The sequence below is a fragment of the Notamacropus eugenii genome, chromosome 4, assembly GCF_028372415.1.
Source record: "Notamacropus eugenii isolate mMacEug1 chromosome 4, mMacEug1.pri_v2, whole genome shotgun sequence".
Taxonomy (NCBI): domain Eukaryota; kingdom Metazoa; phylum Chordata; class Mammalia; order Diprotodontia; family Macropodidae; genus Notamacropus; species Notamacropus eugenii.
Window position 1 is genome coordinate 298,776,158 of NC_092875.1, and position 72,089 is coordinate 298,848,246.

Here is a 72,089-nt window from a genome sequence, read left to right on the forward strand (position 1 = left end):
CAGATTGATTTAGAAAATCACAAGTTATCATTATCTATGTTACATAGTATTTTTATTTCTTTTGATAAACATTTCCCAATTTTTATCTGATCCTGGTCATACTCAGGAGTTTTGCAGTAGCTTGAAGTCCCAAGGCAATGAATTTAACACCTCTATTCTAGATCAGAGTTTGAAATATAGGAATAATTAAAACTTTTCAGGGATGGGGATCATCTAATGAGGGAAAGTAAAAAATATATTTGCTTGATATCTTGAAAATCTAATCAAAAGTCTTTTAAACTGTAACTCTGATGGATGGTGGTGTTGATTGGCAGATATTAGTTCCTTTCTGTTTGGTCTTCTCAGTTGGATAGGACTGGAATGAATCCTTCCCAGCTTTTTCTTATCTTCTCCGTTAGGGGTTGATTTAGGGTGTGACCTTTTCCATTATCCTAAACCCCATGCTCCCTACCTCTGGAGATTTAATCAACCATTCCTCTTTAGAAAAATTAGCTTGATATTTAGCCTAAGTCTCTCTGGTCCATATGGTACCTTTATATATTTTATAGGGTTTATATCTGATGAGAAGTTATTAATAAAATCATAAAAGTTGGAAGCCTTCATTTAGGAAAAGTCTTAACATTCAGACATAAATTTGGTTCTGCCTGATTTAAATATTTTTGGGAAAAATAACTTTATTAGTCTACCAAGCCAGATTCTATAGAACATAGCTATAACATGAAAAAAAAAGAATAACAGAGATTCTCAGTAATTCACAGGAAACAAAAATCAAAGAAAGGAGAAAATGATAAAACCCATAGTCACAATGCTAATAAGTGAGATAAAATAGAGATCCTATTCTGTTATCAAATTGGACTACACAGATGTCACTAAGATTTGATACAATGAACCCAGACTGGAACATAGCTTTTAAATATCAGGATACCTTATTGAAAAGGAGGCCATTTGGGTGAAGGTTAATGGAGGAAAAGATTCTGTCATGGAATTGTAGAATACCTAGAAAAAGAAAATAGTTTGGTATACAGATAAAAAGCTTGGAACAAGGCTGATATTGTAATGATATATGGGAGGGTGGATGGAAATTATACAGGCATCTGCCGTAGATATTTTTCTGCAAAAAGGGCAGTTAATAAATTATCCACTTGACTACATGATAATTTCATTGATCAAAAGGAAGAAAAAGCAACAAGGGGAACTTTATTCTAGATCTAATTTTCACCTAAAAGGAGGGATTTGTTGCTCAGTCAAAAATAATTGAAACCTAGGGGAGAAGTGATCACCTCACCTTAGAATATGTGATAGAGAAAAGGAAAATCAATTATCTTCATTCTAGATTTTGGAAGACTAGGTTTTATGGAGTTCAAAGAAAGGATCCCATGGTCTAAAATGCCACAGGAGAAGTCAGCTCAGGACGGGTAGGAAGTGCTCAAGAAAAATCCTGAATCCATGAAAAGAAATTAATTCCAATGAATGGTAACAGGGACTCAATCATCTACAAAGAGTGATTTGGATTCAGGGAGTTCATCAATCAGTTTTCCTTTGTTAAAGATATGTACAGAAGATGGAAGAAGAACAAATAATGAAGGATGAAGGTAAGATTGTGAAATGGCTCTGTAAGAATACTGTCAGGAGTGCTTAAGCTGAGAAAAGAGTTGAGGGACACAAATAGAACATAAAAGGTGCAGAATTTGTTTATTTAGCTATAATGAGGGGGAAAGGGAGCTACCTTGAGAGTCAGTCTTCATTGAAAGTTTTTTCATTGAAGGATGGATGCAAGATCTCTTACTGGGGTTGCTGCAGGGGAAATTCTTAGACCAGAGTCTTCTAAGGCCAACTTGAGACTTTCTCAATTTGTGTGTTATTTAAAAATGTTTGTATTTCCAGCACAATCCATTGCACATAGTAGGTACTTTATAAATATCTTTGAGTCTATTGCTTGCCTCTTTTATGAGAGATGGTTTGCCCCATTCAATTTCTCCCTTTCTCCTCCCAATATATTTCTCTCTCACTGCTTGATTTCATTTTTTTTTTTAAGATATGATCCCATCCTCTTCAATTCACTCTGTGCACTCTGTCTCTATGTATGTGTGCGTGTGTGCATGTGTGTGTGTGTAATCCCACCCAGTACCCAGATACTGAAATGTTTCAAGAGTTACAAATATTGTCTTTCCATGTAGGAATGTAAACAGTTCAACTTTAGTAAGTCCCTTATGACTTCTCTTTGCTGTTCACCTTTTCATGGTTCTCTTCATTCTTGTGTTTGAAAGTCAAATTTTCTTTTCAGCTCTGGTCTTTTCATCAAGAAAATTTGAAAATCCTCTATTTCATTGAAAGACCATTTTTTCTCCTGAAGTATTATACTCAGTTTTGCTGGGTAGGTGATTCTTGGTTTTAGTCCTAGTTCCTTTGACTGCTGGAATATCCTATTCCATGCCCTTCGATCCCTTAATGTAGAGGCTGCTAGATCTTGTGTTATCCTGATTGTATTTCCACAATACTTGAATTGTTTCTTTCTAGCTGCTTGCAATATTTTCTCCTTGACCTGGGAATTCTGGAATTTGGCCATAATGTTCCTAGGAGTTTCTCTTTTTGGATCTCTTTCATGTGGTGTTCTGTGGATTCCTTGAATATTTATTTTGCCCTCTGGTTCTAGAATCTCAGGGCAGTTTTCCTTGATAATTTCATGGAAGATGATGTCTAGGCTCTTCTTTTGATCATGGCTTTCAGGTAGTCCCATAATTTTTAAATTGTCTCTCCTGGATCTATTTTCCAGGTCAGTTGTTTTTCCAATGAGATATTTCACATTATCTTCCATTTTTCCAATCTTCTCGCTATGTTCTGTGATATCTTGCTTTCTCACAAAGCCCTTAGCGTCCATCTGTGCCATTCTAGTTTTGAAAGAACTATTTTCTTCAGTGAGCTTTTGAATCTCCTTTTCCATTTGGCTAATTCTGCTTTTGAAAGCATTCTTCTCCTCATTGGCTTTTTGAACCTCTTTTGCCAATTGAGTTAGGCTAGTTTTCAAGGTGTTAATTTCTTCAACATTTTTTTGGTTCTCCTTTAGCAGGGAGCTGATCTGCTTTTCATGCTTTTCTTTCATCTCTCTCATTTCTCTTCCCAGTTTTTCCTCCACCTCTCTAACTTGATTTTCAAAATTCTTTTTGAGCTCTTCTATGGCCTGAGCCCATTGGGTGGGCTGGGACACAGAAGCCTTGATTTCTGTGTCTTTGCCTGATGGTAAGCATTGTTCTTCCTCATCAGAAAGGAAGGGAGGAAATGCCTGTTCACCAAGAAAGTAACCTTCTATGGTCTTATTTCTTTTCCCTTTTCTGGACATTTTCCCAGCCAGTGACTTGACCTCTGAATATTCTCCTCACACCCACCTTGCCTCCTGATCCTCCCAGCCAGCGCTTGGGGTCTGAGATTCAAATGCTGCTTCCAGCCTTAGGGCTTTTGGCGGGGGCAGGGCTGCTATTCAGTGTGAGATTGTGTTCAGGTGCTGAGGTTGGGGCAGGGCCGCCTCTCAGGCTCAGTTCCCTCAGGGGGTTTATGCACAGACCTTCCACAATGGATCCAGGCTCCCGCCCGCTTGGGGAGCCCCTGTCTGCAGCTGCCTCTCAGCTTCTATCTCCCGGGGGGGGGGGCTGAATTATGGGGGCACCCCACTCCCCTCTCAACCCGCCAAAGAGACTCTCTCACCGACTCCTGTCACCTGTGGGTGGAGGGACTTGTGCGGCCACTGGAGATCCCGTCCCTGAAGCCTGCTCGGATCTGTATCTCTCGGTGCCGCAGCCGCGGCAGGTCTGGGCTGGGCTCTGCGTCTGCAGCGGACCTTTTGCGAGAGGTTTGCAGGTCCCTCTGTGGGTGGAGGGACCCACGTGGCCGCTGGAGATCCCGTCCCTGAAGCCTGCTCGGATCTTTTCCTCTTGGGGCAGCGACCATGGCAGGGCTGCACTCAGCTCCCAGTCCCGGCGCCTGGTCCGCAGCGCAAAGGACCTTTTGCGAGAAGTTTGCAGGTCTCTCCGGAACAGAAATCTCCCTCGCTCCAATATTCCGTGGCCTCTGGGTGCAGAATTCGCCGTGAGTTACTCCCTTGTAGCCGTTCTATGGGTTGTGGGTTCGGAGCTATGTGTATGTGCGTCTTTTTACTCCGCCATCTTGGCTCCGCCCCCTCAATATCTTTGAGTCTAAAGGAACTGAAGGAAAGGAACTTAGATCTCATCAGTTACTATCTGCTTTAGGTCATAGTTATATACATATACTATATATAAGCTTGTGTATATATACACATATATGTGTGTGTGTGTATCTATGTGTATATATAATGTGTGTGTATGTATATAATTATGCATATATAATTATGATTACATTCTTTACAATCTGGCTTGATAGACTTATAAAGATAGTTTTCCCCAAAGAAGGGATAGGACCTTTGCTTTGGGTGAATGGAGTGTTGATCATGGATGAAGGGAAGAAAAGGTAGAATTTCCAAACTCTAGAATATTGTGCTTAGTTCTGAATGTCACCTTTTTAAAGGAAAGACAGGAATGCACTGGCATCCACTTGTGTAAATGAAGACAGCTAAAGGTCTTGAGATTATGTGATGAGAATCAGTTGAAGGAAATAGGGATATTTAGCAGACACAAACATTTCAAAAAAAATGTGATGATAGTTGCCTTCAAGGACAGGAAGGGTTATCATGTGAAAGAAAAATTTCACTTGCTTTCCTTGGCTTTACGTGGCAGAACTGGGAGCAATATAATTACAGCTATCCCAAAGTATAGTGGGGACAGTTAGATGGTACAGTGGATAGAATGTTGGGCCTGGAGTTAGGAAGACTCATTTTTGTGAGTTCAGATATGGCCTCAGACACTTACTAGCTGCGTGACCCTGGGCAAGTCATTTAATCCTGTTTGCCTCAGTTTCCTCATCTATAAAATGAGCTGGAGAAGAAAATGGCAAACCACTCCAGTATCCTTGCCAAGAAAACCTCAAATGGGATCATGAAGAGTTGGACATGACTGAAATGCCTGAACAGAAGTATAGTGGGCTGCCTTGAGGGTTAACATGTTCCCTTTCATTAGAAGTTTTTCACTGAAGACTGAATAATCACTCACTGGGGCTATTGCAGGGAGGATTCTTAGACCAGAGTCTTCTGAGGTCATTTTGAAACTCCATCTGTATGATGTTTAAAAATATTTGTATTCCCAGCACGATCCCTTGCACATAGTAGGTGCTTTATAAATATCTTTTGAGTCTAAATGAATTGAAGAAAAGGAACCCAAATATATCTCCTCAAGCCCTGGGCTGCAAGTCTATTGTTTCCTCTTATTGTCATTTCTATCGACCTTAGACAATAGTTCTAAGCCTGAACCTCTCATTTCCTTTTTATCTGTTGTCTTCCAGAGCTCTTCTTGCTCTGTAACGTCCCTGGTAGCTATTACCTGCAGGCCTGCTTGCTCTTGCCCTTTGACACAGGAAACCTCAGAGGGAAGCTTGAAGCCAGTTAGTTGTCAGCCTTTCAATTAACTGAACTTTTGGGCTTAAACTGTTGTTCAAAAGAGAGAGGCTCTTCAGAGGTGTTGATGCAGGACAGCTCCCCTGCATAAAGCATTGCAATAAAACCCTAAACCCTTACAGGAAAAACAGCACAGCTTTTACAGTATCCTAGCCTCTCGAGAGTTCCTTTGATTGTCTCCTGCCCAATCCAAAGGGAATTGAGCAAGAGGGGGAAATGTTGGTCTCCATCACTTCCATAGGAGATAGGAAGTCTGGAGTTCCTGGTGTCATCCCTCTGTTTCCGTTGCTGTCAGTTCTCTCTCCTAACTCTGGGCTCAGGTCAGTTCAAAAAACAATGGAGATTATTTATCCAAACTTTTTATTCTATTAAAGCTGTCAGGCAGGTTTTCTGACTGTGAGCCAAGCAGACTTTTTGTTGGCTCCTAGAACTAGAATTTCAGAGCTAAAAAGGCTGCCTTCTTTTGAGATGCGGAATTTTTCTTTGTCTTTTTTCCCTATGACCTAGCAAACACATATCTTAAATCTATACAGGCTTTTGGTTCTCCAAAGATAAAAGTGGACTTTTATTGAGTCCAGAAGAATAAAGAGAATAAGCATTTTAACTAAGAAAGATGAAAGTATTTGTACCTGCTGTAATATGAGGTGGGTTTAATTTCTGCCTTCAACACATTAGCTGTGTGATAATGGGCAAATCACTTAACCTCTCTGAATTTCAATTTCTTTACCAATAAAATCAGGATAATAATAGCACTACTTCACTAACTTGTTGCATCAAAGGAGATGATGTACTAAAGGACCTTATAGATTTTAGATACAAATGTTAGCGTTTTCTTTTCCTAACTAGAGTAGCCCAGTAATGGTGCAATGATTACTGTCTAAATATTCATTTTCAATCCAGAAAACATTATTAAGCACTTACTATGTGAGAGACTGGATGCTGGATGCTGGTCATATATATATAAAAAAAAAACAGTACCTACCCTCAGAGAACTTACATTCTATTGGGACAACAACAGGACTGTAGCAAGAACTCAAGATTAATTCCAGCATTTATGGTGTGAACCTGTGTCAAGGTGGCTGCTACTACTCTTTCACTCTCCATCCTAACTATTATGAGGGATCTTACTTTTTATAGTAATGAAGATGAAATTTAATTCAGTGATAAACAATTACAAGAGCTACAACTGCTATATTGGGTAATTTATTTTAAATATGTGTTTTTATTGATTTTTTTAAAAATCCCCTCCATTTCTCAATGCATCACTTCCCCTTCTTTCTTTCAAAAAGCCATCACTTATAACAAAGAACAAAAAAGATTTTTAAAATTCAACAAAACTGATCAATATATTAAAATAATTCTGAAAAGATATGTAGTGTTCCACTTTACCTCCTACCATTATCCCTAACTCTGCAAAGAAAGAGGTTAAAATACCTTCTTATATCTCTTTTTAGGGGCCAAGTTGGGTCATTATAATTTCACAGTTTTCAATATCAAATTTTTCGTTGTTGATGTTCCTTCCATTTACGCGCTAGCTATCACTGACTCTGCTTGCTTCATATGAATCAATTCATGTGTCTTTCTACACACCTATTCAGAACAGTCATTGTTTCTTCAAGCACATTCAGTTCCACTCATGTACAGCTTGTTTAGCCATTCCCTAAATCAATGGGCTTCCACTTAGCTTCTAGTCTTTTGCTACATGTAGAGCTGTTTCAATGTGAAAAAGGTAGAATCCAACTTAAGGTTCAAAAGAATCACAGTAACAAAGAATCGTAGCTTTAGAGTTGAAAGGGACCCTTAAGGCTATTTAGTCTAACCCTTTTATTTTTAAAATTGAGGAAATGGAGGCCAAGAGATGCTAAGTGACTTTCAAAAGAAAGTCAAAAGGCAACTGCTTCTAGTTTCCCAAAATTTCAATGAAATTAGTTGGATCAGCATTTTCCCGTAACCATAGATAGATAGATAGATAGATAGATAGATAGATAGATAGATAGATAGATAGATAGATAGATAGATAGATAGATGGATAGATGGATAGATGGATGGATGGATGGATGGATGGATGGATGGATGGATGGATGGATGGATGGATGGATGGACTTATCTATATCTATCTATCTATCTAGATTCTGGCCTCTTGATATTTTCACTTAGATGCATTATCATCACCATCATTCAACATATTCAAAACCAAGCTCCTTATCTTCCCCTCCAAAAAAAATAATAAATATCATCCTCTACTTTCTTATTTCTATTCTAGTTCATTCAGGCTCAAACCTTTAAGTCTCATCATTGCCATCCTTCTTCATCTTTTCTAAGCCACCAAGTCCCAGTAGTTTTTTAGCTTGAAAGTTTTTGGTATCTGTTCCTATTTTCACTACCTCAGTTCAAGATATCATTTCATACCTACCTTGCCATTTTCCTCTTTCTTTTCTGTCTAATCCTATTAACTACTATCAGACTAATCTTCCTTGAACACCTTTTATTATATCTTATCTGTGAAAATCTTTTAATGACTCATTTTTACCTACCACACTAAATGTAAACTCAAGTCAAAGTTTTCCCAAACATAAGCCCATTCTGTCTACCCTCCCTTATTTTTCTATTCCCCAAACATGCATGCTTTGGCCTAGTCAGATGTGTCTCTTCACTGTCCCCCATCTTATGAATGGATTAGGTAGCTATCAAATTCCAAGTAAGAAATCTAGGTGATAAATTCAGGAATCACAGAATTTGTGGGTTGGCAGGTACCTCAGAAACTATCTAGTCCAATCCATACACAAAAAGAAGCTTTGCTATAACATATTCAATAAGTGGTCAGCAGGACTCTGCTTAAAGACTTCCCAGGAAGGGAAAATGACCATATATACACACTCTTCTACTTGATACTTTCTTTTCTCTAGAAATTTTGGGATACCATTCTCTCCTGGTTCTCCTACTACCTCTCAGATAACTCATTCTCATTTTATTTTGATGAATCTTAGAGGATCCAGGTCATAACGTTGATGTATCACAGAGCTTTGTCCTGGACCTTCTTCTTCTGCCTCTATACTACTCCACTTGATGAATTCATCAGCTTCCATGATTTAATTATCATGTCTATGCTGATGATTCTTAAATCCATCTATCCTAGTCTTACATCTCCTACTGTCTTTCAGACATCTCAAACTGGATGTCTAATAGACATCTTAAACTCAAAATGTCCAAAAATGAACTAATTATCTCTCCACTAAACTGTCTCCACCTCCAAACTTCCCTTATTGTTGAAGGCACCCTCATCCTCCCAGTCCCCCAGGCTCACAATCTGGGTGTCATCCTTGACCCTTCCCTTCCCCATATCCAATCTCTTATTTAAGGCATGTTGATGGGCATGTTGATTTCACTTTTAAAACATCTCTTAAATAAGTCCCCTTATCTCCTCTGATTCTGTCACCACCCTTATCATCTCATGCTTGGACTATTGCAATAACTTTCTAGTAGATCACCCTGCCTCAGTCTCTCCCTAATCCATCCTCCATTCATTTGCCAAAGTCAGTTTCCTGTAAAGCACAGGCCCAACTCTCTCTCTCTCTCTCTCTCTCTCTCTCTCTCTCTCTCTCTCTCTCTCTCTCTCTCTCTCTCTCTCTCTCTCTTTGTCACACACACACACACACACACACACACACACACACACACACACACACTCAATAAACTTTAGTGGCTCCCTGTCATCTCCAGGATCAAATACAAAGACCTCTTTGGCATTTAAAGACTTCATAATCTAACACTTCCTCCACCCCTCCACCAACACACATTTTTCCAGTGTTCTTACACCTTCTTTCCTGTCATATATACTCTTAGTTCTAGTGACACTGGCCTCTTGACTGATCCATGAACAAGATACTCCATCTCTCAGTCTGGGCATTTTCTCTGGCTGTCCTCCATGCATAGAATGGTCTTCCTCCCCTTATTTACCTCTTGGCTTCCCTTGCTTCCTTCAGGTACCAAATTAAATTCCATCTTCTAAAGGAAGCCTTTCCCAACCAACCCCTCTTCATTCTAGGGCCTTCCCTCTCTTAATAATTTGCTATTTATCCTACTTATTGCTTGTTGGTATATATTTGTTTGCTTGTTGTCTCCCCTATTGGATTGTAAGTTTCATGAGGGCAGGCACTGTCTTTAGCCTCTTTTTGTATCCCCAATGCTTAGCACAGTGCCCAGCACATAGTAGGTGCTTAATAAATGTTTATTGATTAACTGATTGACTTTGTATGGCAGGTCATTCTATGATTTTATGAATCTCTTTGAGATTAAATTTCCATACCTGTAAAATTGGGATAATTATACCTGCACTACCCATGTCACAGGTTTATTGTGAGGAAGTATTTTGTAAACCTTAAAAAGTACTCTATAAATCTTGCTTCTTAAGCTGGCATCTCCTTCTTGGTAGGTATTGTACTTGCCTGGGGCCCCTGTTAACAAGCAGGACCTTGGTCCTATACAAACATCTTGCCTCAGTCAAGGAGTGGTTATATAGGTTCCTTAGATGAAAGAGTCAGAATGGAACCTGATATGGGGGACACATCTGATGACAGGAAAGCATACCAGTTTGAGTGGCAGAAGAAGGGCTGGGTAGGCATGAGTACTTTGCATGTTACAAGGATCAGTCTCATTTTCATGTCTTTATGTTTTTGCCTTCACCTGACATAACTCCCCTATCTCTCTTCCATATCCTAATGCTTCATGTCTTCTGTTAAGCCTTTCTCAATTACTGAGGTAGCTCAGATCTAACGAATAGCGCGCTGGACCTGGAGACGGAAAGACCTGAGTTCAAATCCAACTTCAGATATTTTTGTAGCAATGTGACCCTAGGCAAGTCACTTAACTTGTCTGCCTCAATTTCCTTATACAAAAAATGAGGATAATATAGTAGCATCTAACTTCTAGGGTTGTTGTGAGGATAAAACAGAGTAATATTTATAAGGCACTGAAAATTTTAAAGTGCTGTATAAATACTGGCTGTTATTACTATTACTTGAAGATCAAACTTACGTTCCTTTTCTCTGAAATCCTATAGCACCTAAAAATCTGTGCTGCTGTATTGAATATTTTAGTATACTTGTTGTACATTTGTTTTAGTTGTATCTGAGCCTTTGCAACTCCATTTTAGGTTTTCATGGCAAAGATACTGAAGTGGTTTGTCATTTCCTTCTCCAGCTCATTTTACAGATGAGGGAACTGAGGCAAACGGAGTTGAATGATTTATCCAGATCACACAGCCAGTAAATGTCTGCCACTGGATTTAAACTCAGGTCTTCCTGATTCCATGCCCAGCCCTCTGTCCACTGCACCACCTAGCTATTCATACTGTCTAATAAGGTTTGCTACTGATATTTTGATCATGCCCTCCAAACAACATTATGGACTCTGTGAAGGCAGAGCTCCTATCTTACACAGGCAGCTCCTACCTTACATGCACAACTTCAGTGCGTGCCTTACATACAAACATATGTTGTGAACAGCCAAAGGCCATAGTTCTCTCCTTCCCCTTCTGCTACTTCTACCTATTTTCCCAATTCACCTCACTTTAGTTCTCTGGTAGCATAAACATTTTTAGTGGAAGGCCTGGTAGAGGGGAGGGAAAAGAGGAAAAAGAATGGGAGGGTGTTATTCTCTCTGCCCCTTTTCCCAGTAATAATGTTGGCTCCATTAGTACCAGCATTGTCAGCACCCTTGGACTTGAGCCCATGAAGATAATATCTCATATTTATTTCCTCTTCACTCCATAGTTTCCCAACTTTTCTGAGAAAATGCCCAAGATAACCTGAACCTGTATTTCTTTCGTGGACGAATCTAAGTTCAGTCCTTTATGTCCCCACCATTAACATGGAACTGGAAGGGACATCAATGATTACCTACTCTCTGTTTTGTCACTGATAGAAAGCTATGATATAGTTGAATGAGATCTGGATTTGAGTCCTGGATCTGCTACTTACTAACTCTGTGAATATAGGTAGACCATGTACATAGTCACTTCAATTGTTTTAGTTGTGTCCGATTCTTCATGATCCCATTTGGGATTTTCTTGGTAAGATACTGGAGTGGTTTGCCATTTTGTTTTTCAGCTAAATTTACAGATCAGAAACTGAAGAAAAAAGGATCAAGTGATTTGTGGAGAGTCCCACAGTAAATGAGTCGCTGAGGCCAGATTTAAATTCATGAAGATGAGTCTTCAAGCCCTGTGCTATACATACTAGTTGGGCACCAAAGTGCAGTGGAAAGAAGGCTGTTTTGGAGTCAGTCGACCTGAATTCAAATCCCATCTCTGCCACTGATTTCCTGCGTGGCCTTGGGCCTTAATATCTAGCCTTAATATCTCTACATCCATTTCTTCATTGGACTAGATATCCTCTAAGATACTTTCTATCTTTAAATTATGACCCTATGTCTCACATGGGGTTTATTCTACTGTGAAGCCCTGGACCTACACAAGTCCAGACCCTTTAGGGACTCTGTCCCTGCCTCCTTGCATATGCTTCCCCACAACCTCTAGGCCTAGCCCTATCTTTCACTCTCTCCAAGTTCTTGATGGAGGGCCCTGTACCAAACCTTGGGAGCAACCAAGTATCTGGGAACTTAGGTAGACTCCACTCTCATTATCCAGAATCTGGGGAAAGTAAAGAGAGATCAAGAGCTCTTGCTTATGCTGCAGTGAGAAATTCAGTCTGATTGTTCCAGGTTGGAATTCGGAGCTCATTTCTCCATGAAACTATTGCTTTCTGTGATGGTTAGGTTCTTACAACTATTCATATGGTATGATATTTAAGATACTTTTGATATAAATGGGGGCTAGCTTGGGAACTTTGTTCTAAAGAACATATTAGACATGAACTTTTAGAATATGATCATTCAGTAGCCGGGATCACATAGTGTAGTAGAAGGAGCTCTTGCTTTATAGTCAGGGAAATTATTTTTGAATCCATGACACTTTGACCTTCTACCTGTGTGACACTAGATAAGTTATTTTACCTCTCTGGGCTTTAGTATCCTTGTCTGTAACATGTTAGTGATAGAGGATAGGGGTGTTAGATAACCAAAATGTCCCTTCAAGCTCTAAATCCTATGATCCTATGACTAAACACAATGTTTGGCACATAGTAGGTACTCAAAATTTTGTTCATCAATTGCTGAAGTCCAGTTGTTTTTCAATAGTATGACACTGTGGTCCCATTTGGGGTTTTCTTGGCAAAGATACTGGAGTGGTTTGCTATTTCTCCAGCTCATTTCACAGATGAGCAAACTGAGGCAAACAGGGTTAAGTGACTTGCCCAGGGTTACGCAGCTAGTGTTGGAGGCCAGATTTGAACTCATGAAGATGAGTCTTCCTGACTTCCTTATTCACTGTACTACCTAGTTGCCAAGTGATCTTTTATTCTCTCATGAAACCTCTGAATCATCATGTAATACCAAGTGGCAAACTGAGATAATTATACAGATAATTCAGGTCTTAGGTCACCTAAATTGTTTATATAGTTTCTACCCAATTTGAAAGATTTCAAGAATGGGCTTGGTGACAGATGGTATGTCTCTTTTCCAAGGACTAGTCTAGTTAGTATAGACTGTGTAGACTACATAGTGGTGTCACGATCAGAAACAGAGCCCTCTGGCTTGCATATTGACTTTGGAAAACGTATATTTTTCTATGTTGTGTTATATATTTATTTATTTTATTAAACATTTTCTAGTTTCATTTTCATGTAGTTTAAGCCTCACTAGGAAATGTTCTAGCTACATGGTCTTAAGTATGACTTCTGGGAGAAAGGATCATGAGGTTTTTGGTCACAACTCTCACTAAATCAGAGGACGGCTATGATGTGGGTCATTGGAGGTTATATGCACATCAATGAAATTACAGATGCTTGAAGTACTGACACATGCAGATATTTAATCTAATGTTCCCTAGTGGGCTAACTGCGTGATGGAATCCAATTGAGAAACATTTATTAAGAGGCTACTATATAAGGATAAAACTAAACCATTCCTTTAATTTCATGAGGACAGGATGTTGTATTAGTGAAGGGGATACAACATATATGCAAATACACATAGTACAAGAGAAATTGGGGAAAGGGTTTAGGTGTATCAGGGAAGGCTTCATAGAAGTGGAAGCACTAGAAATGAGCCTTGATGACAAGGATTTGGATAAGGAAGGAGACCTGAGAGAAAGATTGTCCAAATTCTTAAGGTTCACAAAGGGAAGTGTGGTGAAATGAGGCTAGAAAGTAAGTGGAATCCAGATTGTGAAGGATATTGAATGACAGGCAGGAAGTGGTGTAGACTGTGGGGGAAAGAGAAGTTTTGGCACAGTTACTTAGAGGAATGAGACAGCCAATAAATGAGAACAGGAGGCAGCTAGAGGTTGCAGTGAATAGAGGGCTGAGATTAAGGTCAGGAAGACCTCAGACGCTTATCAGCAGTGCGATTCTGGACAAGCCGCTTAGCCTTTGTTTACCTCAGCTTTCTCAGCTGTAAAATGGGGTTATTGTAATAATAAAACGGGGTTTTTGTGTGCATCAAATGAGATAGTGTTTGCTTAGCACTGTACTTGATATATACCAGGTGCTTAATAAATGCAATTCCCTTTCCTCTTCCAAAAGCACTCATCCAATTATTAAGTGAATTTGACATAAATAGGATATTAATGTCTGTAGCTGGGCAGAGAGGCTCAAATATTTTGTAGGGATTAAAAATATTATAATAGTAATAATAATAGCTCATATTTAAGGTTCATCAAGGTTTCTTCCACTTGAAACACAGCTGCCCTTCACCCCCCAACATGGTGATGGGTAGGGCTATGCATATTTCAGGTACAGAGGGGGAAACAATTCTATGGCAGAAAACACTAAAATGACTTGTGAACTAACTAATTTGGGACAAAGTAGATTACAGTACATGATTGGCTCTGGAGCCAGAAAACCTGGGTTCAAATTCCATGTTGACACTATCTATGTGATAGATGACTTGGGAAAGTCACTGAAACTTTCTGGACCTCAGTTTCTTGATCTGTAACATGACAGGTTTGGAGTTGATGGAACCTCAGGTTCTTTCCAGTTCTAGATTTGTAATTCTATGATTTCTATAGAAAGAAGAAGTGCCACAGGAGTTATAATCTGTCTTCCTTTCACACAGAATATTAGACGACTCGGTGACCAGCTTACCATTAGCCTAATGTTAAACTCAAGTTGTGACATGCATAAAGCGCAAGAATGACTTTTCTTTCCGTTCCCATAGAACATTCTTCCTCTTAGCCAGATATTTCCTTTCAAATTGCCTGGAGACAAGGCTTCCTCTGGTTAGGCAGTGCTACAGATAAATCCTGACTGACCTCAGACTCTGTTATATTACTGCTGTCTTACAAATACCTCAGCCTTCCTCTTGGCTCAGCCTTCCTCTTGGATACATACATGCACATATGAGATATATATATATGCATATAGGTATATACATATATGAATATCTCTATCTATCTATATGCCTACCTTTCTCTCTCTCTGTCTCTCTGTCTCTCGAGTGTATGTCTATGTACTTTTCACAGTGCCTGGTACATAGCAGTCACTTAATAAGTTCTAGCTGACTGACATATCTCTATATATCTTTGTGTAGTTATTAATAACAATAAAACAAGAACAATAATAACTAACATTTATATAGCTCTTACCGTCTTTCTGGGAAGCACTGTGCTAAATATTTTGCAATTATGATCTCATTTGATCCTCAACGGATCCTGGGAAGTAGGTCCTATTATTATCCCCATTTTACAGATGAGGAAACTAAGCCAGACAGAAGTTAAATGACTTATCCAGGGTTATATAGTTAGTGTCTGAGACTGGATTTGAACTCAGGTCTGTCTGGCTCCTGGTCCAGTGTTCTATCCACTGTTCCACCTATCTGCTCATATACATTCACACACATATACACAATACAAATGTATGAGTATATGTATGTGCATATATACATATATTCATTCATATGGATTTATATTATAACTAAGCTACCACTTCTTTACCACTATGTATGAGTTTAGTTGCTTCAATGTGATTTCCCATATTATAAGGACATCAATTCAATTTCAGAATGAGTATGTTCAGAATCCCCACCCCCATTCACAATTATGCAGGTAAAAAGAGCTCAACTCATTTCTCTTAAGTAAAAAAAGTTGAGTGAGACACAATTAGCATCCTAAACATCTTACCCTGATTGAAGAGTAAAATCCACCAATCCAAAGCAAAAAACTGGCTTTAAAAAAAAATATCAGTTGATAAAAATCAAGGTTTTTCAAATACTTTTGCAGCAGAGAATGTTGAAAGGGAATGAAAAAAAAAAAGACCTACTCCAAAGGACAAAGAGAAATCTGAGACAGCAGGTTAAGCGACAGAGCTAATGTTGCTTCTGTCTTTTCAAAGGATAAAAAAAGCCATGGCAGATAAAGATCATATTTCCTGGTTCAGTGGAGAAGTTGAGCATTATGGAACACATTCTAACCTCTCATGCTTACCCCTCATAGGAGATTAAAAACAGGCCCAAACAGGTTACAGTAGCAAAGAGTTAATTTTTTTTCTTTTTTTTGGAGACCAGAACAAACATTAGCTTTAGATGTTATTACCAAACAAGTGGACTAAGTATATATTACTAAAGATAAGTTCACATTTTGATCAGAATTCTAAGAATTAGAGAACAAACATTCTTAAAATCAACGTGCCCATGGGATTATGTGAAGTCAGCTTATCTCAAATATGTTAGTAATTAACAAAAAACAATTCTATTTTGTTATGTAGTGGGGGGACTTTGACATCTCAACCTGCTGACATTCTCTGCTCACTTTTGGTAGCTTGAGATGAGAAAAAAAAACAACATTTTTCATAGAATTAGGTGTTCTGGGTTTTTTTGTTAATTCCTTTAAACTAGATGGATGCTTCTACCACAGAATTAGATTTACAATTATATTATTACTAATAAAAACTCACTTAATATAGTACTTCAAGTATTTGCAAAGTCCTCGCCTCACACAAACCCTGGACATCTATGACTAGGTCTAAGTATAGATGAGTAAATTAAAGCTCAGAAAGGTTAAATTACTTTCTCATAGTCACATGGCTTTCATATGGTCATATATGTCACATGATCACATAGTTCAAAGAACCTGAACCAAGATCAAATAATTTCATTAAATTATAGTATACTATGGAATATATATGTAATATATATATATATTTCACACTGATCCTTTCTCATATAGCAAATTTTTCTTGTGCTAGTTTGATAGGTCTACTGCCCTAAATCTAGGAGTTATACTGTATATTTGATCTAGTAAAAAAAAAGAAATAAAACCAAAGAATAGTGAGGGAAGCAGAATATAGCTTCGGCTTGAAAAAAATATTTCTATGATGTCACTGGTATAGGGAACTCCCTGATGGCATCTTCTACAAGTGAAGCTCAACCACTAATCTGCAATTGTCACTTTGATCATATCAGGAAAACATGGACCTCTGATTTCATTGGCATAAGAAAGACCCAGATAAGGAAATTTCTCCCAAGGCACCTCAGCGCCTCTTCTTCATTTTACAGTCTGAGGGAGTGTAATGGCAAGCAAAGTAGGATCTTTTATTACTTTTGTGCCTCTGATTGAATAATGTGATTGAAGAAGATCTTTCCTACCTATTAATGGGTTTGTGAAGATTTGTAGGAAGGCCCACACCTTTTGTTAATAAGGCACTGGTTCTCAAGGGTTGTGATGCCCTCTGACTCTCATTTGATCTTGAAATAACCCTGGGAGATAGGTGTTATTATCAGCCCCATTTTACAGAAGAGGAAACTGAGGCTGAGGGAGGTTAAGTGACTTGTCAGGTGTCACACAACTGATGTGTCCAAGCAGGAATCAAACTCAGATCTCCTGGACCCTGAGTCTGGCACTGATGCAGTCTGTGCACTGCATCACTCAACAGCCTGCAGAACTTCCTTATAAGGGAAGTGACATTTGGTTCCTGTAACTTCCTACTCATCCTATTTCTGTTCATCAGTATCTTGCCAGGCTATCCATCACCCTTGTTCTAGCTGAACTTTCCTCTCTACCCATTCTCAATCCTTTAGTCAACCAGTGCAACTCTTTCTTTCCTCTACTTTTGAACCCCTTGTTCTCTTATTCTACAGCTGCTCTGACCTTTCCAAACCGCCAACCCCGGGCTTATTCCCACCATCTGCCTGACTCCTCTGTTCCTATTGAGGTGCTAGAGGATGTCCTGAACCTCTACGTTTATATTATCTAATTGCAAGGGGGCCTTCCTTGCTTGCTACAGTAAGGTAACCTTTTATTACTCCACAACTGATTCCCCATACCATTGGTGTCAAACTCAAATAGAAAGGAGGCCACTAAACTGTAGTAAGGTTTCCTACAGCTTGGAAAGCCACAAATTAACATTGTTCTGTGTTTCTTTGTACTTCTGTTTATTTTGTTAACTATTTCCCGATTACATTATGATCTGTTTCTAGTAGCACTCAGGAGTTTTGAGGACGCAATGTGGTCTTCTTGACACCTCTACCCTATAACATGCTGCACAGTAGCTGTTCCAAGCCTTCTCTTCTTTCCTCAAGCCTTCTCAGCTTAGTCCCTTGAAGCACAGTTTACTGAAAAAGTCAAAGTTGTTAGACAAGAGCTCCCTTTTGCCCTCCTCCTCATCTGAAAATCCCATTATCATCCCCCACTATTTCCTCCTTTGCTCCATTCCCTGTTGAATAGGTAACCCTTCTCCTTGCCAAGGCCAGCCCATGACTTTTCACACATTAATTCCCCTCCAGGTACTTTACTGGCCTATTTGCTCTTCCTCATGGCCGACACTCCATTTATTTTCCTATGATGAAACTGAGATGTACAGAGGTTAAGTGACTTGCCTGGGGTCTCACAAATCTAGTCTGAGGCTAGATTTGAACTCAGATGTTCCTAACACTTTATCTATTGAACTACTTAGCTGCCCTCATTCAAATGGCTACTGCCCTAGTTCAGGCTATTTTTATATCTTGCTTAGACTATGGCAATAGATTTCTAATTGGTCTCCTACTTTCATTTTCCTCTTCTTTGTAATCCTCTCTTCCATACAGCTGCCAAAATAATCTTTCTAGGACACACATAAGATCATGTAATTCCTTTCTTTAAAAAATTTCAATGGTTCCATGCTGCTTCTAGAAAAAAAATAGAAATTCCTCAACTTCACAATTATAGCCCTCTACAATGTGCTTCCACCCCCCACTTTTTAGCTTTATTTCATATTAATCATTTCTTTGTTTCCCCACATCAGCACTCTACTTTTCACTCCCATATCTCCACAGTCTCTCTGCTGCGCCTGTAATATGCTGCATTCTTATCTTCATTTGGAAGAGTCCTAATCTCTTTTCAGAGTTCACTTTAGATGCCAACTATGAAACCTCATCTAATCCCCCCAATTTTTTACACTCTCTCTCATAAATGCTACTCTCAGCAATACAATGATCTAAGATAATCCCAAAAGACTATGATGAAAAATGCTATCTTTCTCCAGAGAAAAGAACTGATGGAGTTGAATGAAGACCAACGTACACTATTTTTCTTCCTTCTTTCCTTCCTTCTTGCCTCCCTCTCTCCCTTCCTTCCTTTCTCCCTCTTTTTCCTTTTCTTTTTGTTACAGAGCGACTAATATAGAAATATGTATTACCTGATTGCACAGGTGCAACCTACGTCAGATTGCTTACTGTCTCAGGGAGAGGAAAAGGGATGGGAAGGAGAGAAAGAATTTGGATTTCATCATCTCCAGAAACTTGTCACTCTTCAGAAAGAAAGCAACTCTGTAACTCACATCTCCTCAGATCATTTCCCACCCTGGCTGCAGCATTTCCTTATACCTCCCCCCCTACTACTCCATTTCAACTTCTTTTTATGTGTTGTCTTTTCCTTTTAGATTCTGAATAACTTGAGGGCAGAGACTGCCTTAAGCATTTCTTTGTATTCCCAGCAGTTAGCACAGTGCCTGTCACAATAGGTACTTAATAAATGTTTATTGATAATTGACTATGTGCCAATGTGAAGTATTAGATATAAAATAGGTCTATGTCAAGCATTGAGAATAAAAAGAAAGGCAAAAACACAAAACCAGTATCTACCATCAAGAAGTTTACATACTAATGCAGAAGACAACAGGTGAACAAATAGGTACATATAGCATCATATACAGAGTAGAAGAAATGCAACCATCAAGGGGAAGGCTCAAGGTGGCTGGGGAAGTCTGGGAAGGTTTTCTTTAGAAGATGGCATTTGAACTGAATCTTGAAGGAAATCAGAAAAAGTAATAGGCAGAGATGAGAAGGGAACAATTCCAGGTATGCAATGGAATGGGGGACAGCCAGTGACATGGCACAGAGCTCAGAGATGAGTGTCATGTATGAGGAACAGCAAATAGACTCATGTCATTGAACTTTTAGGTACTTGGAGGAGAGTAAAGTATGAGAAGACTGGAAACGTAGGAAGAGGCCATGTTGTGAAGGACCTTAAATACCAAATGTAAGCTAAGTGATTTTCCCAGTAACAGAGATAATAAATATCAGAGCCAAGGCCACAAAATCAGTCAGAAAGGAACTTGGTGATCATAAAATTTTGTGCACAAAAAGGACCCTGTCAACAACATTGCTAAGTTTTCCCTAGTCTGTGATTGAAGATTTTCAAAAGCTCCCTAATTCAGGACATTGTCTATTGCTTGGATTATCAGGATAGACTCATAAATTAGTTCCTTCAGTTCCACATTCAGTCTTCTTTCTACTACACTATGCTGCCTCCTCTTTCTAATAGCGTGTTGAACTTGTACATATACTCCTAGGTGCAGTTCAATGGAAAACCATTAAGTACTTGAACAGATATTTTATGGAAGAGGAGAAGGCTTGCTCACATTTATAGCCCTCTGCAATGCATGTCCAACTTTTTCAGCTTTATTTCATATTAGTCAGAGGGCAGAATCAGGAGCAATGAGAGGACTGCCAAGGAGTTGGATTAGGTTTCACATCAACAAAACTTGTAAAAAAAATTTGAGTTGTACAAGGGTGGAGTAGGCACAGCTTTTGAATGTAGTGGGATCCCATAAGATCTCCAAGCAGTGAGTGACCACTGTAAAGTACTCTGTAGTGGGGATTCTTTCTGGGAGTGTGGGCTGGCTTAGTTGGCCACTGAAATCCATCTCTGAACCTCTGAAAATCTTTATTTTGTGATAAATGCTTTTTTTCATTATGTATAGCAAAGTTTGAGATTTTCTTCAATTCTTCTTACCTCCTCTCACAACTGGGGGTATGTCAAGAGTAAAAATTACTCTCTGAGAAGGAAAAAAAGATTTGACTTTTAAGAAAATTCTTATTATTCTATTATTCTTAATTTTGTTTATTTCAATGGTACTCCTTGCAACTGCCATCAGAACATATGAATGTTATTGCTCTAGGAAGTCAAGAGATTATAGAAGTCTTGTATTTTTTACCAGTTATCCACCCATATAGTAGAATCAACCTATGTAGGAAAGAATAGGTGACTGATTACTAATTTTTTTTTTTTAAACAAAACTGATGAGACAGCAAATGATATTCAATCCTATTAAAGAGACTAAGCACAGACCTTTAACAAAATCCTTACATTCCTTGCATTGGGATTGTGTGATATGGTTCTACAATTCAGGGAGATTGGAAATTACAGAACATCTGCAATGAAATTGGTTTTCTGTGGAAAACTGATGAATCACTTACTGCCAATGACTGGAAGGAAAAGTACTTGTTTATGCCCTTATATAATGAATTTTTATGAGGTGAAGTTTGCTGTTTATAAAAAATACACTTTAAGCTGCTGTAGATGTAAAATAATAGAATTCAGAATTCAGAGCAATGCATTACTGCAAAGACAGTCACTAGCAGAATATTATCTGCTTACAAAACACCAAAACAGGGCTATTACTTCTATAATGGAATTAAAAAAAAAATCTCATCCAGCCAGTTAGATTCTAGGAGAAAAAGTATTTAAAGAGACATAGCTAAAATTGACAGTTCTGAAATTGCATGTACCTTAAAAAAAATTCTCTTATTGTCCTCCTGAATCCCAACTGTGCTTTTCCTTAAAGCAAGAGTGCTACATAACATTTTAAATTAAAAATGACACTCCTGAGAGAACCTACAAAAACAAACCTGGGACACTAGCCTCCCTGTACAGTCCCAGGCAAGTAAGAGCATGTAGAAAGACTGGCTCTGCTCTATTCTTGGGGATGGATTTGGTTTTTGAAATCCCAAATGATCCTGCCTTTTTTGAAGAAAAAAAGGTCATCTTCATTCTTCTTTTTCCTTCTTGAAAAAAACTTAAGACAAAAATAAGAGACCATTTCTCTTTAAATGATTGCTCTTTTCTTCAATAAGCTAGATTTGTTAAGGCATTATTATTGTTCTTATTATTGTGGGAATATGTGAATTGGTGAATAGGAAGGAATTCTCTTTGTGTGTGTGTGTGTGTGTGTGTGTGTGTGTGTGTGTGTGTGTGTGTGTGTGTGTGTGTGTGTGTGTGTGTGACCTCACTCCCTAGTTACTCTAAATGCATTTAAAGCCAAGAATCTAATGTAGAAGGTAAACTTATAGAGCTCATTACTGTTCTGCTCTTAAACAAAGACATCTATGTAAGACAATATTGGTTGTAATTAAGGGCCATCAAGAATTGATTTATGAAAAGCTTTGCAGTCCTTTTCCTCAAAGAACCGACAGGCATTTTACCTATTGTCTAAAGCAGCATGCATTTTCCAGTGTTTTTAAACATGAATAACTATAATTTCAATTGGATAGGAAATGAGAATCTTCTAATTTGAGGACACTTTAAAAAGTTCTTTTTTAAAACTATGATATATATATATGAATATATCTGCATATATATGTGTGTACATATATATGTACATATATATATACACACATGCACATAATCAGCAAAAATACGCATTCTATCCCTCCCTTCTATCCCTCTCCTCCAAAATTGAGACCTAAAGAAAAACAATTCCCTTTATAAGAATTTGTAGTCAGTCAAAAGAAATTTCCACACTGGCTATGTCCAAAAGAAGTATGTGTCTCACTCTGCACTGAGTCCTTTACTTAGAGTATCCTTTGCTTCTCTATCAGGAGGTGGGTAGCATGTTTCATCATTAGTTCTTTAGATTGTGTTATGTTGATAAGAGTTCCTAATTCTTTCGGAATTGTATCTTTGCCATAGTGGTGTCATTGTATAAATTGTTCTCCTGGTTTTGTTCACTTCGCTCTGCACCAGTTCAAACCATGTTTAAACAGAATGGGAAAACTTGCAACTCCACTAATTTAGAATATGGGATAATTTGGGCAAGGACTGAACTGATGTTTATGTCTGTGCTAGCCATAAAAATGAGTTTACTAAACAGATTGAAAATGTAAATAAATTACCTAGAATGCTCAAAAAAAATGCTTAAATCGGTATTTCCCTAACTTTGCATGTAATGGTAGAATCTGGATTTCTATGAAATGTGTTTAAGGTTTCCCAGAAAATTTTGATGCTATCAAAAGTTATCTGAGGACCTAGGAGGGGAAGGATCTTTTGAGGGTGGGACAACTAAAGACAACCAACAGCACAGGTGTCAGTCAAAGGCACAGCTGTGGTAGAACTTGGGGAAAGGGTGATATAGTGGAGCTGGATGGAGTGGGAGTCTAGAGGTCTTGCAAAAAGAAGCAGAAACTGTCCCAGAGTAATGTGCTGCAATAAACCCTTTACCTTGTCTAAGAATATACTGAGGCCCCCAGGTTGATATGGGCTAAGTTACTATTCATGGGTTGTTAACTTCATTCTACTTACAGGTTACAACTTTAGCTACAGTAGTCTATTGCGAATCATAGCAAAGCACACTCATTAGAATGCTGAAATTCAAAATGAGCTGAGTCTTGTGATGAATACCAAAGAAAAAAAGGAGATATGAGGTTTAACCTACTTTGAGATCAAGAGAAAGCCAAGTCAAGGGACATGATTGCTGGTGCTTGGGTGGTTGTTGATGATGTCATGACAAAGAAGGCAGAACTATTCAACTTTCATTATTTCTATTTTCTCTACCAAGGACAATGATCCAATGATCTCAGACCAGTGCAAGACAGAAAAACTACAAAAAGAGTTCTCAGGGAAATGAAACTCAAAATAATCAAGATGTGGAGAGCACCTTGCTGCCCAAGCAAGTTCAAGTCACCAGACCCAGGAAAACTACATCCCAGGGTATTCAGTTGCCTGCTGGGGCACTAACTTCAAAACAGTTTTTTATCTTTGTATAAAATGTATCAACTTAATACCCCTTTTAAAAATTCAGTATAATCTAACTAAAGGAAAATATTATGCATTTACTGGCCCTACAATTTGGTAAGGCATGAGTTAATCCCTTTTTTTACAGAGGATCTTTTACATTGGCTCTTTAATGAGAACAAGTTGTTCTACTGTTAATGTGAGGGGTGTACTCACTTCAGTAGTGATTCCACGGAAAGTCAACTACGTATTGAATTACCTACTTTTGGATCCCCTGTCCTCAAGATTGACTTGGCTTAACCTTGCTTGACTTGTTACATCTGCCAGAATAACAGCTCAAGGCAGGATGGATGAAGGCCATCTTGCAAAGAGGTGCTTAATAAAATCCCTTTTTTTTGTTAATGGCTTCACGAAATTGTAAGCTTTCTTATTGAAAGTAAAAACTATTCTGGAGGAAACACAGGTTGCCTTTCTAGGAAAGAGCAAGTTATCCTCTCATTTCACTTCTTACATTCCTTTTAAGAGAAACTTAAAATGAAATACTTTCTCACTTGCAATAGAGGCTGAATATGAGATTATCTTACATATTAGTTTAAAATAATGAAAACCATGGGCAATTGACATTGTGACCAGTATATCTATGTGAAAACCATGACTGACTGGTTCAACTGAGTTACGATTGCAATGATTCTATTTGCTGTTGATGTGTAACTAAGCTCAAATCTACTTTTAACTCATTATAATATTTCCTTCATAGAACACTGCCAAGGAATAGGCTTTTCTGTATATTTTCCAAGTATCTAATGGTTACCTCTTACATGAATATTTTTAATACGAATTCTTTTACTGAAGAACTCTTTAAAGTATATCAATTTGCTTCCTCCTTGAACAAAGTGTGTTAAAGACAACTTCTTGATTCAGGGTCATCATTATGAACAATTAATGCAATAATACTTTACTCAGTGCTGATTCTGAACTGTTGTGCTTTTTGACTTCTTGTGTCTTTTTTAGTTTTTATTTCAGCTATCCTTCTTAAAGCTACCAGGGCTGCCTATCTTTACTAGCCTCCCCTTCCTTCATCCCCACCCCCACATCATTCTATTTTGTTACCTCAAATCTGTGCTGGGCTGGGACACCAATGAACTCTATTATGGGAATTATGTTCAACAGCCTTTAAGTGAGAGCTTAAAAATCCTTAGTTTTGATGTATGAACATCATGCAAGAGCTTTTTTTGGGGGGGAAAGGAGAATTAATTTCCTGATTCTTAGCTCCATTCTAGATGATAATGATATTTCACACTTACAAAGCATGTTTAAGTTTACAGTTGTCAGGTGATTGATTGCTAGATGAGTGAGATGTTGGTACTTTCTTTGGGGGCTCCAGGATTTTATGGGTATGCATATCCTTTTCATTGATGTACATTACAAAGACCTGTAATGCATTCTTAACCTAGGTGATCCTAATACATGCTTTCCTACAAAATTCTTCTTAGCTGATTTAACCAACATGATGGAGGCCTTCCTCTTTCTTTTCATATCACAGAGGTTAGCAATAGGAAACTGCTTATTTCTCATTCTCACTATATAATCAGCAATTATATGTCTTTCTTAGTGTCTTGTATAGTACTTTGAATGAAAGTCAATATTAACATGCATTTATACCTCCCATGCATCTTTACATTTAGATGTAGATTTACATGTAGATTATTTTTAATTTTAGTTCTAAGGTTTAGTATTCTGTGACTAGCAGTCACATATGAAAGAATATTTTACAATTAAAAATAATTTGGCCAAAAGATAGCATAAAACATTGAATGAGAAAACGATCTCTGCCATTGCTGATTTAACTGATATTCTATAATGAGATCATTAAAATCACTTCTTTCTTTTGGGCAGTGGGGAGGGGGTCAGGGGTCTCTGGATCTGTGATTTCATCAATATAGGAAAACCCCAGTAGGGAAACTGCTACATGGATGCATATCTGGAATTTATGTTGTTTGGCTTGCCTAGGGCACCAAGAAGTGATTTGTACAGGGTCACACAACTGTGTTAGAAGTAATTCTTGAGTTGAAGTTTTCCTTGCTTTAAAGTAGACCCTTTATTTACTATTATATGTTGCCTCTCAAGCAAATTTGGTACCTATATGGCTTTGGGCAAGTCACTTAAGCTCTTTAGGCCTCAAGTTTTCTCCTACTCATCAAAACAGCATTTCTGTAGCACCTATCATTCTAGTCACTGTACTAAGCGCTTTAAGAATAATAATAGTTAACATTTATATAGAACATAGTAAAACACTATGCTAAGTACTTATAAGTATATCTCAATCCTCACAATCTGAGCTATTATTATGCTCATTTTACAACTGAGGAAACTGAGGTAAACAGAGGTTAAAGTGATCTGCCCAAGGTCACACAGAGAGTGTCTGAGGATGGATTTGAAAGCTCATTTATAAAATGAGGATATTCTGGACTCTGAACCTACCATCCCTATTTCTCTTAGAAGTGATACTATTTATGGTTGTTAAGTTCCCAGACAAGTTTGGGAAAGCCTACTTAATCCATAACCTAGCTGAAATAAGAGTAATCTTTAGCCTCTCATTCCCTTAAAGAAGGCAGTGGCTAAAAGCCCTAGAGATTAGGCAGCATAGGGAGAAGGCTCTAATGGCAAGAAAGTAGGGAGGGGAACTGATGGAGTTTCAGATAATTCCCAGAGCAAAGTGTGTGTGGGCCAGTGCATTAACAGTGAGGATAACATACTTAACGGGCTAGTAACAGTCATGTAGAAATATTTGCCAAAAATTCCTTCACTATGCTGTACTTTTATTTTTCAATTAAAATAAAAGGAAATTACTGAAAGGCAAGGCTTATGAAGAAAATATTCATATATTCATGTTGAGACTTACAGTAGGAAGACTCAATGCTTATGTTTTCAAGTCTTTAATATTTTAGTTTTTAGAAAATAATACAATTTTCACTGGCATTGACATTTCACCGATAAAATAACTGATTTAAAGCATCAGAAGAAGTATCCTTTTGGTTAATTCTTAATCGACTTGAATGTTTCTCCATTTGTTATCTTGAGATAAAGCACAACCCATTTTATATTTTTCCATTGTCAAAGAATAGAAATTAAGAGCTAATTTTTAAAAATGCAATTATAATTTAAGTAATCAAAATACACCAGACATATTTCATATACCTATTATTTAACATAAGCTGTTTTTCTAAAGTTTTTTTTTTTTTAATTAAGAAAGCAAAGCACCAGAAAACAAAAAGATAGACTACCAACCTGAACAGTGATGGATAGTACAAAGGAGCAACATCCACAAATGTGTATGCGTGTGTATATACATGCACATGTTTATTTGGGTCTATGATTTTACTGGGGAACTTGGATGAGGAAACTCCCCCAAGTCATTGCTGAATGACAACTGGCCTGCATCTTAAGAGTCCTAGAGAGCTTCCTGGAGGCACAGAAGTGAAGGCACTTGCCCAGGGTCACAGAACCAGAATCTAGTCAGAGACTAGCTATTATTCTCTCATAATCCTTCTCATATATGCCTCTGTATAGACAGCTAGATGTAGAGCTACAGACGCACACCTAGACAAATATGGGAGTATGTATTTTCATACTTGGCTATGAGGACTGTCCACTGACAAGATTACAACTCCTCTAACACGTATTTGCTACAGCCAAAAAATTGATTACCAAGTGGTGATCCCAATATGCATATGTACACCTATGACCATGTAAAACATGTGCGTGTGTACATACATAAATGCATATTCAAGACAATTCTATAATTTAAACCACTTTTTAAAAAAACCAAAAAGTCTTGTATTCACAGAATTTCAGAGTTGCAAGGGACCTCACTGGTAACCTAGTCCAATCTGTATTGGAAAAAGAATTTCCTCCTGAGCATGCTTGAAGACTGGTCATCCAGTCTTTGCTTAAAAGGCTATCTTTCTTAGCTAGCTCTTTCTAGTTATAATGCACTCTAATTATTAGATGGGGTAGCTAGGTGGCACAGTGGATAGAGTTCCAGACCTGGATTCAGGAAGGCTCATTTTCTTGGGTTCAAATCTAACCCCACACACTTACTAGCTGCATGACTCTGGGCAAATCATAGCCCTGTTTGCCTCAGTTGCTTCATCTGTAAAATGAGCTGTATCTTTGCCAAGTAGCTATCCAATATCTTTGCCAAGAACATCCCAAATGGGCTCAAGAAGAGTCAGAGATGACTGAATAACAAGTATTAAAAAGTTTCTTTTATCAAGCCTAAATTTGTCTCTTTGTATCTTCTATCTGTTGCTCCCAATTTTGCTCTCCAGGATCAAGAAGAACAAATCTAATCTCTCTTCCACAAGGCAGCCTTTTAAAAATCTGAAGAGACCTATACTATTTCTTTCAAGTGAAATATTCCCATTTCCTTTAACCAGTCCGCATATGGCATGAACTAAAAGGACTTCACCATTCTAGCTGTCTTTTTCTGAATACTCTCCCCCTTCCTAAAATATGGTGCCAACAACTGGACAGTTTGTTCTACCCAGGGTTAAGTAGACTAGGACTATCATCTCCTTACTCCTGGAAGCTTTTTTCTTTCTTAAAGCAGCCCACAATCACAGAGGCTTTCTGGTTGCTGTATTATACTATAACTCTTCTTGCCTATACCTTTAAACTCAAGTCACTTTGGCTTTCACTGATGGACAAATAATAGGTCCCAGTTCAAGTCTCACTTGCTCATTGTTTGGGTTTGGATGGCTCAGAGTGAGTGAAAATAGCAACTGTTTCCATTCTGGCCAGAAACTCTAAGGGTCTTCATCTCCTAGAATGATTCTTCTGAAAAGGCAAACTAGGCTACATTTTGCCTCAGTTCTTACCTCGCCTTCAATTACTGAATGGGCTTTTCTTCAGACAAACCAAGACCCGGGAAACACCTTAGCTTAAAAAAGCCAAGGTCTCCCTCTGCACCTAGGGTCAGTGCCAGTAGTCTTTACCTAAGTCTTGCTACTGGACTCTGATGACAGGAGGAATGAGGTTGATGACTTTGCACGGCCCTGCCTCACTTGGATACTATTCGCTTTCAAGTCAAGACATCACCCTCCTGAAGTCATAGCTCCTCTTCAAAAACAAGGACAAACAACATTTCATATTTAACGTGCAGCTCACTCAAACCTACAGATCTTTTTCAGGTGAACTGTTTGACTAGCTCCCTTTTCTTACAAGTAAATTCAACCTGTGTAAAACTATACATTATCTACATTGACACCAAATATATGTAAAACTATGTTATCTAAATTAATTTCATCTCATTAGATTCAATCAAATGTCTTAGACTAAGATCTTTTCAGATCTTCCATCTAGTGTGGTAGCTCTCACTCTCACCCAGCTTTATGTCACTTGCACGTTTGATAAACATACATCTATGCCATTTTCCAAGTGACTGCCCTGCTGTGATACCAGTCATCAGGTATAACTTAATGTTGACCTAGGCACCAGAAGTAATGTAAAGACCAAAAACCTTTTCCCCTTCCCAGTCACCTTTGGTTAGCTTCCACAGGTGACCCTGAGTGGGGAGTCTACACTTAGAGGCAGCCACTGGTAAGACCATCACCCCTTTCAGCTTTTCAGTGATAAAAGGAGGAATGGATGTGTTGTAATATTCACAGATTTAATTACATTATCTTTCTTGCTAAACCAACCCTACTTCTGAACTTCTTTAGTTCCACAGAAGACATCTTTCCAGTCTCCAGGGTTCTTAATCTCCTCATTATCCTTGATTCCTCAATTTAAAGTGCTACCTTCAAAGTTACTAAAAATCTCCTAATTGCCAAATTTGGTGGCCTTTTCTCAACCCTAATCTTTCTTGTTCTCTCTGCAGCAACTGATGCTTGAAACCATACTCTCCTCTTGTACACTTAGCTCTCTTCAGTTTGCAGAAAATTATATAGGTGAAATTGGAAACAAGTTTCTAACCTGTTTAAAAACCTTCCAGATGAAGTATTTCCATGGGTTTTAAATTTATTTGTTAAATACATAAAAATATAATACCTGATTAATTTGCAAGAACAATTGAGTGATGTTAGGGAAGATTATTAGGTGAATTTTAATAAAAACCTTTACATAACTAGTGGATGGGATCAACAAACAAGCATTATGATTTTGTAAGTCAACAGTGTACTTCTTTGATACAGATCTATGTATCTTTGTGAGGTACTTTTTTCAGCTATGATAGCCATTAAAACCAAGTAATGAAATAAACTAAAATTAGAACCAAGATTTCTGAATTACTATCACAAAATAAGCCAAATTTTTTTTTTAAATGAGGCATATTCTATCATACTGTTCACTAAAATATCATAAAACAATCATTAATAATTTGGGAAAAGAAGATTGCTTTTACTGTTCACAAATCAAATTTTTTCATTTTTTGTTTTTGTACAACCTCTAAAAGATATATTTTAGTGTAAGTTTACATATGATTTTTCTCAGCAAAATACACATATAAAGGGGATACATTCAAAACTAATTTACCGATAAAGGTACATGATCAAAAACTCTGAAGATTCACAAGTCTAAAGATGCAGTTAATCTTCATTTCCACACTTTTTACCTTCTAAAACATCATCAGACAAGTTTGAAAGAAAAAAAAAAGAGTATGAAACATGACAGAAGCAATTTCAGATGTCACTTAAGCCTGGTTATGAGGAATAATAGTAATGGTACCTAACTGTACATGGAAATTTAAAGTTTGCAAAAGAAATACATACATATCTATACATCTATATCTACCTATCTATCTATATGTATGCATTACCTCACAACCCTCATAATAATCCTATAATGTAAGTACTACAGATATGACTCCGTTTTACAGATGAGGAATCTGAGGCTCCAGTAATTTGTTTGTGGTCACACAACTAGATATATAGGAACACAATCTCTTTTTACTCCCAACTTTTGTGACTTTTCAAATATATTATGCAAATTGTCTACAATGTGCTATGATTTTAAAATAATGTGGTGAAATAGAAAGGTCTTGAGATTTGGCATTGGAGTAGATGAGTTCAAATCCTAGGTATCATTTATAATAAATTACTTATTGACTTTAGTCACCTGGGATAAGCCAGTGAACCTCTCTGGGCTTTCAGTTCCTTGTTGGTACAAATGAGGAGGTCAGATGAGATGATCTGTAAGGCTGTGTGATGCAGCGGAAAGAGAACTCGCTTTGGAGTAACAGAACCTGGTACCTCTTCTGATATGTAGTGGCTATGTGACCTTAGACAAGTCACTTAACTTTCCTGGGGTTGCTTAACAATCTTGAAAAGACTGGTGTACGTGGCTTCTGAGGGCCATTCCATCTATGATCCTGTGAGCTAAGAAGGTCTACTCATCTCTAAATATGACCCTGTGACCCAAAGATATTATAAAGTCACCCATATGCTGTTAGGGTAAAATAACTAAAACAATATTTTATAGCTCAACTCCTTTGCAGGAAAGAACATTCTTACTCGTTGTTATTCAAGAAAGTAAGCAAGTAGCTATGAACACTTTGAGCATAAGCCAAAAACAAACCCTTAGTTCAAATGCAATTGTTTAAAAAAAAAAATCTAAAAATTTGTTTTCAAACTGATGATACTTTTATTCTTGAGATATAGTAGAATTTACGTAATAGATTTGATATAATATAGCTTCCAGGGATTAGTGTCTTAATCATGTCTTTAGAGAGATTTCAAATAATGATTCTGACATATATTTTTAAGTATTACCAATTTTGCTTAAAAAAGGTAGATTCTGTTTCTAAGGAGCATTCACTTCTGACATTTCAATCCCTGACTTCAATGGCTGCAGACTCTGCACCTCTGTGCCACACTTAGGACAAGTGAAATACATGTCAAACAAGTAGCTGCTTTTAACACAATAATAACAAAACACATGTACACAACCTATAGTATGAGGCATAGTGGGCCACTCTCCACAAAGGGAACATTCTTTGCCATGGATAGCTAATGTATCATCATTGTTAGGAACACCTGTAATGGGGATACACCAAGATGACAATTTCGCTTTCAACTTTTGGATGTTAATAAGTGGTAATAGAAAAATCAGAAATTCTGCAAAACCATGCCACAAAAGTTCCCTATTCATGTACTCAAAGCCAACTTCTCGAATGTTTTGGGGTTTGCAAAATACAGACCTGATACCTAAGAGACGCTCTGTCAATGTAGCAAACTTTCCTTTCTGAAGGAAAATCAGGAAATTAACCAAACTACTTAATTTCAAAAGTCCAACAATAAAATTAGTACAGTGTTTGATTTTATAGAATGATGCTAAGTGGTGGTTACGGAATAAATCGTAACATCTTTCTTCTAACCACCTTCCTCCAACTGTGCAAATAGCATACCATAACTTTTGATTTTTACTTAGTGGCTGATATTTCTGAGTTTGAGAAAAATCATTCTTGTACTGGATATTCATAATTGACTGTCCCACAGTGGCATTCTTGGAGTAAATGGTGAATCTCCATAAGAAAAGCCACAAAAATGCTTTTACCTCAGGTTCAAACCGGGCTAAGAGCCCTGGCTTAAATCCATGAAAACAGTGAGTAAACTGGGACCAAACTAATTGTTCCAGGGCTTTGTTTAGTTCCAGGGCATCCAGCTGACTTATTCTCAGTACAGGATTTGTGTGCTCAGTATTCTTTCCATTGGAAGACATATCTTCTTCACTACAGGACTCTGGTGAAAACAAACAAGTAAACATATCCCAATTTATTAATGCTTAATAAATTTGTAAAAGCATGATATTCATTTTGAGGACATTTAGGACAAAAACTATAGCTCTAAATAATTCAAATATACTATGGCAATGCAGTTATTATGATTTCTTTATTATAACTATTCTTTCTTTTATCCCACATATATATATACACATACACACATTTAGTTGGTTGTATTCTTTTCAAGAAACCATTTCCAAGGCAGAAGTGTCCCATAAACTTTTAGCCAGATACTTTAAGCATTATTGTAATAAAAATTAAAATTAAGGGTACTTTCTAAATTACCTTTAAGTTAATATGACTAATGGGAAAGTTTATCATCAGTCTAATACCTGTAAACTACAATGTTTCACTGGATGGTGAATCAAGGTCTAGGGTTTAATTTCTAGCCCTGGTATTTTCCATGTATATACTTTTAAATGATCAATTTAATTTTTAATCAGTATTCTTTTCATTGATAAAGGCAAGTGGCAAGGATAGGAGAGGTCAATGCCTATTTATCTTATCATGTTATTGTGAAAACTGACAAAACAATCCCAATAAACATAGTAATATTTTCACTAGAATACTAATACTTCAAGGGAATATTGAGAGCCATAGCACAAAATGTTATTCAGAAATGTGGTGAACTGTAGGTTAACTGGTAATAGGGCAAAAAACAAAGAGAACAAAAGTGTCAAGAATATTACAAATCACCAAATGAGAGATAGGGAAGGCTTTCCTTTATCTAGCCTACCCTTTTCCGTCAAATTATAGTACATTGAAATAGTCAGGGTCCTGAATTAGAAGCAGAGAAATATGAGACATACATACTCACATAATCTGAAGGACAGTGATTCTGGTTTGTTGTAATTGGCCTTGTATTGGTATTTAATAGATAAGCATCCCCACTTTGGCTGCATCACTGGAATACCACAGGTTAGAACATCAGGATGAATCTAATAAGATGAAAATAGGGATAAAATTTTATACCTGGGTTTGAAAATCAACTTTACAAGAATAAGATGGAAGGGGAGACATTAATTTACCTGAAAAAGACCTGAAAATTTAGGTGACTCAGGATCTGGCATCAATATGATGTGAAAGTCAAAAGATAATACATAATACAAGAGTGGGTAGGGAAGGGCAGAATGTGCAGTATAGCAAGATGTCCCAAGATGTCTTGGGTGTGAAACACTGCCTAGCTTGAGTCAGACACATTCATTGAGGGAAGTCTGCACTCACTCACTGGCCAATCATTGCTCAGATTAACTTCCTTAGGGAAAGAGGTATGGTATCTGCTACAGATGGGTATGTTCTAGTTGGAGAGTGGAAAAGCAGCCAGGTGAATGGTAAAATATCCCAAGCTTTCTAGTGTAGATGGCTATGAATTACTGAAAAGATTATGGGGAATGAGTGAGGTGGGAGAATTAAGTAAATATATGGCACAGCACCAACTACCTTATATCACTATAAAGGTAGCCCAAACATCTTACTGCAGCTTTAAGCTACTAAAACTGCACTAAAATTCTGGAATATCCTATATTTCTTCATCGTCTTCAACTGAATTCCAGATGATCATAAACTATTTCCCAATAGACTATGTTAAAAATAGCATAAGTAAGAGTTGAGCATCATTTGAATGATTAAAGGAAAAAGCAAAGTATATCTATATATTATTATCTGAAATTCCTAAGCAGCAGAGAAATAGCAAACAACTCATAATCTTGCTATATATCATATGTCAATGGCAATCACTTGGCAGGTACCGTGCTAAGCCCTGGGGATACAAAGAAAGGCAAAACCATAGCCTCTGCTCTCAATGACTTCACATTCTAATGGGAGAGACAACTTTCAAAGAACTGTACATACAAGATATATATAGCATAAACATAAGGCAATCTACATGGGAAAGCACTAGTAGTGACTAGGGAGGGGACCACTTGAAAAGGATTACTTCAGAAGGTGGGACTTGAGCTGTCTCCTGAAGCAAACCAGAAGTCAGGGGTGAAGATGGAGTGCATTGCAGGGATGGAGGATCGTCACTGAAAGGGCAAGGAATTGGGAGATGGAACATCTTTTGAGAGGAATGCAAGGAGACTAGAGACACTGACTCACAGAGTATATGGAAGGATGAGACTGGAAAGATAAGAAGGGACTACCTTATTAATGGTTTTAAATGTCAAACAGGGTTTTAAATTTGAACCTGGAGGTGTTAAGAAGCCACTAGAATTTACTGAGTGGGGAGGATGTGTAACGTAGTCAGACCTGTGATTTAGGAAGATCACCTTGGCAACTAAGTTGAAGGATGGTCTAAGTGAGACCAAGCAGAAGGCTGTTGTCATAGTTTAGGTGTGAAAGTGTTGAAGCCAGTATCAGGAACATGACTGTGTGAGTGAAGAGAAGTTGATAAATATCCAAGACATGTTTTAAAGGCAGAAATGACAAGACCTGGAAATAGAATGGATATGTGGGGTAAGTGTGAGCAAGCAGTCAAGGGTATCATCAAGGTCACAAGCCTATGTGACTGGATGGTGGTACCTTTGACAGTCACAGGGAAGTTGGGAAGAAGATAGGGCTTGTTTTATTTTGAGTTCTGTTTTGGACATGCTGAGTTTGAGATGTCTATGAGGCATGGATTTAAGATGTACTAGAGGCAGCTGATGATGAGATACTTAAGTCAACTGGGCCAAGAAACTCAGAGAGGAAAAAAAAAAGATTGGCAAGCATAGGATTATGGATCTAGAACCTGAAGAAACTTTGAAGGTCATCTAATCCAATCCCCTCATTTTATGGATGAGGAATCTGAGGCCCAGGGAGACTAAGGAACTTGGCCAAAGCATTCTAATTCCAGAGCCAGTACTCTTTTCATTGTAACATGCTGCCTTCAGTTTTAGGGGATCACTGTATTATTAGTTTAAAGTAATACCTGAAGTATTACTGTAATACCTGAAGTAGAAGGCTTCTAGTCTTTGGATTACTGTTATGGACATGGGTTTCAAGGGGTGGGGAACCTTATGGGACTTATTCCACAATTGGTCTGGGAGAGAGTAGTCTCTGAATTTGTGCTAATTCTGAAGATGTATAAAGTCCTACGTTAAGGCAGCTCAAAATTTCTTGTTGAATACTATCTATTCAATATAAATTGAGAAAGACAGAGAAAGACACATAGAGAGAGACAGTGAAAGACAATTAGATAGTCTGATACTGCCTGAATCATTACCATGAAGCTACCTGATTTAAGAAAGTTTGGATCAACTTTCATCTCTAGTAATAAACTCCCTCACTAAAACGTAAACTACTTGTAAGGATTGTTTTGTTTAAAATATTTATATCTCCAGGGCGTAAAAGTGTGCCTGGATCACACTAGGTACTTCATAAATCTAAGCTGATTAACATATATATATATATATATATATATATATATATATATATATATATATATATATACACTTTCTTTCCAGTTGCTTCCCCTGCCCCTTGTCCTACAGTACATGTATTGCTCTCATTTGAACTTAGAAGTGAAAGAAAAAAGGGTATAAGAATTCTATATAAGAAGTCCACAGGAAGACTTCTGGTTGAGATGGTAATATTTTGATACTTTTATTTAAAAATAAAAGAAAGCAAAAAATGTCAATGAATTATTAAAAAATTAACAGAAAAAGAAGTTCAGAAGAAGATGGAGAGGACAGTATTAGAATTATTATGTCAAATTTTACTCCCAAAAAATCACAATAACCCCAGGATGTATGTAGTGGGAGAAACAGCAAACTGTACATGAAGGATGTTTTTAGTTGTAAATACAATCTCCTCTTTTATTTTTCTGCATATGTCCATATTGGATGCTGTTTATTAGATTTATAGGAACAAAGAAAACTTAAAAGAAAAAAGGTACCAATATTTTATATAGCAGTCCAGCTCTCCCAAATATGTTTCAGCAAATATATTTGAAAAGGCACCATAAAGAATGATCATTAAAAACACCAAAAAGAAACAACAGTGAACTCCTCTATGGAAGTCAGGATTGTACCAGCCAAAAGCCTACGAATTCTTAGAGGATGAAAAGAATGGTACAGGGCAGTGTGAACTATCCTAAATAGTTTACTGCAGACCCCCTGAACAGGAGGGGGTATATGGAGGAAGAGAAGCCTGCAGTCTCTCTAAGACAGGATGGGCTGCAGTGAACCTGTACCCAATCTGTCCTCAAAGAACCTTAAAAACGTGGGTTTTCATAGTCAGAGGGGATGTTAGCCCCTACCTGTTGAAGCAACAGGAAGGGCCACAGCCAGTCTCCACAGGTCACTGCTGAAGGAGACACAACAGGTAACAAAGAATTATGGAGCACTCAAAATCACAGTAGGAGATAAGGTGAGCTCAACAGGGCATACAGGAAGGGGTATGGTGAAGGAGGAAGAGGCAGGGAAGCAGGAAAAGAGATGGGAGCTTTGCGAAGAAATATAAGACCAGGTTTATCTCCATCATTTGATTAGGGCCTGTCAGGGCCATAATGGGATTCAGAACCAACTCCCAGCTGAGGACTTTGTCAATACCTGAATTGGTATTGGAGAGAAAACAAAAGCTGAGACTGCAGCAGAGGCTGAATGAAGCCTGGTACTAGACCCTTATCCAGACTTGTAGTTGTATCAACACTACAGTGGAAAGAAGACCAAACAGAAATTGTACACCACGTTCAATAGTTCATGAAAAGGTAGAAATGGGGCCTAACACAAAGTCCCAAAGCAAAACCAAGGTTGGAGATACGAGCAAAGTGGCAAATAAAATGAAAAAATACCAGAAGTTACATGAGGCCCAAGAGGTTGACCTGGAAGAGATTATATCTACAAGTACAAACTGTCTTAGAGAAAAGAAAAGCCTAGCCACAAGGACTTCAAAGGTGGCTAGAAGAAATGAAGCAAAGAATAATGTTTGAATAAATGGTAGTATGTGAATGTAATGGAATAGTATTACACATTAAGGACATCTTAGGAAAAATCTGAGAAGATATATATGAACTGATTCACAGTGCAGCAGAGATTATCTTATTTAAACTTGTATCTATGCCACTGTCTAGTACAGTGCTGTGTGTACAGCAGACATACACCAATAAAAGTTAACTAAAAATGAAGTGGGCTGCCTCTGTATGTAGTGGTCTCCTCCTCTCTGGAGGTCTTCAAGAAAAGGCTGATTGACTCTTAATGAGACATGTTGTAAAGAGGATTCCTTTTCAAATATGTATCAGTCTAGATGGCCACTGAGGTCTCTTCAATTTCATGAAATGTTAACTATATTTTGACCACTCCCATATTCCATCTATTTTCCTCCATCAGTTTTAGATATTTGTTTTAATATTTAGCTCTCCCTCTTGTGTTCCAAAAGTACACTTTCTCAGAGCTGGATTTTTCTCACCTCATATTCACTTTACAAACCTTTGCAATTTGGTTTCTGACCTCATCACTCAACTGAAAATACTCTCTCTAAGCTTATCTTCTCTTCAGTCCTTATCCTTTTTGACCTTTCTGTAGTATTTGACCCCATAAACTACCCCTAGACACTCTCCCCACAGGGTGTTCTCATGACAACCCTCTCACCTGGTTCTCTTTATATTGTCTAGCTGCTTTTTTAGTCTCCTCTGAAGGATCATCATTCACATCACTCTCATACATACATGGGTATGCCTTAGGCCATTCTTCTCTATTTCGTGTGTGTGTGTGTGCGCGCACGTGCATTCAGTCCCAGTTTGTCCCTTATTACCAATTATCTGTGGAACACTCTCACCTGAATGTTTCATAGGAGGAGCCTCAAACTCAGTATGTTCAAAATATAATTCATCCTTTCCCCAAACCCTCCCTTCTTCACTAATATCTGTTTCTAAAAAAAGGTACTAAAAATCTAGTCATTCAGGTTTGCACCCTTAGAATCATCTTTTGTTCTTCTTTCCCTCTCATTTCTCATATTCCAATCAGTTATCTTGTCAATTCTATCAATGCATTCCAAATTAAGGTATTTTACATTTGCCCCTTCTCTCCATCTACCTCAATGGTAACTTATCACTTTACCCAAAGTATATAGTAACTGCTTCCCTATTTCCAGCCTCTCTGTCTGCTACAAAGATGACAAATTCTTAAGATGTAGGTTTGACCATGTCACTATCCTGCTGAAGAAATTGCCGTGCCTCTCCACCATCTCTAGGACAAAGTCCAAACTTCCTGTTTCATCCTTAATACTTCCAACCTAAATTTTTAGACCTAAGAATGGCACATTATATACTCCAAGTTCAAGACAAACTTACCCACTTCACTGTTTCCTTCCCATGTCATTTCATTACTCCCCTCTGGAAGGCACTCCTCCTTCACCTCCACCTCTAAGAATTCTGAGCTTCAAACTACAACTCTAGGTGTTATATCCTACAGGAAGCCTATCCTGATTCCATCAGTTGTTAGTATCTTCTCCCTGGAAATTCCCTCTGTACACAAGGTATCCCAAAGGCCTTAGTGCAGTTTTAAGCTTTAGTAAGCTTAAAATTGCACTGAGACTTTTAGTACACCTGGTGTGTTTTGAATTTATTTTCTGTGCCCATGCACAACAGAATATAAGTTCTTTGAAGACAAAGATCATTTGATTTGTGTTTTTATATCCTCAGCAGTTAACACAGTGCCTGACACAAAGCAAGTACTTAATAAATGCTTGCTGAACTGGACTGAATGGATTGTTATAATTTTAAGCTCACTATACAATCTTACTATACCTTATTTTGACCAGAATTTTTTTTGGGGGGGTTATCCCACATTTTTCCAGACATGCTACCTCATGCTTCTAACATTTTCTTCCCCTTTTCTTGATCTTTTAAGATCCTAAAAATTAAGCCTTGGTCAAATATTTCCAGTCAATAAAAACCAGGGGGAAAGAAAGTCCAACTACTATCTGTTTAGCAAAGGATACCCCAAGACTGAGATATGTGATGGGAATGCTAACAGCAAAAAGAAAACCAGATAAAAAGTATAATGTCTACCAAGGTTAGAGTGATTAACTTGTCACATAAATATGTTTAAGACAAAATGATTCTGCACTAAAAACTATTAAAGAGGTCTCCAGCTGACATTTTATCACCAGGCATATCACACGTTGCTTTTCTTTCGTTGAAAAACAACTGAAAATCAGTTTACCAAGAATAGTAATATGTAACCTCTTTTTTAAAAATAATACATACTTTATCTTATTTTGTCTCCAAAGATCAAAAGCGCCTCTTATATAGCATATTCCATAACCAAAACAAATTAATGTATATCACTGAGGAAACAGGAATTTCTCTGGATGTATTTTAGAGCTTTTATTGAGTATTGTACAAATTATGAATGAATATATTTTATTTAGAAACATGTTATTGACAGAAATTTATCAATAATAATGTGGGTATTGTCAAGGGCCTGTCAATATTAATGTAATTATGATTAAGGGGATAACATGGATTTTAGCTATAATACCAAGTAACATCTCCTACATTGCTGCTATCAATATAAGCCATTATTATCGACTTGTTCTGAGACTCTCAGTATTAGATGTATTACCATTAGGCATATTTGTCAATGCGCACTGCCTACAAAAATTCTACATTCAAATTTACAGGTCTGTAAACCTTGTCAGCAGATATACATGATTCCCAAATAACATCTGAGGCCTTATCTGTCCCACAAGCTTCCTTGTTCCTGTGCCAAACACATACTTACACACACAGACTTCTACTAATTTCTACAATGTCACGCTCTTCTAACTCTTCTAGTAATCAAAGAGGATGAGTTTGAATGTTCATTAGCCACTTCAGTTTTTAAAAAAACTTAAAGGGAAACATCCAAATAACCAACCTTAATTTAAAGAGTTGGGGATATTTATGCAAATTTAATTCTGTGATTGGAGATTGCTAAGCTTCTTGCCCATATCCAAAAATTTTATTTCCTTTGTGTAGTCAGATAGAGTTACTATCTATTGTATTGAAATCAATACTAATAAATGGGACATGCATCAAAGGGATTTAGCAGGACAGCTATTCCCAGAACACATTACCAATATGGGCATAAGAGAACAAGTTATCACTAAGTCTCATTAGGAATAGTGTGACTTTCTGCACAGTGAACAGGACTGGAAGTGAGAAACTGAGTTCAAATCTCACCTTTATCACTGTCCTACTAAATGACTTTATGTACCTAAAAGCTTTTAATCCCCTTCACTTCTTCTCCTTGCTTACCTCCTTTAGTTTAAAAAAGGAAGGGGGTTACCTTATAAAGATGTTATGCTTCATTATTTTAAATCCTAATGTTCATTTTAAAATTATGCAGCTATGGCTTTAACAAATTTAGAATGTCTAACATTCTTTCTTTTTCACAATTTTTTTTCACAATTCTGCCAGCTTATCTTAAGTGTTTGTCAATAAGGCTATATTTTACAAATTACATTGGGCAGTAGATCTTTTAGTTAAAAGTTAAGAGATAACAGCAACATCTTTTATGTTTTATTAATCTTTTTGAAAACTATCACAATACTTATTTTACTTTAAAAGCAGTAATTGTTGAGTCATTTTGATCGTGTCTGACTCTTAATGACCTCATGTGGAGTTTTCTTGACAGAAATACTAGAGTGGTTTGCCATTTCCTTCTCCAGTTCATTTTATAGATGATAAACTGAGGCAAACAGGGTTAAATGACTTGCTTGGGGTCACAGCTAGTGTGTGTCTTAACTGTGCAACCTAGCCGCCCCTCAAAAGTGGACATAACTGTCATTTTCACTGAATCTCTATGACAATTTTAATTGAACATCACATCTCACTTCTCTTTCTATAACTGTGAAACAGGAGAATCTTGAAAAAGAAGAAATATTGTAAAAATCATGCTTGAATCATCATAGAACAAGTTTTTATGTTAAATCTGTGTTCTACTCTCAGCTCCATCACATTGGCATTCAATATAAGTAGTGTATGCCTCAGTCATTTCATCTGTAAAAGACGTACCCTATCATCCTTGAAGACCTGAAATCTTTACATTCAGATCTCAAAAGGAGGAGAAAAGCCAGAGGCATTAAATAATAAAACTGTTATTTTCACCTTCAGGAATATCTGATAGAAAGCATGGATACAGGGAGGTTAAGAAACTACAGCAGAGTAGTAGTAAAAATCAAAGAACAAATGAGACAATTATGCATTGACAGGATTAGGTGATGAAGAAAAAAAGGAAGATCAGGTAAGAAATAAGACATTTAAGAGTATAAGGAAAACAGAAAGTATAGGTATGCTCAAAAGATAAAAACAGACACATTAAGATGACATGGAACAAAAATGAAGGTGTGGATAATGTAAGAAGGTGTTTTTTAAAAAACTTATTTAAATACTAGAACTCTTTCAAGAGCCAGAATAGTTACACATCCAGGGGCAAGGGCATGGGCTTGTGCCAGGATTCTAATCAAAGGATGAAGAAATAAGTCATTTAGAGGCAGACGTCATAGCCTGAGAAGTAAACAGTAAGATTAAACTGTTAGAAGGAAAGTGCTCTAGGGCCTAATTACCCCACAGCTGAGTACTGCAAGACTTTTCAGGACTATTTAAGCAGCTGTCTTTGGCAGCAGTTTTCAATGGCATATAGGAGAAAGGCAAAATGACCAAAAATGAGACAAGAACTATTAATAATGAGAACTTAAAATGAGGAAAGGTAAAGAGCTAGAAATTGGAGGCCACTGGCATTACTCAACATCATACAGAACTTATGCTAGTATCAGGCTGCAAATACTGGTGAGAATAGACTATGGGATGACACACAAAATTTAAAGGTTTGTCATTAAGGAATGGAAAATGACTGGGAATTTTTGTTGTAATTAAGAAGACTACTGAACTTTTGATTATTTAAACCATGACTTTCTCTTCAAGGCCATGCAAAAGTAGAATGCTAGACAAACAATGAAATGTGAAGATATTCTATGCTAACAAGAATCACATCACACCCTATGGTGGCCTTCAATGGGTTGGTGTTTAAAATATATATATATTATACATATGTAATATATATGTACATATATAATACATATGTATATATGTATGTATAATAAATGAACATGGTTTGTGTATCATTCACAAGAAATCATTAGCAAATTTGAGAGGAAGGAGTATAAAGAGTAAAAAATGAAGATTAAGTCCAGTTTAGCACTCCAGCATATATTACAGTACCAATAAGAGAAAAAGTTAATAAATCAGTTGACCTGGGATGGTAAATGACCATTTGTCAGAGGATTCCTTTTCAGGTATGGGCTGGAATAGATGATTCTCAGGATCACCCTTAATTCTAAATTGTCAGGAAAATAAATATGGGGGGAGGGAGGGAGAGGGAAAGAGTGTATGTGTGTGAGTGAGTTCAGTATGGCATAGCACAAAGAACACTGGTCTGAGTAAGGAAAACCAGATTCTAGTCACTAATCTGTGCCAGTTGTTGATCTGTATAGGCCTAAGTGTTTCTACCTGTATAAGGAGAAAGTTGCGGTAGATTATCATTAAGGTCCCTCCTAGTTCTATAGTTCTATGATTTTTGTATCTTATTACCTTCCTTATGAAACAATATTTCTAAGACTGAGGCACATGAGAAAAAGGGATGAAGGGGAAAGATGTACAAATGTAACAGAAACTGTTGAGGAGAGGGAGATCATACTTCAGAAGCTTTAATGCCACAAGAACACGAAGAGATTAAAGAAGAATTAACTGTATAGATCAAAAATCAAAGAATAAAAGTTCAGAATAGATAGAAAAGGAAAGGGATGAATGAGGAGAACAAGGAATCTCTTGCAGAAAAAAAGTATAGAAAAAGGAAAATAAACCCTAAAAAACAAAATAAATTGAAAAGCAGGTGAAGGGGGATTTTGAATATACCACTTAACTGAAAAGGGGAAACGAAAAGGAAGGAAGAAGGGGAAGAATTAAAATAAGTAAAAGAAAGAAAAACAAATTAGGAAAAACTACAAAATTGGAGAAAGGTCTGACAAAGAGAAAGGCATGGAAAAGGCGGGTAAGGATTGCTTGTGGGAATAGGGTTGCAGCAATGTAGATTAGGCAAAACTAATGGTAGAGCTAACCCTTCCTCCAGTCCAAAAACATCAATTAAAAAATATAAGAGACACTAATAGAAGAAGATGCAAACATAACTCTCATAACTTTAAATATGAATGGATTGGGGGCGATAGATGCCATATGTGGCCTTCTAGGTCCTTGGCTGCAGCCTTTTGACTGGGTCACAGTTTAACAGAACAAATCCTCTTATTAAGAGGATTTGTTCAGTGAAAGGGCTGTCCTTGAGGACCTAGAGGACCACATGTGGCCTTGAGGCTGCAGAGGTTCCCCACCCCTGGCACAGGCGCTGGAGTAAGGAGGACCTGAGTTAAAATCCAACCTCAGACACTTACTGGATTGTGTGACCTTGGGCAAGTCACTTAATCTCAATTAATTGAGGGATTGATCAGTCCCATGACCTCAATGTAAATGGTTTAATAACATAATAAAACATGAATGACGGTGGGGGAAAAAAGCATTAACTTATGGTTTCAAGAAAGATAATACAAGAAAAGAAATACATAGAATAAAAAGGAGAAGCTAGAACAAATTTACTACACATTAAAAAGTAGGAGTTACAATCATATCAGACAAAGCAAAAACAAAAATTTACAATATGAAGAGATAAATGAGAAATGAAAATTATGTTGAAAGGAACCATAAACAAATCAACATTAACATTCAACTTATGTGTTCCAAATGTCATAATATTTAACATCATAAAGAAAAAGTAAACTGAATTACAAAAAGATATAGTAATATAGTAATAATAAGAGACTTTAATGTTTTTCTCTCAGATTTGGCCAAACCTAACGATAAATGAAAAGGAAGATACAGAAAAGAACAAATTTGAAGAAACTAACGCTAACGACTTATAGTGTTTTCTAAATGAGGTAATAAATGTATTTCTTAGCTCCACATGGAACTTCTACAAAAACTGAACATATACTAGGGCATAGAGATATTCCAAACAAATGTGAAAAGCCAGAAAATGCAAATATGTCCTTTATGAACCATAACACAATAAAAACAGTAATCAACTCAGAGAATACAACAAAAGATGTATATTCAAGGTTGAATAAAAAAATCCTAAATAATGAATGATTCAAAGAAAAAATACAGAAATAATAATTATGTGAACAATAGTAATGATGAAACAACACACTTCAATTTCTGAACTGTAATTAAAATAGTTCTCAGGAAAAACATGTTCCCAAAAATATATTAGTAAAATATAAAAGGATGATTAAATAACTGAATGTGTTTAAAAATAAGAAAGTCAATAAATAAACCAAAACAAGCAAAAGAGAGGAGAGATCGAAAATCACATGAAAAACAGAAAAACTGGATCTGAGATGAAAGAAAATTATTTAAAAATTCAACATTTTGAAAATACTATCAAAATTGATAAATTTTTAGCCACTCAGATTAGAAAGAGGGCAAAAAAGTCAAAACAACAAAACAACAATGAATGAGGCCAAGTCATAACAAACCCAGAAGAAATAAAAATAATCAGAACCTACAGCGCACACTTATATAGTAAGAGAACTGCAAACAAAACAGAGGATTATCTTCAAAAACATAAAATAAAAAATTAACAAAAGACTAGACATATTAAGCAATCTAATATCAGAACAGGAAATACAACTAGGTATAAAGAAACTATCAGATAAAAGGGAAAAAAAAAACAACAAAAGCTTCTGTTCCTGATAAGTACACAGGAGAATTCTATCAAACTTTTAATGAACAAATCAAAGATTGGTACAACCATATTGTTCTCAAAAACTGGGGGGAAAAAGCATTTTATTAGATTCTTTTTATGAGATATAGTCCTAATAGCTAAGCCAGAGAGGGAAAAACCACATACAAAAACTATAGACCAATATCATTAATAAAAAATAGTGAGTTAAAAACTGAAAATAAAATCTTGAAAAACAGACTACAGCAATTCATCAAAGAAATCATTAATTGTGATGAAGTTAGATTTATATATGTAATGCAAAGATGGCACATAGTAGTTAAGACAAGATGTGGAGAAACAATCTGCAATTGTGTCTAGCTTCCAAATAGTGGAAATAATGAAATCCCTGTAGTTGTTGCACTTATTCAAATTTGCAATGCAGGTAGTGCAGTGTAAACTCTGCATGACCTCTGAAGGAGGTCAATGACAGAAAGATGCGCATCCTACCAAAACATTCACAACAGCAACTGTTTATAGTACCAAATAACTGGAATCATGGCAGATGCCCGTTAACCAGGGAATGATTAAACAACTTGTGGTAAATGAATGTAATGAAATACTAAAGATTAATAAATCAGGAGAAAATTGATAAGAACTGATACAGAATGATGCAGGCAGAACTAGAAAATCACTAGATATGATGAATACAAAGTAAAGAATCAAAAATACAAAGTAAAAGAATCAAACAAAAGTGAATGCTGTATAAGTTAACAGGCATTTATTAAGTGCCTACTCTATAACAGGAGCTGTGCTGGATATAATTATGATGATCAAACCTGACCCTTGAAAAGAGTAGAGAGAAAATGCACCTTCCTCTCCCCCTCCACGGGGATAAGAAATGTTGCACTGTCATACATGGTCAAATTATTAGTTTTGCTGGATTTTTTTTAACCTTTCTTCTTACATTTCATTACAGGATGAGTAGAAAAGTTATATCGTGAAAAGAATGCTATAAAAATAAAAGGCATCAACAGAAATAAAATTAATTTTTAAAAACTAGCCTACGTAATGTTGAGGCAATTATCATATTGATTACGAGGTAATGAATTCTATTTTTAGAACCACAGAAACTCTTAAAGATTACAATGATCTAATGACCACAGTCTAATGAACTTCATAGTATAGCAGGTAAATACCACATGTTCTAGAGTCCTTCCTTCTACTTTTCTATAGATAAGGAAGTGACTATCCCTCACTCTTAATTTCTCATTCACAGTAATCAGAATTCCCTTACTTCCTGGCTCATTCCCCAAAACTTTTTGAATTCATTCAAGGAAGAAATCAGTGGAAAATGGGACCAGCAAAGAATTACCTGACTGATGGGACTGAATCCACTAGCTCGGGGTGGATCACACTCTGGAAATAAACCTTGCTTCATTCTAGAATCATCTTTCATGCAATCATTCCTTGGACTCTATGACTGGAATCTGAACACTGATAGATTCATCCATCAGATTAATAGGAATTAATACTATTACATCGTTATTTCAGCCATGTCTATTTGTGACCCCATTTAGTGTTTCCTTGACAAAGATACTGATACAAAGATTCCTTCTCTAACTCATTTTACAGATGAGGAAACTGAGGTAAATTGGGTTAAATGACTTTCCCAGGGTCATACAACTAGTGTCTGGGGCCTTATTTGAACTCAGGTCTTCCTGACTACCAGTCCAATGCTTTATCCACAGTGCCACCTAGCTGTCCAATATTATTAGAGCTAACACTCATACAGCACCTACTATGTGCCAGGCAGGGCAGCTAGACAGCACAGTAGATAGTGCTGGGCCTGAAGTAAGGAAACCTCATTTCTTCCTGAGTTGAAATCCTGCCTCAGACACTTACTAGCTATGTGACTCTGGGCAAGTCACTTAATCTTCTAAGCAAGAGTTCCTCATCTGTAAAATGTGCTGAGAAAAGAAATGGCCAAGTACCTTTGCCAAGTAAACTCCAAACATGTACCAGGCATGGTGATAAATTCTTTACAAATATTATCTTATTTGAATTAAGTCATAGATATCTATAGGAATAATGATATTGACAAAAATTACAGATCCTTTAAGTATAAAAAAGAAATTGTAAAGAAAGGTGTAGGGCAGGCAGGGGTAAGACAGTTAAAAGAACTCTGGATTTGGAGCCAAAGGTTGGACAAGTCACTTAATGGGCCCACAACTGTAAAGTAAGGATAACAATATTTATGGTACTTAACTCACATGACTATTGTGAGGTTAAAATAGAATAAGGTACATCAAGTCATCTGCGAATTGGAAAGCAATCAGTGTTGGTTATTATGTTATTATAAAATAAAACCAGGAAAATCTTCAAGTATTTGAAGGTCTGCAATGTGGAAGAGGGATTTGACTCATTTTCTTTGGACGCAGAGGGCAATAACCAGAAACAGGTAGAAGTTGCATAGAGGCCAATTTAGGGTTGATGATAAGAAAAACTTCCTAACAATGCAATCCAAAAGTAGAATGGCTTCAGGAGGTAGTAGGTCCCTACTCTTTGGATGTCTGGAGGTGTTTAAACAAGGCTGAATGTTTACTTCTGGGGAATGTCATAGAAGGGATTCTTTTTTGGCATGAGACTAGAGGACTACCAAGATCTGTATTCCCCAACTCCCCACAGAATTTTGTGATTCTGGGAAACAATAGATAAACTATGACTTAAAAGAAAATGTCTGAAGGCTCTAACAAAGAGATAATGGGAAAGGTAAGTAATAGAAAATAAAGGTCTTAGACAGAGAGGCTTTCCAAGACAAGAGAAATACTGAATTGTCTAAGTATGTTAAAGCCAGAAGAAGTACTAGCAAGAATCAATTGAATGATCAATCAATAAGCATTTATTAAGCACCTACTGTATGTCAGAAACTATGTTAGGTTTGGGGGGTACAAAGACAAAAGTGAAACAGTTCATACTCAAGGATTTTACATTTTATTAGGGAAGGCAACTTATATATACACACGTAAGTATTTAAAGAATGAATACAAAGTATAAGCAATCCAATTAAATGCAAAGTAGCTAGGTGGGAGGAGGGAATTAGTAAGTAACTGGGAACATGAAGAATCATGTGATAGGGCTTGTAGAGGGGACACCCTGAAACAGAGAAAGAAAAAATGAGAAAAAGAAAATTCATCTTTAAAAGAAACTAATAAGTGACTTAAAAAGAAATTTTATAGTTTGGTAATGAGTCAACAAGCATTTATTAATTAAATACTTGCTTTGTGCTAGGCAAAGAAAAGTAAAAAACAGTCCCTGCTCTTAAGAAGCTCTCAGTCTAATGGGGAGACAACATGCAAACAACTACATACATCAAGACATAAACAAAGCAATCTTTGAGGGAAGGCACTAACATTAAAGAGGGATTAGCAAAGGTTTCTCAGAGAAGGTAGGGTTTTAGCCAAGACATGAAGGATGCCAGGGAAGCCAAGAATCAAAGATAAAGAGGGAGAGAATTCCAGACATGGACAATCAGTGAAAATACACTGTTGGGAGATGGATTATGTGAGGAACAAACAAGAGGCCCATATCACTGGACTGAAGATATGAGAGTGTGGTGCAAAATAATTATAAAGAATATATAATACAAAAATATCTTTTACAGCAAAAAGTCTGTGCAAATAGATAGCACAGTAGGTAAAAGTACTTTGAAAAGTTCTCTCATTATATAATGGCATTTATAGCTTGAAAAAATCTCAGAGAATCTGGTCTAACCTCCTCATTTAAGATGGTATCTTAGGTTCAGATAAGTTAATTGACCGGTCCAAGTTCATTTAACTAGACAGTCTTCCTGACTCCTAGCTTAGCACTCCTGGACTACCTTAATACTGTTCAGCTCTGGAGGAAGAAGGCTTTCTTGGGAAATTATCCACTAACTTTGCACGTTTTTTTTCAAAACTCCATATTCTGCTCAAAATTTCCCAACTTTAATCTCCTCCACTAAAAGTAAATGGTAATCAAGATAAAGTCAGAGGGAGTTTGCAAGGACAAAGAAAAAACAAATTAAAAACCTCTAACTAACAAATAAAAGGGAAATGCCAATGATCCTCTGTCCATCTAGTTCATATCTTCCTTTAGTTCTACAATTAGAAAACTGTAGTGTACATTGTGGTCTTATTTTTCTAAAGTTTTCAGAAGTCAAGATTAGAAACTTCAAGTGGATTGGCGTAAGACACACAATACACATGATTTTTCTGCCAAACTAAATGTTCACTTATGAAAATCTCTTTGGCTTTTCATTAGATATCATGTACATAGCATTTTCAATATTGAGTCCAAAACAGTGGGGGCAAAGAGAATCAAGATTCTTAACTAACTCAAAGTCCTAACATAAAGACCAGAGATACAAGCAGTTCCAAAACCAACTTCAGAAGAATGTAAAACCACCAGTAAAATCTCTGGAAACGGTAAATTTCTAGTAAGACAGGGATCCATGAAAACAAAACTGAGAGGTTTGGCAGACAAGTGATTTTATGTTTCCCTAAGGAACCATTTTTGCTATTCACCTGTGTCCCTAATATACTTTCATCTTGTGAAGATATTCTTTATTCTGTCTCACTTAGTGAAGTGACAGGAAACCTATTTGCTTAGTTCCTCATCATCCCAGACCACACAGGGAAGTGAAAACATGGACACAGTAAGATGTGAAGGGAGAGAGGAAGGAAACTTTAGAATCCCAGGAGCCTGGCTCCAAATGGTAGTAAATAAAGCATGGCATAACCTATGAATAGCTCTCAAGATGATGCGAATAACTGTTATCTATTTTGCAGAAAGGTAAAACCGACGTAATGAAGTTACCATTGGACTAAAATCAGAAACCTTGGGTTATAGTTTTAGTATCACCCACTGTTCTAAGCCTGTTTCCTCATTTGTAAAATGGGGGTATACTTGCACTTCCTAGATCATGGGGATAATATGAAGACCAAATGGATGGACATGTATTTTACTTTCATTAAAGCTTTAAAATGGGTATTAGGTTGGTTCAGACTCTTACTTCTACCTACCTTAAGGTTATTAAGAAGTGTTTTGTAATTTATAAATGTCAGTTTCATTATAATTACTACAAATATTTTGTTGGTCAAAAAGTTAACAAAGTCAAAATGAATTTAGTAAAATTTAAAAGGTAGCAAAGTTAAAGTGAATTTGGGCCAACTCTCTGACGGAAATATTTATTTTGCAATTAAAAGGGGAAGGGAGGATTTTTTTTTTTTAAACTTTCACTAGTGAGACCAAATTTTAAACTTAGGATCAAATGTTTAAAACATTGAAAAGGGTCGTGTGAGGTAGGTCATTTAGTCTAACATACCTATTTTACAGACAAGGAAAGTGAGGCCCCCAAAAGTTAATAAACTCATGCAAGCTATTAAGGAACAGAGTCAGGATTCAAATTCAAAATGCTATTACTGTACCAGCTTGGATCATGTCATTACCCTGCTATTTCCTCTTGGATGAAATGCAAACTTCTCTGTTTGCCATTTAAGGCTCTTAATAATCTGACTCCAGCATACCTTTCATGGCTTATTATATATTATTTTTTTACACACCCTAAGATCCTGCAAAACTATTTTTGTATGTGTTCCAAAAACCTGACAGTGTCTGACACACAGTAATAAGTGCTTTTGCTTTCATTCATTCATGCCTACTTGCTGTCCCTCCTACAAGTTATTCCACGTCCCAGCTCCAAGACTTTCCATCCTGTCTCCCGTGCTTGGTATGCACTCCCTTTTCACCTTCACCTCTCAGAATCTCTAGCTTTCATCAAAGCTCAGCTCTAGAGCCATTTTTTTTTAACTTGAGATGCTTCCTGTTCTCCTTAGATGCTAGTTTTCTCCTCCCCCACCGACTTTTTACCTATTTTGCACCGTCCCCATCCCCTCCCCTTCAGAAGTAAACTAGCAAAGCGTATTACAAGTACTCGTATGGGATCCTCCCAGCCACCCAACAGAGAGGTGCTATGAAGATTTTCATGTTACAGTAAAGTAGAGGGAGGCAGAGAAGAGGTGCAATGACTTTTTCAAGGTCCCTCAACTAGTTGGGCCCCATCTGCACCCTACACCACCTAGCTGGCTTTTCTTTTGTGATTCCACGGCTGTAACAAAGTAGGAGCTTACCAAACACTTGTTAACTGATAGGGCACCTTACGCATGGAAATGTTTAAAAAGTTATTTTAAGAATGAGGCAGTATTTCATAAAGAGTGGCACTGCGACTTTAAGCATCCTGAACTGTATTAGACGGCTTCCAACTTCCTCCTCCCCCTTTACCAGAAGCCAACCTTCAAATAACTGAGCCCCCTGTAAGCCAGTTTCCAAGGCTAATTATTTTTTACGCAGAAAAGCACCGGAAGTGGGCATGCTTGTTGCAAAGTGTTAGAAACCTGCTGCTGAGCAGCAGAATCGGAAAAGCCTGGGGATTCGTCCATCCGACTGAGATGCCGGCACTTTGACGGGGCCTTCAGGGATGCGGGGAGGCCTAGGCCCGGAAGAGCCAATGACCCCTCTCCCCCCAGGGCCAGCGGGCCGGACTTCCTCGAGGAGGCCTCGGGCCCAAGCTCGGCGAGCTCCCGACGCGGTTCTCCGACCTCTCGGCCTCGGCCTCGGGCACTGCAGGGGGTCAGGGAGCGCGCGGCAGCTTCCGCCCAGTTTCCTCTTCCCCGCCCTCCGGAGTCGGGGCACTTTTGTTCGCTCCTACCTGGAACAGAGGAAGCCGGTCCGCGGGCGTAACCACGCAAGCCAGAGCTCGCGGGTCCGGGACCCAAACGGGCAACGCCCCGAGCGAGGAAGGACGAGGCGATTGGCCTGTCGGCTGTCAATCACCGGGCGCACACGCGCGGACACCAAAGAGCCGACGCCGGCCGGAATGATGTGGGAGAAACTGCGGTCCACACTGAGATTCTCGGAAACATTTTGTGGATGCTTCCCCCTCCCACCCTCATTTGCCCCCCTTCCCCCATGAGGCCGACCTCGGCTCCCCGAGGGGCATACTTCCGGAACCTGGGGCTTCCGGAGCGACTGAGGACCCGGAAGTAGCTGAAGCTAGGGGCGTACACGAACGCGCGCACACACCAACCCACCCCCACACCTCCGCACCCACCTTCCCGTAACCCCGCCACCCCCAACACTAGCCGCACTCCCTCCCTCCATCCTGATTTAGGTGGAGACGGGGGTCCAAAACGAACTAGGAAACGCACCGAGAAGAGCCGAAAACAATTTGCAGGTCCAGTGGCGCGGTGATTGGTCAGTCCGCCACGTGGAAGCGAAGAAGCGCTCTGATTGGCCAGTGATGTCACTAAAAGGCCGTGCTGCTGGTAGGCTACCTGCCCTGGTGCGTGTCCCCTCTGTGGGGGAGGCTTTTGGGGAAGAAGGCGCTGATAAAAGTGGGTTGAAGTAGCGAGAATAGGGCAAGAGAAGGAGGGAGCGTGGAGGAGGGGGATTCAGCAGGCAGGGTTTAGAGCTGGAAGGGCTCCGGACTCAGTTGACCGCGGTCCGAGCAGAGAAGACCCTTCAGCAGCTGGAGGTTTGCGGGGCAGAGCGCCTGCAGGCCCCGGCTGCCGGGTCCGTGCTGCGGGCGCGTGGCGTGACTGCTCCGGAGCAGGGATGCCAGCAGCCCCAGAGAGCTTCGCCAAGGGCTTTACCCGCTGGAAGGAAAGCTCGCCTTCCATTGTGTGCATGGGCAGACACGAAGTCAGGATTGTAATGGGGAGAGACTTCTAGTCCAGCCCCCCTCGTCCCACGCAGGTTAAGTGACTTGCCCAAGGTCACGCAGGTGCTTTAGTAGCGGAATCAGGTTCTCTTGACTCCAAATGAAGCAGCCCTTTCTGTAATACAACACTGCCTTCTCCTTCTAGATCACAGGAGCTTGCCCCTAGGGGTGCCATTGTACTACAGGTACAGCCGCCATTAGAAAGTTCTTTTCATTAGACGATTGTAACGTTCACCTTGGTGGGCTGCCTTTAATGTAGAATTGGCATTAATGCCACAGTCCTGCCTGTCAGTCATGGCTACCTCATTGATCCACCTGCAGACCTCAGCATCATTCACAATACGAAGAATTGGACGTTTCTGGAGAATTCTTTTCATTGTCAAGCTCTATACAAATAGGAATTTCGAACATGACGTCAGGGTTCAGTTCAGTTTGACAAACATTTCCAAAGCACCTGTTCTGCGCCCCTTAAGACACTGCTGGCCAGACTGGGGATTCAGAGAGCAATAGAACGGTGCATCCCTCCAAGAGTTGATGTATTTTACTTGGGCATGGATTTACCATGTGCATCGTTAGGTAAATATAACTGGAGTTCTATATTGAGAAAACTTCGAAGAGGAAGTGATATTTGCATAAATCCTTTGAGAAATAGGAGAGAGGGAGTTCAGAACTTAAAATGTAACCCAAAAATTTAGGAAAAAGAAGAAACAGAAAAGTACTGATAGGCAGAGGTAAGGGGAGAATGTGCTCCAGGTATGGGGATAAACTGTATGAAAGCATAGTCAGGAGACAGAATGCTGAGTTTAGAAAATGTTTTTAGTCTGATTTGGCTGCAGTAGGGATTGCTTGAATGTGAAATAAGTCTGGAAACAGGTTGAGGACAGATTTTGAAGATCCTCATAAGCCAGGTTGAGTTTGTATTGTATCCTAGAGAAAACTACTGAAGGTTTTTAAGAAAGGAAATGACATTAAACCTGTGCTTTAGGAAGCTCATTGGGCACAAATCTTGTTCGTATTTGTATCCCCAACATCTAGATGGGGCTTTGCTCGTAATAGGTGCTTAATAAATGTTTGCTGAATTGATTTTAAAATAAACTGTATCACTTAAAAAGTTGGTTGTCAGCTAACTGGAAAACTCAGCTATCCAGAATGATTCATTCGGTAAGGTTTCCAGTTAGCTAAGATTTCCCTGTAGCTACATGTTCACTTAGGTCGTTGCTGAATATGCAGAAGTCATTGGCTGTGTAATGGAATTTCAGATGAATTTATTTTGTTAAAGAGTATCAATTCATAGATAGGGAATAACCAGATAATGACAACCTGGGCATAACAATGAATCAAGCTCTTTAAGTAAGTACTTTATCTTTAGAGATGGTAGTTGAGGTTATGAACCCATATTTTTTTGTGTGTGCTCTTTTGTGTTTTTTGCATAAGTATTAAAGGGGTAGTCCTATTAGTAACTCATGTTTCTTCAAATGCATTTTCCTAGGCTGTATACGCTAATTTCTTACAAAATGAAGCAAAAGCTATTGTGGAAGTGTGTGTGTGTGTGTGTGTGTGTGTGTGTGTGTGTGTATCCTTGAAAAAGTGTTAGTAAAAGCAAAACTTACTTAGGTTTTATAATCATAGGGCAATTAATAATGTAAGATGGTTTTCCTTTTCAAGAAAAAATGATTTTTTGGGGAAAACTTTATGCTGTTTTAACAGCTAATCCTTAGAGTGCTAAAATAATTTGAGCAATACTCGTCTATGCTTAAGGCAGGATATATACAAATCACAAATTTAAACCAATCAAATAGAAAGTTTTAGATCTTTTAATTTGTTTTAAATGGTTTCATTTATTTGCATAGTAGTCGAGACTGTAGAATTCATCTAACCTTTTAAATGAAGATATATAAATACAATGTGGGATAATGGATAGAATGGTAGAGTTGGAGTCAGGTTCATATCCTGTCTCAAATTTCTGATACTTAACTGGCAATGCAAGGTAGACTTTCTGAGCCTCAGTGTCTTTTGCATCTTTAAAATGTGGATGATAATAGCTGCAGTACCTACCTCACAAAGTTGCTGTGGAGTTCAAATGAGAGACTTATGTAAAATGCTTTATAAACTTCAAAGTTCCATATAAATATTGGTTATTATAATTTCTTGTGATCCCTCCCAAGCTTATTTTCTGTAAGTATTCTCAACAGTTGTTATGAGGTTCAGTCCTAAATTTCAGAATAAATAGCTGGCTATCGTAAAATGAAGAGGTTCTACTAGAATGACCTCAGAGGTCCTCTCTGGCTCTATACCTGTGATCTCATGATCCCTTCATACTAGATTAATAATGATGAAATGTTAAGGATTCGTGAACCAATAGGAGTCACATCGAGAACCTGGATTTTTCAGGTCCCTAAATAAACAGAAAGAATAAAGTAAAGAATAAGCTATTTGTGTATGTGCTTTCTTTTTCACATTAGCCTTATGGAGATACTTTTTTTTTTTTTCAAATTAGGAACTCTATATTTCCCTATAAATAATTAGACATGTTTTAAAAATTTAATATGCTTGCTCTTGAAAACAGATTTCTGAAATGCATAAAGTTGTATTGAAGTAGAATAATAATTGTCTTGCTGTAGTGATGGTTGTATTAACAATACACTGTAATAAACATATGCCAAAATAGTTATTATGATTATTGATTGATTTGGAAGATGGCCCACTTCTCTATGACTTAAATGACAATTTATTTTAAAATGATCAAAACATCTTAAATTTTCCTGATATGGCTATAAAATCTGAAAAATAATGAATCACTTAAAAATGTTTGATACATGCCCTTTATAAACAAAAGTTACACTTATCTGAGGTGTGAAAAATATCTATTAGACTTACATAAAGTAAAAAGAAAGCACTTTTGGTAGAAAAATTGATTATTTAGTTTATTTTGACTAATGATTCAGATCAATTTGTCCCAGTTCAAAGGATACAGTGACACTATTTTAGATATGATTTTGAAAGGAAAGGAGTCAGATTATATGAAAATACAAACTCACATAAGATGTCATCATGTGGAAAAACGAATTTGTATCAAATATTTTGCAATAAATATGATTCCTAAACACACTTATGGATGTAACTTTTAATATTTCACTTAAAATGCACACTCATTAATATCCCAAATTATACTTTAAAAATCATTAAAGGCAATTATTCAAAGTACATTAAGTATTTATACTGGTAACAAAAACATATTGAAGACAAATCTTCATTAAACTTTTGGGTCTAAATTTTTTTAAGACTTAAAAAAACAACATGGAATAAATCATATATAGCAGTGATCTCAAATTAGCATCTTATAGCAAACATCTCAAAGAAATATCTTTCAAGTGCACTGACCATTTAAATAAATAGAACTCAACTACAAATCTATTTAATATGCTGGGTTTCAACTTTAGACAATTTATCCAAATTGTTTATTTACCTTATTTATTTATACTAGATATTAATTTATACTTTCAATTCAGATTTAGTATCTTTTTTAGGGAATAATTGAATCCAAGGAAAAGCTTCCACAGTTCATAGCTTAGCCAAAAGCAAGCAATAAAAACCAATAACTTTAGAAATGAACTTATTTAATGAGGATAGAAAGAAAATATATCATCTTTGTCTTCTCTCTTGGTTTACCCCACATATCCAACCTTTTGTCAGATCTTTTTGTTTCTACCTTCTTAACATCTCTGTTATATGTTCCCTTTTTCACTTACTGCTACTGCTATGGTAATAGGACTCATCATCTTATACTATCACTTTTGGTTGATCTCTGCCTAAAGTCTTTCTCAACTGTACTTTATCCTCCACTCAGCTACCGAAATGATTTTCCTAATGTGTAAGTCTAATCATGCCACACTCTTCAATAAGCTCCATTGTTTTTTGTTTTCTTTAGAATTAAATATAACGTGCTCTGTTTGTCATGCCCTACTTTTTCAGACTTCTTACTCATTCCCCTCTATATGCTATAGTTCAGAAACACTGGCACACTTTCTTTTCTTTACACGTGGGACTCCATCTCCAGACTCACTAATTAACTGCCTTTTGACTAAGTGTCCCCTTTGTCTAGACTCCTCCCATCCTTACCTCTATCTCCTGGCTTCTCTGACTTTGTCCAAGACTTAGCTCAAATCCAGCCTTCAGCAGGAGGTTTTCCCTATCTCCCTGCCTCCCCACCTCCTCCCAAGTACTAGAGTTTTCCCTGCTGATACAGTCTTACTGACTGATATATCTTGCATGCACTTAGTTATTTGCATGTTGCCTCCTCTTTAATGAGAATGTAAACTGCTTAAAGGCCTAGGGATCTTGTTTTGTCTTTCATTGTATCCTTAGTGCTTAGCACAGTGGTGACAATATAATAAGTGCTCAGTAAATGCTTGTTGGCTGTCTAATTGTACTTTATTACTTTTTTCCAAGCTTTGAAGCCAAGTGGTATCTCTCTTTTTATTCTTAAAATTTGAGTTTGAGAGCTTTGAGTCAATGTAGGGTAATCCATGACCTAAGGCTCCCTAAAGGCCCTGAGCTCACAACCAGAAAGGCAGATCCTGGGGGCTGACCCCCAAATGGTCATTATCTCAAATAGCTATTTTCTCCCTTTAACATTCCAGTTATTTTCTTTTTCCCATAGGGTGCAACATAGTCCTCCTAAGACTTGGACTATCACTCCTTTCTATACTGGCTGAGTAATTTACTGTAATATTTTTGGGTAAGAAGGTCTGTACCTTTTGCATTATCCCTCTGTACCCAACTCCAGTCCTTATGGCTTTGTTCTTCAAGGAAGATACTTTTTTCGAAAACTATAGTCAGAACTTCTGTTTCTAGGTTTAATGACTGAACTCTTAAACTTTGTAAATTTTGAATTTGAGGCCACTCAAAAGTTATGTCATTTGCACATAACTATTATAAGGAGATTGATGTACCTTGATCAAAAAGTTTCCCCCAAATAATGGTTTTATACTAGATAATACTAAAGTAGTTTCTAGTTTATATGATGATAAGAATCAAACCTTAAATAGTGGAAATGCTGAAATCATTGACTTGTTATCTCTTGCTTAATCCCAAGTAATCAGCAATAGTTTGTCATAATATTTCGGAATTGGAAGGAACCCTGAAGGTACCTTGTTCAACCTATAGCCAAAGGAAATCGATCAACTTTCTGTATTATTTGCCTAATTTGTACCATGTTTTATTGGGTTACTAGACTGTAGTAGCTACTTCAAGGGTCTAGGGTGCCAGGTTTTTGTATTGCTAACACGCCTCAGAAGCCTCCTAGCCATCTTTTAGCAAAGGCATATTAAAAAAGAGCAGCTTAAGACATTTCTTCCCCTGTTCCACTACCCCCACCTCCCCCCCAAAACAAACAAACAAATAAACCTGGGAGGGAACACTCTTTACAAAAGTACAAGTAGCATTCACAGGGAGAGTCAGCACAGAGTATAATCATATTGAGGCACATGCTAGAGAACATTCATAGCCAAGGCTACTTGATCTTCTAGTACTCTTGATTAGCAGGGCTAGCACTCTTTGATTCTATAGACAGCTTTCTTCTCTGCTGCCACAGGTCACACTCCTCAAAGGTGCTTCTTCCTTAGAGTATCCATGTCTTTCCAGAGTGTCTCTGAGTTTCTGCCTGTTGGATAGGGTGTCCTATTTTATATGAGCAGTTGTGTTACTAGATGCCACAACTAGATTTCACAACAGACTCTGAAACGAGGAAAAGGGAGAAAAGAGAGATTTTCCTCTTACCATTGTAGGTGTCTTCCTCCAAAGTCAGCTCCTGACCTGCACTCACTTAAACTTGTTGAACTATAAAATTCCTGAATTGCTGTCTATCTGCAGGGCGCTTGGCTATTTATAGCCCCAATGGGTGGCTAACTTTTAGCCCACCCAATCTTGTTACCCTTTCTCACTCAGAGAGAACAGTTTGTACTTTGGAAAGGGGTCACTGGAATTTAACACCTTATTACCACATCAACACTCTTTCCTTCTACTACATCCCATGACTAAATCAACTGAGCCAGAAAGAGAGAGAGTATGGGAAAGAAAATCTCCCTCTCCTTCACAAGAATTCCCTTTATTTAATTCTCTTCAAATTCCTTATTCAATTTGTGTATAAAGACTACGCAGGAGTGATAGCTTACTACCTTCCAAGGTAACACACCCCACTTTTGGGTTGCTGTAATTTTAGGAAGATTTTTCTTTTTTCTTTTTTTTTTTTTATTTAACTTTTAACATTTATTTTCACAACATTTTGGGTTACAAATTTTCTGCCCTTTTATCCCCTCCGCCCCCCCAGACCCAAGCAATCTAATTGCCCCAGTGACCAATCTGCTCTCTCTTCTATCATCCCTCTCTGCCCTTGTCTCCGTCTTCTCTTTTGTCCTGTAGGGCCAGATAGCTTTCTTTACCCCTTAACCTGTATTTCTTATTTCCTAGTGGTAAGAACATTACAGTTGATCCTAACACTTTGAGTTCCAACTTCTTTAGCTCCCTCCCTCTCCACCCCTTCCCTTTGGAAAGCAAGCAATTCAATATAGGCCAAATCTGTGTAGTTTTGCAAATGATTTCCATAATAGTTGTGTTGTATAGGACTAACTATATTTCCCTCCATCCTATCCTGTCCCCCCCTTACTTCTATTCTCTTATGATCCTTTCCCTCCCCATGAGTGTCGACCTCGGATTGCATTCTCCTCCCCATGCCCTCCCCTCTATCATCCCCCCCACCCTGCTTGTGCCCTTGTCCCCCACTCTCCTGTGTTGTGAGATAGGTTTTCCTATCAAAATGAGTGTGCATTTTATTCTTTCCTTTAGTGGAATGTGATGAGAGTAGACCTCATGTTTTTCTCTCACCTCCCCTCTTTATCCCTCCACTAATGAGTCTTTTGCTTGCCTCTTTTATGAGAGATAATTTGCCCCATTCAATTTCTCCCTTTCTCCTCCCAATATTTCTCTCTCACTGCTTGATTTCATTTTTTTTTTTAAGATATGATCCCATCCTCTTCAATTCACTCTGTGCACTCTGTCTCTATGTATGTGTGCGTGTGTGCATGTGTGTGTGTGTGTACTCCCACCCAGTACCCAGATACTGAAATGTTTCAAGAGTTACAAGCTCTGGTCTTTTCATCAAGAAAATTTGAAAATCCTCTATTTCATTGAAAGACCATTTTTTCTCCTGAAGTATTATACTCAGTTTTGCTGGGTAGGTGATTCTTGGTTTTAGTCCTAGTTCCTTTGACTTCTGGAATATCCTATTCCATGCCCTTCGATCCCTTAATGTAGAGGCTGCTAGATCTTGTGTTATCCTGATTGTATTTCCACAATACTTGAATTGTTTCTTTCTAGCTGCTTGCAATATTTTCTCCTTGACCTGGGAATTCTGGAATTTGGCCACAATGTTCCTAGGAGTTTCTCTTTTTGGATCTCTTTCATGTGGTGTTCTGTGGATTCCTTGAATATTTATTTTGCCCTCTGGTTCTAGAATCTCAGGGCAGTTTTCCTTGATAATTTCATGGAAGATGATGTCTAGGCTCTTCTTTTGATCATGGTTTTCAGGTAGTCCCAAAATTTTTAAATTGTCTCTCTTGAATCTATTTTCCAGGTCAGTTGTTTTTCCAATGAGATATTTCACATTATCTTCCATTTTTCCAATCTTCTCGCTATGTTCTGTGATATCTTGCTTTCTCACAAAGTCCTTAGCGTCCATCTGTGCCATTCTAGTTTTGAAAGAACTATTTTCTTCAGTGAGCTTTTGAATCTCCTTTTCCATTTGGCTAATTCTGCTTTTGAAAGCATTCTTCTCCTCATTGGCTTTTTGAACCTCTTTTGCCACTTGAGTTAGGCTAGTTTTCAAGGTGTTAATTTCTTCAACATTTTTTGGTTCTCCTTTAGCAGGGAGCTGATCTGCTTTTCATGCTTTTCTTTCATCTCTCTCATTTCTCTTCCCAGTTTTTCCTCCACCTCTCTAACTTGATTTTCAAAATTCTTTTTGAGCTCTTCATGGCCTGAGCCCATTGGGTGGGCTGGGACACAGAAGCCTTGATTTCTGTGTCTTTGCCTGATGGTAAGCATTGTTCTTCCTCATCAGAAAGGAAGCGAGGAAATGTCTGTTCTCCAAGAAAGTAGCCTTCAATAGTCTTATTTCTTTTCCCTTTTCTGGGCATTTTCCCTAGCCAGTGACTTGACCTCTGAATATTCTCCTCACACCCAGCTCGCCTCCTGGTCCTCCCAGCCAGCGCTTGGGGACTGAGATTCAAATGCTGCTTCCAGCCTTAGGGCTTTTGGCGGGGGCAGGGCTGCTATTCAGTGTGAAAATTAAGTTCAGGTGCTGAGATTGGGGCAGGGCTGCCTCTCAGGCTCAGTTCCCTCAGGGGTTTTATGCACAGACCTTCCACAATGGATCCAGGTTCCTGCCCCCTTGGGGAGCCCCTGTCTGCAGCTGCCTCTCAGCTTCTACCTCCCAGGGGGGGGCCCCGAATCATGGGGGCACCTCACTCCCCTCTCGACCCGCCAAAGAAGCTCTCTCACCAACCCCCGTCACCTGTGGGTGGAGGGACTTGTGCGGCCACTGGAGATCCCGTCCCTGAAGCCTGCTCGGGTCTGTTTCTCTTGGTGCTGTGGCTGCAGCAGGTCTGGGCTGGGCTGGGCTCTGCGTCTGCAGTGCGACGGACCTTTTGCGAGAGGTTTGCAGGTCCCTCTGTGGGTGGAAGGACCCGCGTGGCCGCTGGAGATCCCGTCCCTGAAGCCCGCTCGGATCTTTTCCTCTCAGTGCCGCGGCCGCTGCAGGGCTGCCCTCTGCTCCTAGTCCCGGCGCCCAGTCCGCAGCGTGAAGGACCCCCCGCGAGAGGTTTGCAGGTCTCTCCGGAACAGAAATCTCCCTCGCTCCAATATTCCGTGGCCTCTGGGTGCAGAATTCACCGTGAGTTGCTCCCCTGTAGCCGATCTGTGGGTTGTGGGTTTGGAGCTATGTGTATGTGCGTCTTTCTACTCCGCCCCCTCAAGATTTTTCTTTCTATAAAACCAAAATTTGTCCCTTTATAACCTCTGCACATGATTCCTATAAGTCTTATCCCTCCTCCACATGACAGCTTTTCAAATATTTGAAGACAGTTTTTGTATTCTTCCTGAGTCTTCTCCTCTCCAGACAAAACATCATCTCTTCCTTCATCCAATCCTTATAATAGCATGATTTGACTCTTCATTATCTCTGAGACATCAAACCACTGTGGAACAAATATGGCTTCAACTACTTAGCAGGCTAGAGGACCCAAGGCCTCAAGTTAGATTTTGTTGATGTCCCTCCATTTCTTGTTGATTTACTTGTAAATTAGCTCCTATTCTTGAATCTGGATAGTTTCATAATTTGTAGAAAAGGAAAAGGAAAAGGAGCTTTTCCCATCCCTTTTAAGTAAATGAATTTAAGAGTATAATTTTAGAACTATTTATTTATAAACTCTCCATATATATTTTTGATATTTCATTGTGTCCTTTTGTTAAGAATGTTGTAGAAGGAAATTTGTTTAAGTATGACATGGGTTGGACTGGATAGCGTTGAGAGTCCCTCCTAATTCTAAAATTCAGCATTTATTTTTAAGTTAGAGAGTTTCATGGAGAGGAAGGGAAGACATATGCAGCAATAATATTCAGATAACATTAACTCCAGGATCCTCTTTAGCCAGGAAGTATAGCTTCCTCTCTGGAGAGTTGTAGTGGCTATCAGCAATAGCAGTACTCTAAAGAGCTTCTAAAAGCTTTTTAAGTGCAATTGAATAGGTATGAATAGTAGTTAATCACTTTGGCACATACATCAGAGATTATTTACATCAGGATTATTCTACTGTCAGAAGATAGACAGTAATTATTTAAGGGGTGTGTATATATATGTATGTGTATATATACATACATACATATACATGCACATGCACATATATATACACACATACATACTTACATATGTATGTATGTATATATGTATGGGATAAAACTAAGTCTTTAGGAAATCATCCAGACTAGGGTTGACTTGGAAATCAGTTTTTGTTTTTACATGTATACTTAAATACACATAAATATAAATATTGGGTTATTGATTGATCGTTAATATCACCTGGGCTCTTGCTGCCATTCCAGAATCCTTTCACTTCTCTCCTACTGGCTCCCGGCAAAGCCTTTGTACTGTCCTTATCTTTGATTTTACTTTAATCTCTTTACTCTTAGATGTTCACTTTATTTCCTAATTTACTAAAAAAAAAAAAGCTTAAGGTTAGTATTTAGGGGTATAAGTTTAGAGTTATTTACAAACACTCTTTTCCATATATATCTTTTTACTATTTTCATTGTGTATGGATGACCTTTTTTGTTGAAAATGCTGTAGAGGTAATGCTTGTTCAAGAATCATCTCTAGCCTAGATGATTTCTTAAAGACTTCGTTATCTTTGGTTTCTGAGTTAAGTCCCTTAGCTTTTAATGATCTAATTAATGCCTGGCTATGACTCTGAAAATATTATAGCCTCCTTAGGATTGTAGAGATTAAGAATGACCTTCAGCAAAGTGTTAAGAAAGATAAGATGGCATAGTGGTCTAAGAGCAGAATTGATTGAGTACCTGTGCAGTCTTTGCTACTAACCAACAAACATGACTTGGAGAAAAAAAAGAAATAGCAGATGAAAATACAGAAGTTTTTAGGTATGAAGTGGGGAGGGAATTGGAGGGCTACAACATTGAATAACCTTGACTTTCTTAGTAAAGAAAGAAATTAGATGTTCTTCTGAGTAGGGTTTAAATTGAGTTTGACAAGGATAGTAGAAAAGGTTTGAAACAATCATTGTAGGGAAACAGTAGGAGATGAATATAAAGATTTTGGAGTAGTGGTGAGGTTCTAAGTGATATTAGTTATCAGTCAATAAACATTTATTAAGTGCCTACTGTGTACCAATCATATAATGCAAAGCACTGGGGATACAAAGAAAGGCAAAAGAAAGTGTCTGCTCTAGAGGAGTTAAATTCTAATGGATGACTATCCACAACCCATACAAAATAAATAGGAAATAATCATCATAGGAAAGGCTTCCTCTAGAATGTGGGATTTTAGTGGGCACCTGAAGGAAGCAGAGTTGTGGAGGGAGAGCATTCTGAGCATGGAGGCTAGTCAGAGAAAATGGACAGAGTGAGGAGATGCAGTACCTTGTTCAAGGAACAGCATAGAGGCCTGTGTCATTGAATTATGTGGCATGGTATAAGAAGACTGGAAAGGGGTGTGTGTGTGTGTGTGTGTGTGTGTGTGTGTGTGTGTGTGTGTGTGTGTGTGTGTGTGTGTGTGTGTGTGTGTGTGTATGTGTGTGTGTGTGTGTGCATGTGTGCATGCATGCATGCACACTGCAAAGTCTGGAGAGGTTTAGATTTAGATGCTTGACAATCCTCCAAATTTAAAGTGGTACACCATTTTAGCAATTGTAACACCAGTTTCCTTATGTTTTGCTGTATGAGACTTATTCTCTCATCAGTAGCTTGCATTAGACTAGAGTTTTGTTTTTTTTTAATTGGTCTGTTCATTGTCTCTAACTCTGGTGGGAAATGAAAGGGCCTCCTTCACTGTTCCCCAGCAACACACTCTGAAGAACAACTCTGTCTCTGTCTTTTGAAAGACAAATGGAACTTCCTCTCCTCATTTCTAACCAAGAGCATATTGGTCACACCAGCCAAAGATTTGGCAGTGCCTTGATTTTCATTTTTATTAAGGGGAAGAGAGGACAGAGAAGTAATAAAAATAAATGTCAGAGATTTGGTGCAGACACTTGCTAGCTAAGTGAACTTGGGCAAGTCACTGAACTTCTCTCAGTCAATTTCCTCATCTGTAAAATGGGGAAAACAACAGCACCCACCTCGCAGGGTTCTAAATTTAGAACATTTCTAAAGTTGTTCTAAAGATCAGCTGGGATGTTATATCTAAAATACTTTGCAAACCTTAAAGTGATATGTAAATGTTATCTGTTATGGTTATGACAAACAATTGAGGAACAAACCTTAAAAAAGAAGAGCTACTTATGTAGCCCTCAGCAGGGAACAGTCATCTTCTTCCCCTTAGCTTTTAATGAAGTCTTTTTTAAGGTGCTGAGCAGTGGGGAACAAAGTTCCCTCAGTCTGCTTCGGCTTTTTAGTCTCATCTGTGTGCCACACTTGTTTATCCAATGGATGAAAGTTCTATGCTCAGCTTCTGGTCATCATTGCCCACAACAAGAAGGAGTCATGCTCCTGTGCCACTCTTGCTGTACTGGGCCAGCTTCCTGGATGCTCTTTCTTTTTACCAGAATTTTCTCCCTCAGTAAGTTTCATGTCACTACAATTGGTAAATTCTAAGAAGAATCTTTGGGGTTTGCCCTAGCCATTTCAAGAGTCTGAAAGCCCTCACAATACAGGTGTTATCCCTAAAATAACTATCTTCTAATTTGCTGAACTTCAGCAAGCAATGAGAAATTAGAATGTTTTAGGAACAATTTTAAGAAATGATGTACTATACTTTTTAAAAAGTAAATTTTTGCTGATACCATTTGTTTCTACATAACTTAGATTTCCTTATATCCCTTTTCTGTTCTCACTCTAGATACCCACCTTTATAACAGAGAATAAAGAAAACAGAAAAATGTCAGTGAAAATAACTAGTTTATTAAAAATAGTCTGATACTATATTCTGTGTTCTATACCTGCAGTCCTTCAGTTCTGGAAAAAAAATGGGGCAAGATATCTTCAGATCATTGATGATTAAAAGAACTCTTCATCAAGAACTTCAGTTCTAGCTTTGGTTCTTCAATTAACTAGCAGTGTGATTTTACCCAACCCATTTAAGTTTTGGGAGGGACCTCATTTTTCTCATCTATGAAATGAGGAGCTGAACTAAATAATATTCAAGGTCTTTTATTGGCTATCTGCACCTCACAGAATTGTCTTCAATCACATTGCTTCTGTAGTTATTCATGTCAGATGCTACTCATCTATGTGATCTTTGATATTTTACTTCCAACACTCGGGGTTCAGTTTCTTCATCTATAAAATGAAGGGGTTGTAGTATATTATTTCTAGAATCTCTACCACTATAAATCCTATGATTTAGTGATCAGCTAATTTCATACTTAGCATTACAAAAAGCCATATTTCTAGAGAGAAAATAAAGAGGTATCAGTTTTGCTTTTCATAAACTTTCAAAATTAAAACTGGCCAATTAAGCTATTGAAAATTAGAATGTGTAGAGAAGTAGATTGCCATTGAACCACCTCATTTCTTTACACTTTAAAAGTAATTAAAAAAAACATCAGGATAAAGGAGAAAAACCTATGTTATAAAAAGTACTGTTAACCCCAATAGATTGCCCTGGTGATTGATTGTATTTTCTCCCAAGAATTGAAGAAGGGGAAAGAACATTAGGGTTGATTGCATCAAAAGTGTGACACAAATGAAAGAATCAAGAAATCTCACATCTGCACAGAAGTCAACTAATAAATCAAAAGCATGTTCTTAACTACATCAGATGTTTCTTTGGAATGGCATATGGTGTAATTCCAATATACTCTATATTCAGATACCTAACAGGCTGTCTTGTTTCTTTCCACTAGCCCAAAATCTAGCAGCACACATGTTTATAAGGCTGGCAAAATGTCTCAGTTTTATTTTATACCCTGTTGGATACTTCTGAGAGGATTGTTATATTTTTATCCATAAAACCTTAAGTGAAGAATTAGGCAAAATGTTGGCAGCAGTGAACACAAATTGCTACAATACCCTATTTTTAAAACTGCTCATAATTTCCACTAAGCAATTGCTTTTGACCTACAATTTACCAAGTTTGCTTTCTTCCCAAAATTTAAAAGAAAATCTTGTGGATGTAAATCTGTGTAGTACTTAGGCAATTGAGATTCAGAAAAATAAACCTTTTCTATGATTTAAACCAAAACCAAAGCCCTGAAAATAATAAACATAACTTAACTGTCCTTTGTTGTCAAAGGCAAATAAGCTCCATCACTAATAGTAGCTGAAATTTATGTTGTGACTTACAAAGCTGAAGAATAATTATATGCCATGAATTTCACAGTTCAACAGTCTTAAAAGTCCAGATCATCAAAGATTCCGGTCTGTGTACAGTATATGTTTATGGCAAAAGAGAGATAAGAACTGTTCTGCAACAGAAAGAATCTAAAGATTTTTCAGAATCATGATTATTCTCATTCAAGATACTTTTAATGGCTTGTCTTGTCCTGTAAAGTTATCATATGGTCAGGCTGGTAAGACTAGTTGGGGAACAGAAATTTATATCTTGGCATCCAAAATCTGTCTTGGGGATGGCAAGCTGAAGCCATGTTCCCCAACTCCTTTACTCTTTTCTGTCCACCCTTTGTTATGTTTTTGGTCACTGATCCCGTCCCTGATTCTAGGCTGATGCAGAAAGCATAGGAGAGATGGTCTTACTAAGGGAATAGTGAAGAGGTTTAGAGGGGTCAATTGTTATGGAAACTGGAGGAAAGGAAATATAAAGGCAATGAAAGTAAGGAAGCATGGGTATTATCTCCTACTCAGCCTTCCAGTTCTAACTAATCAACCAGATCAGCAAATACAACAATGTGGAAACTTTTTTTTTTTTTCAAAATAAAAATCTTCATCTGATAGTCTTGGTCATAATCAAGTTGATTGGGGGTTCAGTGTATAGGCAGGAAGATAGTGACATCAACTGCTGCTATGGCAGAAATAAGTATACTCTTATCATGTATCCCCAAATGAAATGTTAGATGTGCTGTTTCTTTAAGGTTTTTTTCATATGGAAGTTAATGATGAAAAGGTCAGAAAAAATGATTTTTGTGCAAAAGAAGAAATTTATATTAATTGCCAAAGTATATGGGTTATTGTCACTGTTATGGATAAAAAAGTTGGTACCAAATATTTAATAGGAAAAGAACTTTCCTTAATATAACTACCAAAATATATGAATGAAGAAAAGTATCATTCAGGTGGGATTTGGATAGTTTTGGAGGAAAACAATGATGTGTGGCATAGATTTGAGCACCTGGATCACCTCCCTATATCCCAACCACCATGATAAGTGCTTTACAAGTATTATTTTATTCAATCCTCACGGTAACCCTGGGAGGTAGGTGCGAGTATTATTCTCATTTTACAGCTGAGGTAACTGAGTCAGGCAGAGGTTAAAGGACTCATTCAAGGTTACCCAGCTACTGTGCTGTTTAAAAAGATCAAGAGATAGTTTTGGGGTAATTAATAATTTTATTAATAATACTACCATATTATTAATAAAAAGATCAGTGACACTCTTGAATGCCAAAGACCCCTCATGGAAACCACCCATTGCCTAAATGCACTTGGAAGGGTGAGTGTTCCCAAGGGTGGCAAGACACTCTAATTGGTTAATAAGTAATGAGAGAGAATCAATTCTAATAATCATTATAAGTAATGAGAGGTGAACCTATTCTAATGAGGGGCTGGGTGACTTGACTTTGATTATGTTATTTACTTCCAAATCACCCAGACCTTGGGCAATTTAGACAAAGGTTTTATGTTTTCTACCCAACCCTGAGTACAACACAATGGGCTGGAGTTTCACCTTAGATTAAATTCTTTATAAGGTTGAGTGAGGTAACAAATCTAGAATGAGGAGAATGTTAATCCTATCTAATGTCATCAGTCCTGTCCTTCAGAGACTGAGCCTTGAAATGAGGACTTCAGCAAAAGGGGAACACTCTGGATCTCCCCAGATCATTGGTTATTAATCATTTCTCTCACTTAACAAATGTCTGATACTAAATTTGAATGCAGGTCTTCCTGAATCTGGGCCCAGCACTGCATGCAGTGCAATAACTTGGTAGTCCAACTCAGAGAAAAATATTTTATTTATTGAAAACTAGAGAAATGTAAGTTTGAAGAGTTTCAAGGGTTACAGAGACTGCTATGGTGAGAACTATAGAGCTGCAAAGCATAATGGTAGGTTAGTTAAACTTCATATAATTGCTTTATTACTAAAGAAGGTAAAACTGATAGAACCCTGGCTGTTACTGTCTGAAAGTTAGATTTCTCTAGCCTATTTTGTCATTACTAACCTGTGAAGAATCCCAGGGAATTCTCTGATACTTTTAAGGGAACTAGGGGATCTAGACTCTGCTATTAGCTGTAGCACCACCAATGGGTTCCCTCAATTGTAGAGGGTGGTCACCTGCACCCTGGTACCATTAGCCACCTACAATTAGATTAATTTTTACACAGAAATATTTACTTCACAAGGTATAAACTGAACTAACATGTGGGAAGCATAACCCTCACCTCCCACCCCCCAACTACTTCAGACCACTTCAGTCTCTGGTAAGGAGAAGGTCTCTTTACTTTTCATCTGCAGCCTGTTTGATTTGAACTCCCCAGAACAGAGATGTGATACCCCTGTGCCAGGTATCACCTGGTGTACAACCCCTATCCTGACTTCTTCAACTTTTTGCATGTTGTCTTTTCCCACTATGTTGTACACTCCTAGAGCTCAGGAACTGTCTTTCTTATTTGTAGATTGGACATTTAGTAAACATTTATTGAATCAAATCGAAGAAGGGGATTAGGTTCCTAGCTTAGCTAGGTTCCCATGCAGGACAGTCCCCATGCAGGACAGTCCCCATGCAGGACAGTCCCAGTTCTGAGTTCACAATGTCCCTGGGACTCCAAGGATTGCAGGCAGGATGGTGCAGCCAGCCAATGTGGCATGGAAGCCCCAAGAAACCAGGGTAACTGGGACTCAAGACCCAAAGGCTATTTCTCGAAGCCAGTATGAGAGAGAGAGACAGAGACAGAGACAGAGAGAAGGGATAAGTTCTTCCATCTGTTTGATTCATGGTGCCCATGCACCTTTCTTCACCCTCTGGACACGGCAGATAAAAGTGGATAAAAAGAAAGGAACAGAAATAGATTAGCAGTAAAAGAGAGAGGGAGGGACTTTGTCTTATTAGTTTAAAGGTCTTGGTCAGCTAATCAAAGAGGTACCAAATCAGTCACATTGGGTAACCTCGATGTGTTCCAAGAGCCCCTGAAGGACATCTCCATGTAAAATTGGGCGTGCCTGGACATACCTGGGTTACACAATTCCCCTGTTTGAAATTTGCTATACCTAGAAAATGTACAGGGATGGATTTTTTATTAAACACCACCCATGTCCCAATTTCAGAACAGTTGTCTGTGGTCTCTGAGGAGGCATAATTAATGTCCTTTCACTTACTTCCCCAGTGCCATGTAGCAATGTCTCAAAGCAGTCACTGTTACATTATATTCAATCTTGCATGTACAGAGAAAATCACAATTATCTCCAAATGCAAAGTTTTGTGGATTTACAAAACAGGGAACATTTCACATTTCACAGTGTTCCCACCAAAAGCCAACATAACAAGATAACAGTATTATGTCTTAAAAAAACCCAATGTACACAACTTAATTTGAAAGTATTCTATTGTTAAAAAAATGCTAGCCATCATCTAGGCCTTCAGCAAGTCCTAATCTTTTTGCTAGTGGAAGGCCTCAATGTTGATGGCTGCTGACTGATCAGGGTGGTGCTTGCTGAAGGTTGGTGTGGCTATGACAGCTTCTTTAGACAACAATCATGCTCCCCTGGTTCATTGGCCTATTAAATATTCAATCAGGGAATAGGGAGGCCTGGGGGGGTGGGTGGGGGAGAGAGAGAGAGACAGACAGACAGACAGACAGGAATGGTCAGCTGGTGGAGCAGTCAGAACCCTTACAACCTTTATTGATTAAGCTCGCAATTTTGTATGGGTGCAGTTTGTGGTGTCCTAAAGCAATTATAATAGTAATATCAATGATAACTGTTCATAGATCACCATAACAGATATAAAACTAATGGAAGAGTTTGAAAGAAAATTTCCAAAATGTGATACAGCGACACAATATGAACACATGCAGTTGAAAAAATAGTGCTGATAGATGCAGGGTTGCAATAAAACAGTATCTGCAAAGTGCAATAAAGAGAAGAGCAGTAAAATGAGGTATGTCTGCACCTATTTGTCTTCAACTGGGTTACTTAAACCTTCAGAGATTTGGGATGTAATCCTATGGTTTGTTCTATGTCTAGGAATTTAGACCTGCTAGTGTGAGAACAGGGTGGTGCATCAGGCCAAACCCAGAGTGAAGTGGGTTGTTTTACACACTTAGGTGAGAGGTGCAAGACCCTAGCCCTTTGCAATGTGAGAGTTGACTGTTCCCCATAGTTATCAGCATTTAACTGTCTTTATGCTATGGGAGCATTTAAATAGACCTTGGAACACCCAATCTGTGCCTTGTTACAAAAGCTACTTTTATTTCTTTAACACTTCCTACACCCTTCCCTCGCTGTGATTTTTGTCATATCTCCCAAGAAGAGAAATTCTTATATATGAAATATTTGAATTAATTTATTACTTGATTATTTAAATCTATTATTTGCAGACCCTCTATCACCTTTTCTTCCATTCTGTACCATTGTTGAAGAAGCATAAAAGGACTGTGCAGGACCGAGCAAAATTGTGTATTTTTCTTTGTTTCATAGGTTGCCTTGGCCAAAGAATTTATCACTTAGTGTAAAATCTTTGGTTATTAGCCTTTCTGTACCTAATTAGGCTGTTTTTCAGATAATAGACATACAGTCTATGACTAGGACCATATTTGGTGATTAATAAAAGGTGGTAAGAACTCTAAAAAGTCATGACTTTGAGCTTCTTGCAACTTGTTGGGGGTGACTGAATTTGTCCCCCACCTAAGTGCACATTTAAGAATCTTTTAGATGGCAAATCCTGTTGTTGTGGTATTTATTAAGATTTTCAGCCAAAGGCTTCAGAGATATGAATTCAACAATGTTTTTGGATTAATCCATTCAGTAGGATTCACGCTCAGGAAATGTTGACGTTCTGTCTAAATCTTTTCAGCTACAATGTAAA

General features: G+C 37.8%; 1 protein-coding gene across 3 annotated transcripts; it reads right to left on the bottom strand.

The window, feature by feature from the left end:
- Positions 1 to 31,454: 31,454 nt before the first annotated feature.
- PEX2 (peroxisomal biogenesis factor 2) lies at positions 31,455 to 53,097 on the bottom strand. 3 transcript variants are annotated; one of them, XM_072604931.1, is made up of 3 exons: positions 52,595 to 53,097; positions 33,434 to 33,554; positions 31,455 to 32,575 (listed from the first exon to the last, which is right to left on the bottom strand). In XM_072604931.1, exon 3 carries the CDS (start codon positions 32,553 to 32,555, stop codon positions 31,638 to 31,640), a length of 918 nt encoding a protein of 305 aa, XP_072461032.1. In that variant the 5' UTR covers positions 32,556 to 32,575; positions 33,434 to 33,554; positions 52,595 to 53,097; the 3' UTR covers positions 31,455 to 31,637. The 3 variants fall into 3 exon arrangements, with proteins under 3 accessions (XP_072461032.1, XP_072461031.1, XP_072461033.1); XM_072604930.1 differs by lacking the exon at positions 52,595 to 53,097 and adding an exon at positions 52,096 to 52,232; XM_072604932.1 differs by lacking the exon at positions 52,595 to 53,097 and having other exon boundaries at positions 33,430 to 33,513.
- Between the last annotated feature and the right edge of the window lie 18,992 nt (positions 53,098 to 72,089).

What these genes read in the sequence shown, in the direction of transcription:
- PEX2 (XM_072604931.1), bottom strand. Translation starts at nt 32,555, where the DNA reads ATGTCTTCCAATGGAAAGAATACTGAGCACACAAATCCTGTACTGAGA.